A 60,006-nucleotide genomic window follows, 5' to 3' on the forward strand; every position below is an offset into this window, starting at 1 on the left:
CTCAATATTGTCCAGATATCAGTTGCTCCCAAGTTGATACATAGATTCAGTGCAATTGCAATCTGAATCCCTGCAAGTTACTTTGTAGATGTGGATGAAGAGATTCCAAGGTATGTATGGAGAGAAAAAGGCTCAGAGTAAAAGGCTCAGAGTAGCCAACACTGCACTGCAGAAAAACAAACATGGACGACTGATAGCACTGAACTTCAAAACCTACTATAAACCATCAGTAATCATGACAGTACATTATTGGCAAGAGAAGAGTCAAATAGAGCAATGGAACAGAATGGGAGCCAAGGCATGGGGTCACATAGGGAAGTCATCTGACCTTTGAAAAGGAGCAAAGACAACACCATGGAAGAAAGACCATCTCTCTAACAAATGGTGTTGGAACAACCAGACTTCCACAAGAGAAAGAAAGAAAGAAAGAAAGAAAGAAAGAAAGAAAGAAAAATAAAGAGCAGGAGAAAGGGAAAGAGAAAGAGAAAGAGAAAGACAGAAAGACAGACAGACAGAAAGAAAGGAAGACAGACAAGAGAAGGAACTGAGACACAGATATTACACCTTTCAAAAAATTAACTGAGTGGATCAATGGCCTCCACACGAAATGGAGAATTCTGCAACTCCCACAAGATAACATAGGAGAAATCTAGGTTTCCTTGGGTTGGATGATGTTCAGAAAAAACACCAAAGGCAAAATTCATGGAAGAAAGATGAGATGAGCTGGACTTAGTAAAATGAAACACCTGTTCTGCAAAAGACAGTGTCACAAGAAGGAAAAGACAGACCACAGACTGGGGGAAAATGTCTGCAAAAGGCAAGTCTGATAAAGAACTCTTAACCAACATATATAAAGAACTCTGAAGACTCAACAATAAGAAAACAACCCAATTATATACTAGGACAAAGGCACTCACAGACACCTTCCCCAAAACACACAGATGGGAATTAAGCATCTGGAAAGTTCTCCCCACTGTATGTCATCAGGGAAATGCAAAGGAAAGTAATTAAACTCTACTGCATACCTGTTACAATGACTGAAATCTGGACCCCTGAGAGCACTGGAAGCTGATGAGGACGTGCAGCAACAGAAGCTCTCCATCACGGCTGCTGGGAATGTGAGACGCTGCAGCCACTTGGGAAGATAGTTTTGTGGTGTCCTAGAAAATAAACATACTCCTGCCATATGATCCAGCAGTCATGCTCCTTGCTAATTACCCAAAGGGCTGAAAACTTAGTTCATACTACATACATGCTGATGTTTTAGCAACTTGGACCGTAATTGCCAAAATTTGGAAACAACTAAGATGTCCCGCACTAGATGAAGAAATACATCAGTGGGTCCACCGATGGATTATCACTCAGCGTGAGACGGAAGTGAGCTAGCAAACCAGGGAAAGAGCTGCAGGCAATGCAAATGCATATTAGCCCATGAACGAAGCCAATCTGAAAAGTGTATACACTGCATGATTCCAACTACGTGACCGTCTCTGAAGGACAAAATGATGGAGACAGTAAAAACCTCTGTGTCTACAAGGGGTTGGGGGAGGGAGTCATGAAGAGGTGGATCGTGGGATGTTAGGGCAAAGAACCCATTCTGTAGGATTCTATAATGGCAGACGCATGTCTTTGTACCTTTGTCCAAACTCATAAACTCAACAACACCAAGAGTGATCCCTGAGGTAAACTCCGGGCTCCGGGTGAAGATGACCTGGAGGAGGTGTCTTCACTGTGACAAATGCCCCAGTCTGTGGGCCGATGTTCATAATGGGGATTCTGCGCATGAGTGCCGGTGCAGGCCTTGTGGGAAATCTCTGTCCCTTCTGCCTGGTGCTCCTGAGAAGCTAAAAGTGCTCTTTGAAAATAAAGTCTGCTTTGCAAGGGGAGGATCTGAGCACCGTGCAAGACGTGTATAATGTAGAACCGTACGCTGTAGACAGTGAGGAAGGGTCGCCCCGATCAACTCCGCAAAAAGCCCCGAGTCACATGTAGTTGGGTCTAGATCGTTCATTGCACGCATCTCTCTGTCTAATATTTTTGCAAAACTGAGCTCAGGGAGTGCAGAGGTCTGTAGGTTTCCTTTGATCAGTGGATGGTGCGCGAGATCATCTGAGGACACATCTAGGTTTCCTTATCGGTATGAACGATGACATCTGTCCTTCTTCAACCACTGCCCCATCGTGGTCACTTGGACTGTTTCTTCCCTCAAAAACTGCTGGATGGAACTTATTTGTGTATATATGACTGTTTGCTACTGTGAGGTGTCCAGAAGGATAAGTTGCTGGGGCACAGAATATGTCCTTATGTATTTCCACAGGTGCTGTCACATTTTCCCCAAATTCTGTGAACTGAAGCTCACCAGCAGCGTATGAGAGGGCCCATCTCTGAAACCCAATCAACCCTCGGGATCATTAATATTTTTTAAGTAAAAAAAACCATTTTAGCTGTTTCCAGATTTTGGCAATTACGGTCAAGTTGCTAAAAACATCGGCATGTAGGTTCAGTATGAACTAAGTTTCCAGCCCTTTGGGTAAATAGCAAGGAGCATGACTACTGGATCATATGGCAGGAGTATGTCTATTTTCTAGGACCCCACAAAACTATCTTCCCAAGTGGCTGCAGCGTCTCGCATTCCCAGCAGCCGTGATGGAGAGCTAGGTCACTAGTGGTCCGTGTGGTTTCCGTGGTGCTCTGCTGTGCAGGAGAAAGATCGGGAAGGGAAGCCCTGGTTATGGGGAGTGCCTTGCTCTGCAGGGAATGGTGGGGAGGGAATCCGTGCAGGGGAGGCAGGGGTCTGCAGCCCCACAGTGGGAGGGCTGCATGACAGCTTCCAGAAAAGGAGGCCTTGGAGCCTGGCATCTGAGCTCTGACCATACAGTTCTTGGGAGCCTCTGTTGGCTGCCTAGGTCCCAAGTCAGTCCTTCTCCAGACTCTGGCACCTCTCGTGCAGACCACTTCCCTGGCCAGTCCAGTCACCCCAGTCTGCACTCCACAGGACAGGGACAGCCTGGACATGAGGAAACACTCTCAGGAAGAAGCTGGAACTTTATGGAGAATGGGACTTGTCCCAAACCCCAGAACAGAAGAACACCAAGAACCTGATGGGCAGGAGGAGGCCAAGGGCCCCACTGACCCCACAGTCAAAAGAAATCATGGCCAGTCCTTCTGGGTCACGTCCAGAGAGCTCACGATGGAGGATGTGTACCGCAGCATGGTCCTGGCCCAGGTGACAGCCCGTGGAATGATCCTCAGGTGGGACCTGCCTGGACTGTTCCAGGAGCAGGAGGTCAGAGTGGCTGGAGCATCTATGAGCCCAGGCAAGACAGGTAAGAGATGGAGGTCAGAGAGGTAACAGGGAGCCTGACCGAGTCCATCCTGACCTAGAATCCCAGGATGCCAGAGCCAGAGGGGCCTCAGAGTCTGCCCCATAACCCACCCCCTGCTGGACAGGTGAGAAAACCAGGGGACGGGGAGGCATCGGGATAGAACTTGGTTTCTGAACAGCCTTTTTCAGACCTGGCTCTGGTGGGAGCAGAGTTGGCCTGGGCCTGGGGCAGGGCCGTGCTGTCCTCCCTTCAAGTGTTCAGAACAGACCAGCCCCCCATGGCCCAGCAAGGTGGGGCTGGAGACCTGGGTGCAGGCGGCTGTCACTGCAGCTCCTTCCACCAGGGGGCGCTGCTCGCACAGGTTCCCCGACAGGCACCTGGAGCTCAGGGCTGGGGTCAGGTCTTTCCTAAGGCTGCCCCCGGGCTGAACGCTTAGGTAGGGACATTGGCCATAAGACAGGAGAGAGCCTGTCCCCGCCCTGTCACTGCACTCTGGACTCCCAACACCACAGACACAGCTGTGTTCATTTGACAGGCAAACAGGGAGGCCAGAATGTTCGATTTGCATTTGTGGTTGACCTGCAAAGGACGACCATCTCTCGGGCTCCTGCACCTGATCCGTCTCTCTCTGCACGTCCTGTGCTCCCGCCGTTGGCTTGGGTAGCGACCGTGGTGGTGTGACTTCTCTCACTGATGGGCGAGAGGGACCTGAGCTTTTACAAAGGTTCCCTCAGTGTCCCCATCTGTGTGGAGGGCGGTGGGGGGGCAGTGGGAGCACAGGATTGTGAGCGAACTCCCTGTGACCACAGCCAGAAGCTGCCCATCAACATAGGCAGAAGCAGAATGAGTGACCCAGTGAGTCTAACTGCAGAGCTCAGCCCCTCTCTGCGCTGTGAAGAGCTGTGGGGACAAGGGCAGGTCCAGGACCCCAAGTCAGGGCCTGGTTCACATGAGGCGTCCTGCAGGAGACCCCTCCCACCACAAGAGCCTGGAAACAGCTGTAACCACATGGAGAGGCCACAGACAGATAAGAAAGGAAGGTTCCCTTCCCCTGCCCCCAACCCCCGCAGACAGTGCCACGGCCCAGCTGTCCCGAATGCAGGGGCCTTGGGAGGCTGTCCTGGCCCCTCACTTATACTCATGCTCTCCTCAGCTGGGAGCTGGGACACAAGCACGCTGGGGGGCGGGGAGGGGTGCACACAGGGCCTGAGACTGTCGACAGAGCTCCCCCGACAAAGCAGGACTCTGGAAAGTGAGACTCTGAGCTGCTGGTGATCTCAGCCTCAGGCCCCGGAGCAGGACAAAGTCTGCCGTCCCTAAGAGAGGTTTGAGGGTGGTTTCCCCGTCCTGGGGATGTGAGGGCTTCCCGGACAGGCCCTAGTACGCCCTTCCCTCCCACAACCCTTTAGACTCTGGAGAAATCAGGATGTGGAGACCAGCAAGTCCCCTGCTGCCCACCTCCCTCCCTCACACCTGCCTCCTGAGCCCTGCCAACGCCCACCCTGGAGCTGCCCCTCTGATCTGCCCCTCCCAGGAAGTGGCTGACCTGGAGCATCAGGGTTTGGGAAAGGAACTGGCTGCCCCACATGGAGTCCAAGACTATCCAGACCCAGGTCACTCTACTCACTAGACATGAGACAATTTTGAAGTTATATGCTGATGCTTCCCCAAATGAATGGGCCTCCAGAACCTTCACCGTAATGTCCAGACCCTGGATTATCATGGGATTTACAGTAGATTTTCTGATGCTCTTCTGCATACCAGGACGTGTAGTATGTCTGCTACTTCCTTCTCTTTGGTCACATCTTGGTGATGGAATCCCCATGGGAGGTCAGCATGAGGGCAGATGGACTGAGACAGATGCTAGCAGCTATGATCCCAGCACAGCTGAGGTCTGAGGCTGGATGCACATAGGAGACCATGGAGCTTGTCTTGGCAGAACCATGTGGGCAGCTCAGGGTAGGTTGTCTGCTGGGACAATGACATTCAACTCCATGTGACCTGACATGGGGGTTTGGGTGGGCTCCCCTAGCAGCACAGATGAGGGACCAATGATTTCAGAGCAAATGTTTCTCATCTCCCACCAACAAGTGTTGAACAGGTACCAGGAAGCAGCTCTGTCCACGTCACAGGTGATGGGACAGAACAAGGGGAAGCTTCTGTTCTCAGGCTGCCTGCAGGCTCATGAGGGAGAAATTGCACTGAAATGAAGGACGCCATGAGTTCGAGCAGTGTTTGTGAGCAGCACAGGGAGCAGCTGAGAAAGGGAAGCAGGGAGAGGAGAGACCGTTCCTCACACAGACTCTATCTGCTCACTTTTGCCAAAGAAATCAGGAAAGCAAGAACTCTACAGTCTTGAAGAGTCTCCCCTGGAGGAGAGTCGACCAGGACCCAGGATCTGGTCTATTCCACTAATGCCCATGATTGTGGAGGTTTGGAAGGGAGCGAGATGGCAGAGGGAGTAGAATGGCCAGAGACACCTGGGTCCCTCTCCGCTCCACCTGGATGGGGACACAGTAGAAGGAATGAGATCGACTGAGAGATTTATGGACATCTCAGGTCCCATTCACCGGATTTTATCTTCTGCATCATGGGGATATACAGTTTCCCTTCCTGCAACCTTCTAACATGGACGGGCTGGACTGAACCACTCGGAGACCACGTGTCCAGTGCCTCCTCAGGGGCTTGTCACCTCCAGTGTCCTCCAGCCTTCCTCCATTGCCTCTGACTGTGTAGCCAATGAAGAGTCATGGTGTAACCAGACCACAGCCACTGGGCACATGCGTGTCAGTTTCTGTCAACATTTCTCTCCTTCCCGGCTGACCTTTTACTATTGTAAACTTCATTTTTTTTTTAAAGATTTTATTTATTTATTTGACAGAGAGAGAGATCACAAGTAGGCAGAGAGGCAGGCAGAGAGAGAGGAGGAAGCAGGCTCCCTGCGGAGCAGAGAACCCGATGTGGGGTTCGATCCCAGGACCCTGAGATCATGACCTGAGCCGAAAGCAGTGGCTTAATCCACTGAGCCACCCAGGCGCCCCATGTAAACTTCATTTTATTAAAAAACGTCTACAAGGAAAATCTGCTCTGATGAGCAGCACTGATATCATGCGTTACCTTCTTCTTGTCCTGAGAAGCTCAGAGGATCTGGAAGGACGAGACCTGTCCAGGCATCACTGCTCGGTTCCTCCCCCACACCTGTCCTCCCTCTGCATCCAGGTCTGGGTGTGGTGTTCATGCACCTGCTGAGGTCCCCCTGGGGCAGAAGGTAGCCTGGGAGTCTCCTCATGCTGGGTGGACCCCTGTGAGAACATGGAAGCAGGACACTCACTGGGACAGTCACTGACAGTGGGAGAAGAGGAAGGAAGAAGTGAGGGTGAGAGACACGATCTCAGGAAAACCAGCCGATGGGGAAACCAAAGCCCGGTGTGGACAGCAGGTGATGTGGTTTCTGTCGGCCCATTGAGTGTGAGTGCTGGGATGGGGTAGGACCAGGAACAGGCAGAGGAAGGTCAAGGAGCACTCAGATGGGTGCTGCTCAAACAGGAGACTGGACGCAGGACTGAAGGGCCCAGGTCGCTCTGGAACTGCCATTCCCGTCTGGGCTGATGGAGCTGGGTTAGCAGGAAGGAGATAGGAAAAGATGTGCTGCGGACAGTAGTCAGGATTCTGCAGGAACCAGCAGTCTAGGACGCTTGTAGATCCAGAGAGATGTGCTGTAGGAATGGCTCACACTATTGCTGGTGAGTCTAGAGTCTGCAGGGAGTGTGAGCCAGGCCGAGATGCAGATCTGCTGCTGGGGTTCAAGTCCAAGGTCGTCAGGAGGAGACACAAGGACGAGACAATACCCCAGTTCCAGTCTGATGGCTGTCTGCTGTTAGAATACTCCTTTGCTCACAGGAGGTCAGTCTTTGCTCTTGCTGAGGCCTTCAACTGATGGGGCGAGGCCCACCCACACTGTGGAGGGCAGTCTGCTTTACTCAGAGTTCATCATGGACACTCTTTATAGGTTTGTTTGCATAGAATATCCCGGGGAATTTACAGAAATTTTCTGGGACTCATAAGTGAGGTCGCCAAGACTACAGGATATAAGGCCCACAGGGAGAGAAGGCACCCATCAGACACTAGTCAGGATGCAATATTTTGTTTATTTATTTTCTCAGTCATTCCTATTTCATTTCTGCATTTCTAGTGCAGACCTTATTTCTGTAAAAACACACACTTGAGACAGATACAAAACAATGTCGGCCGTATATTAACATCATTTTCATCACCATTCCATTTTCTCTTCAAAGATAAAAATCCATGTTTACTAACCTACTCATTCATTCCTCCAAGGATTGAAACATTTCCTTCAATGAGGTTTTCCGACCATGAACTCTAACGTTCAACACACCCAAACCCACTACGTCCTCAATCAAAAACAACATCACTTTGGAAATCGTTATAAGAAGATAATTATACACAAGCACCTCGGTTCAGACTTCAAAAACTAATTAAATATTATTTCAGAGAGAAAAGGAGACACTGATTTCCACTGATAGGAATTGTGATGTTAAGAGTTTGGAAAAGTTGTCAGACATAAAGTGTATACAAAGATGGTCACAGTGATGTAAACTGTATGTCTGATACCAAGGGTACGATTAAGTGTGTGATGCGTGCACGCGAGAGAGATGCAGGTTTCATGAAGGTACACAGTGCAAACATACTGTGATACAGATTCAGTTCTACAGAAATGCCAGGTAAAAGAAAATGTCATCTCCATTATGGTGTTCATCGTGTTAAAATACGTGGAGGAAAAAACTAGAGGAAAAAGTTCAAACTGTTTACTACTAGATAGTACAATTACAGATAATTTCTCTAAAAACTTCTCTAAGTTTTTCTGATCTAAATTTCTCATTCTGTAAGTTTCTCATTGGTTTGGGGCAAGTCAACTACAGTGGCTTATTTATGCCCATTTCTCCCAATGATTGCAACAAAAACACTGGACAAAACAACAAGCAAGTATGTGAGGACTGAAAAGTGTGCAGTCGACGGATTGGGGAAGGAAGTAAAAACTTAGTGAGACCCATGATGGACGTGAGTTTCAGGGGCTTTTCCTTTCCTGTTTTCCTTTCTGGTTTGACCCCTTGATGGGTCAAGTCCCCAACCTACGTAGCCAGAACACAGAGCATAACCTCAGAGAGAACCACGAAAGAGGGTCCCGGTGAGCCAGAGAGTGTGGGGAACATTTCTGGGGCTCCTTACAGCCTGCCTGACCCCGCAGCTAGCCTCCGAGTTCAGCATCCCATAAAGCCTGAGAGACACTTGCAGAGCATCTATGGCCCCGGAGAGAAGTGGGAAGTAAGAAAGGAGCCCCGTGGCCAACAGAGCTTGAGAAGAATCCTTGCGTCTTCTGGTTTCCTCTCAGTCCTCTCACCTTGGAGGAGTCTGGTCTAGTCTATCCCAGGACACGGGGAGGACGGGGGAGGAGGGGTCGGTGGGAAGAAGTGTAGCTATCACACCAGGAGAGCCCCGGGTTTCTAGCTAGGGCTCCACGTAGCCAAAAGATACGGGGAAATCTCAGAAAAGAAAGAGCAAGAAAAGGATGCCCATCACTAGTCCTAAGCCCGCCTCTGAACGGCACCGTGGAGGACAGGGCTGGGGAACAGCCACAAAGACTTTCACACCTGACCTGGGACATAATCCACCACCCGAGTCCCAGGTTATGCGCTGAATGACACACGTGCACCGAAGACCTGAGCGCCGTAACGCAGGCTATGAAGTCACCGACAGGGGACCAGCACCCACAGAGGGTGAGGCAGGACTGGCCAGACGGGCGGCGTGCAGACACAGACACAAATCAGCTCCATCCCCAGACGGTGTTTATAAGGCCCAGAGTCTCACGATAGCCCCCACATCTAGATAAAATCCGAAGTAACTAGCGGGGGTGCCTGGCTGCCTCAGTCCACGGACCATGTGAGTCTCAATCCCAGGGTCGTGAGTTCAAGCCCCACACTGGGCATGGGGCCCCCAACAACCCGAAACACGGAGTCCGTGCAATCTGACCTCCACAACTCAAGAAAATGACAGTCGGGCCACTGGGTGGCTCAGTCGGTTGAGCGTCTGACTCTTGATGTCAGGTCAGGTCCTGATCTCAGCTCGTGAGTTCGAGCCGCGAATTGGGCTCCAAGGGACACACTGAGCCTCTGAAAACAAGACCCTCGTTGTCGGACATCCAGAGCAGCACCCACAGCTTCTCACGGCTACTGGTCTCTTTGCTCAGATTTAAAAAGGAAAAGGAAAAAGTCCCTTAAATATCCAGAATGGATCAGCTTGGGTTTAAACAATTTTCTGTGCATCGTCTAGAACTGAATGTCCATGATGTCCTCCTGGGCTGGTTGTCTTAAACCACTCTGGTCCAGCTCCAAACAGGCTGTGGGCAAAGCCAGGGCTGGCTGTGCCTCAAGGTGCCAGGAAGCCTCAGGCCAGCAGGGGCAGTCAGAAAACGGGCACAGGAAAAGCTGCTGCTTGTCCTTCCCCTTCCTCCACTGGGACCTGGTGACAGGGAAGCAAGAGTTTCCCCTGCAGGACTGCAGCAGGTGCACATCCGTCCTTGCACACGGTCCTCACGCCTAAAGCTCAGGGACCCAGGGGGTGCTGCCAGGAGCAGGAGGGGGACTAACATATATGTTGAGGTCATGGATTTAGAGCGCACTGAGGCCCCGAGTGCTCTGCAGACATGGACAGTCATCCCGTCCAGGTCCACAGAATGGGTGAGAGAGTGGGACGGGGTGCGGGGGGCAGGGAGCCCCGTGTGGCTCTGTGGGGGGTACCGTGGCCTCGTGCACATCCAGTCCTCACCCCCTCACTGTCCAGACTGCACTGAGAATAGGAATCATGTCCAACGTCTGTCACCCACCGTGTGCTGTGTGGCTAATGACAACATCACCACCTGCTGGAGTTCCTGCTTCCCAGTGCCCGGGACGTGGTTTCTCCCTGCTCCCCGCCCACCAGCAAGGATGAGCTGTAGGGACCCCGGAGGGAACAGAGCTGAGCTCAGAAACGGACCACACGATTCAGGGACACAGCCCTGCTCTGCCAGCGACCCAGATGGGACAATGTTCGCAGACACTTCGAGTCCTCCTTGCTATTGTGATCTGCGTGTTTGTGGGTCAGCCCTGGTTATGACCAGACAGCTGCACGGCTGGAGGCTGGTGTGTGTGTGTGCGTGTGTGTGTGTGCAAGTGTACAAATACGTGTGCACGTGTGTGTATGTGAGCTCTCCTGTGCAGACACTGAGGTTGTTAGGAAGAGAAGTGTCTCTTCTTTCTTCTGATCTCAGGGGATCTACCTGCTTCCAGTGGATCTCTGGGTCAGCTGAGAGATGGAGAGGAAGGGGAATTTGAGACCCGCTTTTCACTGCTTGAATTACTAATTCGGGCCAACAGCGGGTTTCTTTGTCACCTGGGGGAATGGTGGTAGGGCACGGGAGGAGAGAAAATGTGTCCCTTACGAAGGGGGGACCTTATAGTATTTCCCTGGGCTCGGGTGAACTGACCCCACGTCCCACAATACAAACTTGCACTGTTATTGCCTGATTACACACGTGACCACAGCTTCTGCTTCCCTTCCTGTGGGAGAGGAGCTCCTGCTCTTTCTCACCAGGACCCCAGTGTTACCAAAAGGGATGTGGGGAACATGACCCCAGGAGGAGAGGGCAGAGGAGGACACAGGGGCAGAGGTGTGGCTAGTGGGGCTGGGGGGTCAGTGTTTGGGATCAGCAGAGGGTGTGGGTGGGGAGACTTCCCTGGGCATCAGTGGTGTGACTGGTCCCTGAATCCCAGGAACAGGGGCCCCAGAGAGAGAAGGACAGGGGGGATGGGAAGGGTCCTGCCCAAACCCTGGAAGCATCCCTGTGAGCAAAGTGCAGCCCTGGGGGGACGGCAGAGAGTCTGGGAGGACGGAGGTGGGCCTGGGGTCCAGGGGACTGACCGTCAGGGAACACGAGGAGAGGGGTTGGAGCCGGAAAGGGACATCAACGGTGTCACATGGGGGTCCCTCCTGGTGCTCTAGGGGTCCCCGTGAAGTGAGGCCAAGGTGCGGGCTCAGGTGTGGAGCAGGGGCAGCACGGGGACCGGGTGAGGACTGCAGGGGAGGAGCGGGCAGGGTCAGGGGGACGAGCCAGAGAGAGGCATGCAGGAGATGACATGTCCCCAGAGAAGGGACCTGAAGTGCAGGGAAAAGTCCTCACTGAGCCCCGAGGAGCTCCGCCTCCTGCGTGGGGACAGCAGAGAGGGGGACGTGGGTGTCACTCTGTGCAGTCAGTTAAAGCTCACTGTCAGGAACTAGAAACTTCTGCCTGTGCTGAGCAGTAGGAGGCCGGACCGTTGGCCAGCAGGACAGGACAGAAGGAGGTTGGCCAGGACGTGGGACAGCCAGCCGAGGCCTGGAGAGACGGGCCTGGAGATCTGTTCCCTGAGCTGAGTCCTGACTCTGGCGCTCCCATCCGTGCGGCCTGGAGACTCAGCCTTTCTGGCTCCTTCTACTGGTCTGTAAAGTGGGCACAAGGACCCCACCACACAGAGAATCCACCAGGACCCAGTGAGTTAGCAGCGAGCAGAATGTCCAAACAGTGCGGGTCACAGAGCCCGCCCTCAGCAAGCAGGGACGATTACGAGTTCACGTTGTCTGTAAAGAGCTCTCAGTGCAGGACTGACGGCCCGGGGTGCTCAAGACGGGCCTGGGGGGGTGTTGTGATTCTCCATGGATTGTCCCTGAGGCTGAGGGTCTGAAAGCCAGTTTGATGTTGTACAGATGAGGAGGACAGTAGAGGCCGTCTAGGGTTGTCACGTAGCAGTGGCTGAGTGGTCCTGGAACAGGTTTGGACCAATTTATTTACTCAGTTTCCCTGATCTACCACTGTGTGTGTCTCGCAGGGGCTTGTGCACGAGGATTTAGCACAGAAATAACTGCTGGATCCATCCAGTCCTGCTCAGAGCCGTCGGAGGTGGAAGAGGCAGGACCAGAGCTGTGGGCGTCATGCTCAGGAGACAGATGTCCCTGGGGCGGGATCTCTTGCTTCTTCCCATTAAATCGTGGTCATGGCCTGGCCTGGCCTGTGGACCTCACTGTAGACAGTAGTGAGAGAGTTCTCCTCTTCTAGATGTGGTTCTCTGCTACCCTGGAATGCAGACAGAGGGTTCCTGGGACACCTGAGGGACGCTGATGCCCCAGAGGGACCCACGCAGACCCAGGGCTGCTGACATGACCTCCCCCAGTGCCCAGCACTGCATGGACCCCAGGAGAATGTCCTTAGTTAATACTGTGTTGTCTGGAAAGGGTTACAGAGGCCTGGAGACCAAAGTCTGCAGATGACTGGGATTGACAGGCCCACACCCAGGCACAGAGGGACTTGGGAGAACCCAGGCTGCCTCCTCTCCCAGCCTCACCTTGTCCCTGTGGTCTCTGGACCTCTGCTGGCTCAGCTCTGCATAGTGGATGCCACCATCCGGGTCCCTGGTCTCCTCCTGCGATCCTGCCCCTGAGTCACACACAGATGGAGCTTGAGTCTCAGCCTGGAAGCCTGTACCCTCCCCCTCCATGATCCCCATGACCATGGCCACACCTGCCAGCCGCCTGCAGGGACAATCCCTGAGCAGCAAAATGCAGGAGAAAAGGAACCCAAGCTCCAGCATGGGAGGGAGGTGTCTGGACATGGGAAGGAAAGTGCAACCTGCCTCTCCCAGGCTCCAAGTTCTTTTTCCCACGTCTCTTGCAGAGGTACATCCCAGCTCCGAGGATCAGCAGCAGGACCGCAACAGACGCCAGGATACCGAACAAGTGGGCAGCACTGGTCTGTCCTTGCGCATCTGTTTCCATCGCACAGAGAGTGACGAAGGTTAAGGCAACAGAGAACCGAGGACGCCCATTGCCAGGCACATGGAGACTCTGAAGGGACCTGGTCAGAAGCTCGAGAGGGAGGAGCAGGGCAGGGGCTCTCACTCAGCCAGTTCCTGAGCTCCTGCTTGGGGCCGGGGAGCTGAGAGAAGCAGGACATGGTGCCCGCCCTTGAGGAGCCCCTCAGCAGGGAGAGGGCTGAAAACATGCTAAAGGCAGCCAGCCAGAGCCATCCCAGGACACTAATCCTTACAGATTGTACCCAGGTCATCACGGAGGGCCTCCTGGTGGTGATGGCAAACCTGGTCTTGAGGGAGATGTGGGAGATTGTCCAATATTCAGGGTGGGTGAGGCATCCCAAGAAGGAGATCCATGACCAGGAATGGCTGTGACTACTCTCCAGTCCTTGGAGCTGCTGACACCCACTGGCGCAGGCTAGAGAGGGACCAGGCAGGAGGAGCTGGGTGGGAGGAGGATGGGAGGGAGGCAGGAACCTGTTTCCAGAAGGTCCAGTGGGTCCCTGAGCCATGAGGTTCCTCTGGGATCAGGAATACTGAGGGGGCAGGTCTCCCAGCAGCTGGAGGGGGACAGGTGGAGGAGCGGGAGGGCCCAGGGGATCTAAGTCATTCATTCATTCATTCATTCATTCTTGCAGGGACACGCTGTGAGTAAACCGCCCGAAGCTAGGCTGGGACAGGCATTCAAAGGAGCAACAGACATGGCCCCTGCCCTCCAGGGGTTCAGGCTGCAGAGGAGACTAATCCTGGGCCAGAGCATCAGCTCCCAGTGTGGGGCCAAGGACGACTCCTTAGAGGAGACGAGGTGTGAGGGCAGGACAACAGCAGCTCCTGCAGGGCTCTGAGCCATTGAGGCTAAGGAGCCCCTGTGCAAACTCTCTTTGTATTGGGACTGCCCCCAGCACACGGCCCTGTGGGACTGCCCGGGTCACAGACCCCCGGAGCCAGCTGCAGGGAGGGGGTCCCTGGATGGGAATAAGTCGGGAGTGGAGGACTCCTGACTTGGAAGGGCTGAGGGCAGAGGGAGGGGCCTGAGCAGAGGCTGGCAGCGGAGGAGAGCGGGACACATCGGGACTGCAGGCGAGCAGGTGGCTGTGACGTGTGTCTGTGAGACCAGAAATGGCCAGAGGAGCCTCGAGCCCTGAATCCTGCAGGAGTCACTGGCCCAGACCCCTCAGATGGCAGAGACCATGGACACCCCCAATTCGCTTTTCCTGAAAACCACCGTGGACACACTTGGGGTGATAGATGAGGTCAGGGAGAGGTAGCTGCTGGGTGCTGCCTGGACCAGCAGGGGTGAGGGCTGGAGAGCAGCATGGGAGGGACACAGAAGGGCAGAAGCAGGTAGGATGTGTCTGCCAGAGTCCTGGATGGGGTGACCAGGTGGCAGGGGGTGACATAAATATGGGGGACAGAAGCCGAGACCTTCACCCTGAGCTTCCTGAGCTCTGGAAAAGTCCCTCTCCACTGGCAGGTGCACTCACCGTGGCCACAGACGTCCGCAAGGTCCAGGGTGGCAGTTTTCTGGTCTCTCTGGTTGCTGACCACACAGATGAGGCTGGGGCTGGGCTGGCCCAGGGACAGGTTCACAGCCAGTGTCCAGGGGTTGGGGGCTGGTCCTGGGGCCAGTCTCTGCTCCAGCTCCCTGGGGAGACCCTTGCTCTCCCAGGACACAGTCAGGTCCTCCTTGGTTCCTGTGAGGTCACACTCCAAGGTGAGGTTGCACCAGCCTGGTGTGAGGGACAGATCCGTGGCCCGGATCTGGGGAAGGGGCACAGGCTCTGGGGCGGGAGGGACAAGAGGACAGAGTCTCAGTGAATGTAGAAATCACAGGTCCAACTTTCTCCTGCGGATTCTCCCTGAAGCTCCAGCTTCCTCCCCCTAAGGACAGGGATTGCATTTTACAGATCACAGAGAAGTGACCCAAATACACAGCAGGGGCTAGAATGGAAAGGAGCCACTGAGTTTAGCTCTAGGTGGTTTCACTAGACTGAGCTCGTCTTACAAATCTGCCCTGAGATGTAATGTGGACCCCACCTACCCAAACCCCATAATTTGAGGAAGATGGGGTGTCCCTTAGAAGAAGAAATCAGGGACAGAAGGATTTTCCAGTTCCAGAACCCAGCCCTACTGTTCCTGCCTGGATGGTTCCTGGGACGGCACAGCCCGTGGTGCGGACAGCCACTGCCCAGCTCTGGGAGCCCAGAGAGCAGCCCCAGGGTCCCCCAGGAGTGACCGCAGAGGAGGTCACTAGGAATGACCTCCCTGATTTGTGGTTGGATTGTACCCTGAGCTTGGTCCACACCGGAAGACAAGGGACAGACTGAGGGTCAGTTGGAAATCGCTTCTGAGGCTGAAAAGGCCACTCTCTCCCTGGGGCAAGTGTCCCTGCATGGGGAGGTGGAGGAGTGCAGGGAGAGGGAGCTGCTCACTGACGGTTTGAGGAAGGTTTACCTTGTGAAACACCCTCCATCTGTGGAGGTTCAGAGCTGGACCATGGAGTCTGTGAGTGAGCTGACTCGGGCTGGGCTGAGAAGGACGAGGGGACGGGGCGGGGAGAACCTCACGTGGGATTCCGGATCCTGCTAGGTGACGAGTGTCCCCCAACCATGGCCATGTGCTGACCCTCAGAGCCTGCAGGTGTCTTAGGTCCCCGGACAAAGGGGAACTGAGGCTGAGAACCAGCTGATGCTAAACTAGAGATGGTCTGGATTCCCCGGACAAGCCCCATGTGATCACAGGGTCCTCAGAAGTGGGAGGAGGCAGGAGACGAGGTGGGAGGGACACGGTGCCAGAGGGACTCATCCCACCTGTGCCACCTGTGAAGGGGGAGGAAGGGGCCAGAAGCCAGGGGGTGTGGATGCCCCTAGAACGGGGGACAGGAACAGAAGTGGATTCTCCCCGGAGCTTCCAGAAAGGAGCACAGGCCTGCAGACACCTGGACCTCATGGCAGAGGCTCTGGGGTCTGACTCCTGCCCTACAGCCCAGGAGGACCCCGGGGTGGTGTGGTCAGCCACTGAGGTTCAGTCACCTGTTACAGCAGCACTAGACAGCAAGAGTCCCACTAAGGACCCTGAGTCCTATGGGGACAATGAGTGTTATGGCAAAATCCCCATTTCTACCCATTCCGTGTTCCCTCCGAAGCACAGACGTGATTTATCCCTGGTGTGAGTCTCAGCTCTGCCTGCATTTGTGGTGACCTCACAGCATTGAATGTCAGGGGAGAAGATCGAGTCTGAAGTCTGAGGTCTGGAAGGAATCCTGCAAGCAGGGTGCACGGACACTCCCGGGGACAGAGGAAGGGGGTCCACTGTGGGACTGGGGGAGGGGCTGCCACGCACCGTAGACCATCAGGTGGAAATACTGCTCATATTGTCTTCCTGTGGTATAGGACTCTTGAACCCGGTACAGCCCACTGTCCTCAAGGGTCAGGTTGTCAATCCTCAGGGTCGTTGTGTTGAGCACATGGACCCTCTTCTCGAACTTGTCCTGGAAGTTGACCCATTGTGGAACATCTCCCCCGGGACTAACTTGGAGTATGGCTGTGTAGATTGATCCGGTTTTAATGCGCCAAGTAATACTCTCCAGCTCGGCTCCTGAAGATGATTCTGGATTTCTGATCGTGCGAAACAACACAGAATCTCCTTGAATCCTGTTCAGTGGAACAGGAATTCCAGAATTGTCCACTGCAGACTCACGGGCTCCAGGACTCTGGGTCACAGCGCTGCAGACACCTAGGGCATAGGACACAGGAAACATGGGTGGTTTTCATTAGGAATAAAGGAGGAAACCCTAGAACCATCTTCCTGAAATCCATCCCATGTGCCCCCTGGAGTCTGGGAAGGCAGGAGAGTGTCATGAGTTTGGGGTGAGGCTGGAATCCCTCCTGGTCCCAGGGGAGCGTCCCCTTGAACAGTCACGGGAACTTGCTCACCTGCAGTGCCCCGACCCCTGACAGTGAGAGCATGAATGTCAGGGGATCTTAGATCATACGGCATGAGAACATTTCGGAGGCCACCCTGAGAGCATTTCTGCAGGAGGCAGGTTCTCACGGGGCTGCAGAGACCCCTCATGTCCACAGTCCATGCGAGCTCTGCCCTTGGAGGGGGTCCACCCCCAGGACTCCCCTCTAAGGAGCAGAGTGCTGCTAATATGATGGGCAGCCCTCAGGGACAGCAGGTCCGACAGGAATGTGACCACGTCTTGTTTTCACCCTGTGTCCTGCTCGCTCTGACGAAGCCCACCACCATCTTGTGGGCGGCCCCGTGGAGAGACCCCCATGGGGAGGGACGGAGGGCAGCCTCTGGCCAACAGCCAGGGACGGTGAGGTCCTGACACGGCTCCGTCAGGCTCCACTGAGCCGGGCACAGCCACACTGTCCCCCAGTCCCTCTAGCACGTCGGGACACAAGTGCCGTGGGTCCCCACAGCACAGTGCTGCATCCCTCTCTTCAGAAAGCGAATTGGCCCAAACCTTGATTTTGGGCTCGCAGCCTCCAGAACCAGGAGATAAAAAGATTGTGTTGTTTAAGGGTTTACACTGTCCTCTTCCGGCAGCCCCAGGAAACTGAGGCAGGAGCCCAGGAATTGCAGCCCCCACCCCACGTGGACCCAGTGAAGGCTCCTGGGGTCTTGCCTGGGCTCCTGGCCAGCAGGTCACAGGGTGTGAGGTCTGGGGTGAGACACACCTGGGGTCACGTTCCAGATCCTCCCTTCACTGGGTGAGCAGCCCCGGGCTATTTCCTAAAGTGTCTAAGCCTGGAGCTCCCGCATGGGAACCACCAGGACGCGATGTGAGCGTGTCCACGGGGCTCCTGCAAGGATTACATGTGACGACACATGAGAAAGCCCCCACAGTGACTGTTCCTTGTCATCTCATCACTGTGTTAGGGCTGTGGGGAGTTTACAGGTACCTGGTCCACCTGCTGCTCGCTCACCTGAGACCACAGGCTCCCCATGAACATGAGTCCCTTTCCCTACGTTTACTGCTTCGTCAGATTCTGGGCATCTTGGGATCCCAGGACAAACCACTGACGCAGGCGGGTGCGGGGTGTCGTCCCCCTTCCAAGGGTGAGAAGGTTGCATCTCGGCCGCACTCAGCAGCTTTCGTCTTAAATATTAAGCAGATTCCACACTGCAGTAAAGGGGGGCGCTAGACATGGAAATGCAGCTCTCCCCGACCTCTGAGCCCCACTGCCGCGCTGCCCTTCCCACAGGCTGGTGCTGTTCCAGGTTCCCGTGTGCTCCTCCTTCGGGGGTCTCTGCACTGACCCCTGTCTCCCCGTGTGTCTCCACGTGCACGACCCCACACCTCCTGCGCTGCTCTGCTCCCCCCTTCTCCGCACGGCTCGGGACCAGAAGGGATTCTAGCCTCGCTCTAGCCTGCGTCTGCACACGGAGAAGTCTCATGAACGGTATCCACGGCCGCACGGCCGCATGTGGGTGTGTGTACATCACACTTGGTGGTGTAGACAGTTCCCGTGGGTGTGTGGACACTGGAATAACCCACTAGAGGGTCTAAGACCAAAGGCAGCTCCATCTCAGCCTCTGACCGACGCTGCTCACCGCCTCCTGAGAGCGACCCCAGCGGCTCTCCCCCCAATAATGCTGAGGTTCCCACCAGCACACGGTGATCAAACTTTCCGCCCTTCGCCAGTCTGATAAGAGAAAATTATGTCACATTATATTTAAGGACATTCCTCCTGTGAATGAGCCTGGCGGCTCCTCATGAATTAATGCACAGAACGACGGTGTCCCCTCACACCCGCGTCCCCACCCCGTCCACGGCCACGCCCCATCTTGTGTGCAAATACACAGAGTGTGGTGCACACAGGACGCCGACCCCGAGTCAGAGAAGCCGCTCTTGTTCCAACAGGGGGACGGTGCGTGGGGCTCCCCGAGGGACAGCAGATCCGTCCCCAGGGCGGCACCTGCCCGCGGCTGCTCCCCAGGAATTCTGAGCCCACACTGTCTCTCACATGGGTCAGAGGGGTCCGCCCCAGGGGACAGGGACACGGATGCTGGCATTTCTGCTGACCATGGGCAGCAGCCACGTGGTTCTGGCCAGGCTGTTCCTGAGCGGCTGCTCTGCGGCCCAACCCGCCCCGCGGCAGCTCGCTGTCCTGAGCGGGCCCTGCATACCGGGGTCCACACCCTGCTCTGCAGAAGACAGAAGCTCTGCAGACCCCGTTCAGGAGCAGAGACAGAGACAGCAGAGGGCTCGAGGGCTGCAGCAAGCCTCAAGGATGCATCCTTTCCTCCTTGGAGGGCGCAGGAGGTGACCACAGGTGGTCCTGGGCTCTGGGTTCTGAAGGGGCCAAGCAGGCTCCCCAACTGTCTGTCCCCATCAGGGTGCAGGACGAGGGCAGGACAGGAGGAAGACATGGAGCAGAGGCTTTGGAGAAGCCACAGATCAGTCCTGTCCAGGGGGAGAACCCGGGAGAGAGGAGGCTCAGTCCTCAGGCTGTGGGGGAGGAGCGGCCCAGAAGCTGGAAGCCCACTCAGGACGGGAGGAAGACACGACAGTGCTCAGATCTGCAGAAGGTGCTGACCCCAAGGAGGGACAGAAGGTCAGGGACGGGGTGGCTGTGAGCAAGAGTCTGAGTTAATTTAAATAAGATGAAATTTGACTTTCAACCGTCAACATCATATTTTGTCTCCCTCTTTCTTTCTTCCCTCCATCCCTCCCTTAGTTCCTTTCTCTCTTACATAATCTTCCAACCTAGATACTTATGGAGAAAACTATGTAATTTCCCGTATGTGTCCAATTACATAAATTTGAAAAGTGTTGAAAGACCACAGTTGCTGATAGGAAGTTACCCTGTTAAAATGGTCTCCAACCTTGCAAAATTCATTTTTTAATGATTTATCTGCCTGTTTGCAAACGTCCTGGGATCCCAGAAATTCCCCAGAATCCTGCAGGCACAGAGGGGCTGGTGTGTTCACAGCAAACATTATAGACAATAACAGCTTTCCATGGGGTCTGCAGAATTCAGAACTTCAAGAGCTTAGTATTTTCTCTTGTGTTCTTAATTTATTACACAGAAGCAGATGGTCTCTGAGGAAGTAAGAACCGGAAAATTGGACTCTCCTTAAAACAGTCATTCAGTTCCCTTTTTGGGGTCTCCTCTGCTTGCCTTCTGACCCCCAGGTCACCCCTACCCAGAGCCCAGGTGAACAGTCTCCCGTTCCCGGCTCACCCTTACACAGAGCAGGTGGATGCAGACCCTTGAATTCTGGGGGCTCCTTTCCGTCCCTTGCAAACAGAATGTCCCTGGATTCGGGGCCTCATCTTGCCCAAGGAGCGAGACTAGCGCGGCCCCTCCAGCTCAGACAGGGGCTCTGGGTTGGCTCCTCCTGCACACAGCAGCTGCAGAGGCTGCCGGTCCCTGTGCACGGGAAGGGGGGGATGTCCGTCCCCACCCCAGGTTCCCGCAGCCGTTCCTGTGTCTCCTGCATCCCTCTCCCCTCACACCCTGGGAGGAATTCCCTTCATGCTGCCAGGCAGCCGGGTCAGGGTTCCCAGCCTGGCCTCAGCCCAAAGCTCGCTTTGTTCCCCTGTCCCCCCCGGGGCTCTAACCCAGCGCACCGCGTGTGCTCCGTCATCACGGAGCTGCTCTGTCTGGTTCTTCAGCACAGACCTCAGCCAGCCCGGGAGCTCCTGCCTCCCTGCCCACCCGGCGGCCTCCCTCCCAGGGGCCCGGGCCACTCACTGAGGAGGAGGCTGGTGAATCGCAGGAGCCAGGAGGCCCCGCACAGGGGGGGGTCTTCTGAGCAGGCGCCCATGGCCGGCAGCCTCCCTGCTGGCTCAGCGTGGACCTATTCTGCTTCACGGAAACATCCAGAATACAGACGTAAGAGGAGGAGGAAAGCTTCTTCACTCACAAGAGCCCTTAGGCTTCTCGGTACCCCAGGGGCGGGGCTGACTGTCAGTTCTGGGACCTCACTGTCCAGCCTAGAGTCACCCACTCCCATCTCTCATGTTAGCTCAGCACCCGCAGGGGGTGCTCAGGAGATAACTGTAGAGTAAATGTGGGAACAGCTCCCCTCTAGGAGGCCCGGTGCTGGAGAGAACCCGTCCCTGTGCTCACAACCAGCCTGGTGGTCTCCTGTCCCCAGCCTGCACCCCTAGGACCCCTGACCTCTGTCCCTGGGCTCCCACTCAGCTTGGGGCTCCCTGCTGACCAATGCCAGCTGATGGCCAGGCATGGAGACCCCTCCTAGAGCCAAGGACATGGGGACTTTCCTGCTTTGGGCCTGTCCTCTGTCTTTACACCATTTGATGAGTCACATATCCTTTCTGATTTTCTAGGAACCTCACTGTCAGGTGTCACGGTGAGAAGCTAGGAGCCCGAGAACAAAGCCTCCTGGGAAGTGTCATCCCCACACCCCAGTGCACACACGGGCATGTCCCCACTGCTGGTCCCCAGGGCTCTGTCTGCAGCTTAGGGCCGGCACTGCCCCACACACAGGACCAAGCCGACCCCCACAGGAGCGGCCCCACAGCCTCCCTTCCCTGTGAGGCTCTGCCAGCCCCGGGCCCCCGCTCACGCACAGGCAGGGCTGGAGAGGTTACGTGCCTCTGGCCATAGGCTCGGTAGCCTCAGTCTGATGGCCATATATGGAGGGTCAGGCCCGGCCTGGCCTCTTCTTCCAAAATGAGGACCCCATTATCTCTGAGAACCATGGCCTCCTGTGGACCCTAGGGGAGCAGCTCTACCACTAACCTCCAGCCGGTGCCCCATTCCCTGCCCCTTGGGCTCCCCTCAACTGCTCAGACCCTCAGATCCTCAGGCTGGATCCCCAGGACTCTGGGGTCCCGAACTCTAGGTGGTCAGCCTGTTGGCTGTTGAACCCATTTTATGGATGTGAGACCCGAGTCCTAAGGGTTTGGTCCTCCTGCCAGAGGTCACCCAGCAGAGCAAGAGTCAGGGTTTTGACTCCCAACAAGGAACTCTGAGAAATCCCGTGTCACCGCTTCTGTCCCATTCCAGTGTGTGGTCTCTAGTGACCACCGCATCCAGTCTGGGCTCCCCCGGAACTGCTCTGTGCCCCTCAGACCAGAGAGCCCTCGGTACTGCCTTGTTCCCCCGCTCCCACCCAGTGATGGGAGATCCCTTCCATGGGCCGTCCCTGAGCCTTGTGGGCAGAGACTCCTCAGACAGAGTCCAGATCTGGGCAGCTCATCCCCTGGTCCCCCCAGGGTGATGGGGACCAAGTCGGCTGTGCCCCTGTTCCCATCCCTACAGCCCTGGGTGACCCTCAGGATGAGAACTCTTTGCTTGTGCAAACCCCAGCTTGGGGTGGGGCGCAGGGCCCAGGAGGGAGCCCCCAGCAGCCTCCTCCTTTCTCACATCCGCAGGCGGAGGAAATAAGCCTGTGGTTGCATCTTGCAGGCTCTGAGGTCCACAGTGGCCTTTTGCCAACCACATCCACCCCCTGCACTGGCTACGTCACACAGAGGACAGACCTCCAGCCCAGCTCCGGGTGGGGGTTGCTTCTCCCACACTCGGGCTCTTCCGGAAACTTCCAACCTGCCTGGACACAACTCCCTGGTGGGAAGAACGCTCATGACCTTGAGCTCAAGGACACGCGCTAGGCAGCGTGACTTCTGTGCTGACCTTGGGCTTCAGGCTGGACACCCTCCTGGAGATACAGGGACTCCATCCGCGGCCAGAGGAGGTGTGGGCTCTCCGACCAGACATGGTGAGGCTGGCTCTCTCTTCCTCATGGTTTCCCTGCGTGTCCCTGGACACAGGGCTTGATGGCCCTGAGCCCTGAGCTCTCTGCACAGTGGGGCCGGGGAGCTGCTGCAGGAGTCTCTGGGCCTGTGCGGGCTGGTGAGTTCACTCGTGTTCCAGGAGACTCCAGAATGCCCTTGGGGGACAGACCTCATGCATGAGGAACATGGTCGGTTTCCTACTAGACTAAGTTCCCAGGAGCACCCCTCCTGCCTCTCCCTTCCTCTTAATTTCTTTCAGAGAAGCAGGAGTGACCTTGGGGACAGGCAGCCCCTGAGGGAGAAATGCCATCCCTCAGCCAGGGCCTGTGTGCATTTCCACACCGGAGTCTGAAACCCGTGTCCAGGAGGACACAGCAGTGTGAATCAGAACGTCCTTCCCGACATGGGCACTGGATTCTTCTCCCACCAGAGAGCAATGCCATGAACCCCAGGGAATCCATGATCGCAGTGTGGCCATCAGGAGGGAAAGGATGGGTGAGGAACAAGAAATTCACTAATAGAGCCTCTCAGTAGATGCAGAAAAAGCATTTGACCAAGTACAGCATCCATTCCTGATCAGAACTCTTCACAGTGTAGGGAGAGAGGGTACATACCTCAATGCCATCAAAGCCATCTATGAAAAACTCACAGTGAATATCATTCTCAATGCGGAAAAACTGAGAGCTTTCCCCCTAAGGGCAGGAAGACAACAGGCATGTCTACTCTCACCACTGCTGTCCAACATAGTGCTGGAAGTCCTACCCTCAGCGATCAGACAACAAAAAGAAATAAAAGGCATCTGAATCAGCAAAGAAGTCAAACTCTCATTCTTTGCAGATGATATGATACTTTATGTGTAAAACCCAAAAGACTCCACTCCAAACCTGCTAGAACTTGTACAGGTATTTAGAGAAGTGTCAGGATATAAAATCAATGGTCAGAATTCAGTTGCATTTCTATGCACCAACAGCAAGACGGAAGAAAGAGAAATTAAGGAATCGATCCCGTTTCCAATTGCACCCAAAACCGTAAGATACCTAGGAATAAACCTAACCAAAGAGGCAAAGAATCTGTACTCAGAACACCATAAGGCACTCATGAAAGAAATTGAGAAAAACACAAAGAAATAGAAATATGTTCCATACTCATGGTTTGGAAGAGCAAATATTGTGAAAACGTCTATGCTACCTAGAGCAATCTACACACTTAATGGCATCCCTATCAAAATACCATCAACTTGGGGCACCTGGGTGGCCCAGTGGGTTAAACAGCTGCCTTCAACTCAGGTCATGATCCCAGGGTCCTGGGTTCGACATCGGGGTCCTTGCTCAGGAAGGAGCCCGCATTCTCCCTCTGCCTGCTGCTCCCCCTGCTTGTCATTGCGTTCTCTTTCTCTGACAAATAAATAAATAAATCTTTTTAAAAAGATACCATCAAGTTTTTTCAAAGAAATATAACATAGAATTATAATCCTAAAATTTATGTGGACCCAGGAAAAACCCTGAATAGTCAGAGGAATGTTGAACAAGGAATCAGGACATCACAATTCCAGACTTCAAACTCTATTACAAAGCTGTCATCATCAAGACAGTATGGTACCGGCACCAAAACAGATACATAGATCAATGACATGGAATAGAGAGCCCAGAAATGTTCCTGAACTTCATGGTCAACTAATCTTCAACAAAGAAGGAAAGAATGTCTAGTGGAAAAAAGACAGTCTCTTCAATAAATGGTGTTGAGAAAATTGGACAGCCACATGCAGAAAAACGAAACTGGACCACTGCTTACACCACACACAAAAATAGACTCAAAATGGATGAAAGACCTCAATGTGAAACAGGAATCCATCAAAACCCTTGAGGAGAACACAGGCAGCAACCTCTTTGATCTCAGTTGCAGCAACTGCTTCCTAGAAACATCACCAAAGGCAAGGGAGGCAAGGGTATTCATCAGGATCAGAAGTTTTTGTACATCCAAGGAAATAGTCGACAAAACCAAAAGACAACTGACTGAATGGGTGAAGATATTCATAAATGACATGTCAGATAAAGGGCTAGTTTAAAATCTATAAGTAACTTATCAAACTCAACACCCAAGGAACAAAAAATCCATTCAAGAAATGGGCAGAGGACATGAACAGACATTTCTGCAAAGAAGACATCCAGATGGCCAACAGACACATGAAAAAGTGCTCCACATCACTCGGCATCAGGGAAATCAAAATCAAAACCACAGTGAGGTACCACCTCACACCAGTCAGAATGGCTAAAATTAACAAGTCAGGAAATGACAGATGCTGGCGAGGATGCGGAGAAAGGGGAATCCTCCTCCACTGTTGGTGGGAATGCAAGCTGGTGCAACCACTCTGGAAAACAGCATGGAGGTTCCTCAAAAGGTTGAAAAAGAGCTACCCTATGACCCAGCAATCTCACTACTGGGTATTTACCCTAAAGATACAAATTTAGTGATCTGAAGGGGCACGTTCACCCAAATGTTTATAGCGGCAACGTCCACAATAACCAAACTATGAAAAAAGCCCAGATGTCCATTGACAGATGAATGGATAAAGAAGATGTGCTATACAGACACACACACACACACACACACACACACACACACACACACTCTGGAACATTATGCAGCCATCAAAAACTCCAAAATCTTGCCATTTGCAATGATGTGGATGGAACAGATGGTATTATGCTGAGTGAAATAAGTCAATCAGAAAATGACAATTGTCATATCATCTCCCTGATATGAGGAATTTAAGAAACAAGACAGAGGATCACAGGGGAAGGGAGGGAAAAACGAAACAAGACAAAACCACAAAGGGAGACAAACCATAAGAGACTCAGTCCCAGGAAACAAACTGAGAGTTGCTGGGGAGTGGAGGGGGAAGGATGGGGTAGCTGGGTGATGGACATTGGGGAGGTTCTGTTCTATGGTGAGTGCTGTGAATTGTGTAAGACTGATGATTCACAGACCTGTACCCCTGAAGCAAATAATACATTATATGTTAAAAAAAAAAAGAAATGTACCACTTCCCACAGGCACTGGAACAAATACGGAATGACTGAGGGACAAGTGTCCCCAGTTTGCAGGCCTGGTGGGGGGTCTATAGAGCCCGTGGGTTCCCCACTGCCCTGGCGTCAGACACAGCAAGCTGAGAAAATCTGGACCAGGGAGGATGCATCCCACCTGGGGCTGGTGTGGGAGTAGAGCCCTGCCCTTGCCACCATCACCATTCAGGACAGCAGCTCTGTCCTGGCTTGGGCCTGGGGTCCTCCATCCCATGATCCTCAGAGCCACGGGACCCCACACCGGATGCTGTCGTTTGTGCCCAAACCCACAAGACCTTCTGACACAGGGATGGAAGTTCCCCTCCCTCCCTGAGATGCCATCCTGGGGTCAGAATCTGCCCCTGATTCTCCAGACCCCACGGGAGCTGGCCTTGGCGCACCCCAGCACAGTAAGGATCCCACAGCTTGTCCTCCCTTTCTCTTCCTGGGATCCCTGCCTGCAGATTGAGTGAGGAGGTGAGGCAGGTCAAATAAAAAAATAAAAAAATAAAGCCCAATCAGAAGCAGAATACTGAGGTCTGAACAAAAAGTGGATGTTCTATCTAACTCATTAGGAGTGAGGATCAAGGCATCAACACAGATAAGAACAACATTGACTATTATAGAATAACACTATGTACGAAGAAACATTCATACATTTTAAAATCTAGGTGATTTGGTACCTTTCTAGGAAAGTGAAATGACCAAAAATCTGTTAAGGAGAAGCAGGAAACCTGGATGTACCCATTGATTTAGAAGATATTGGGAAGGTGGCTAACGGTCTGTCCTCATCACGGGTGTAAAGGGCACACAGTTTTGGGCGTGAGCACTGTCTGAAGGCCAAGGAAAAGAACATTCCGGTGTTACAGACGGTGTTGCAGCTTAGAAAAGGCAGAAGGTTGTCAGGGCATGAAAGTATAGCTCAGTTTACCACTCAGGTCAGATGAGAAGCCCAAACCCAGCACAGGACAAACACACCTGCTAACCCATGGGTTACAGTCCATCATCACAGAGAACTTCATCTTCCTAAATTTAATGCTTGCCAACGAAATCACATGCTACATCACGATCGCACTGGATTTATGTAGGAATGCAAGGACAGTATAATTAGGAAATTTATTAGTGGAATTTACTCCATTAGCAGATTAAAAGGAGAAGTAATTACATTTACGCAGCGGGTGGCTATTCCCAGGCATAGCTCCAAGGGCTTTTCGTTAGCTTGTAAAATCCACACGATGACCGACAAACTTACACGCATCCTTCGTGTCCACAGTGCCATCTGGCCCGGGATGGACAACGTTAGTGTAAAGGGTCAGACGGTAAACATCTTTGGTGTCATTGGCCATATTGTCTCCGTCACAACTATAGAGCTTGGCCACTTTGGGAGAAGGCAGCCAAACACAACAAGGGACATGAGGTGGCTGTGTTCCAATAAAACTTTATTTGTAGAAAAGATAGGCTCTAGATTTGAGCAATGGCTATAGTCTGCCAACCTCTGATCAGGGCATCAGTAAAAGTACAAACTTCTAGCCCTTCTCTAGACTCGCTGCACATGTGACTAGGGGAAATGATCCTTTCAAGCAGCTTCTTTAAAATAGCTGAATTAACAGGTAATTTAAATATAAAACCAAACGGAATGTCTGCTACAAAGGGTTAGGAAGAGCACACAGGTATTTAGAAAGCTTCTGCCTCTGGGAATGAATTTGTTCATCAGCTGGTGTGTATGAATGTTTGTTATAGCGCCTTTTCAACAGATGAGGGATGTGAATCAAGCTTGGAGAATCAAACTCCCAGGAAAATTAGGTGTGTCTCTGTAGGTTTCCTTTACTTATTGCTGACCGTTCCCCAGGTGAAGGACACCTGCTGAATGCCTGCTGGGAACGGTGTAGAGCCCTGGGCAGGGGCCACAGAGGGCGGGGCCAGCAACGGGGCTGTCAGGGGACAGCAGACCACACCCTGCTGCTCCAGTGCGAGGCAGAGAGAAAGATGGTCCCGGAGAGAACTGGAAGTAGGAGCATTTGCCCACTGTGCAGGCGAAGGGTGAGGGATGTGGTCTGCGGAGAGTCCCCAGCATCCAGGAAGGAGGACAGAGTGGGCAGCCAGATGCAGTGACGTGTAGGACAGGTGGAACAGGGCACAGGGAAGACAGCGTGGGATGCAACTGGACAGACATCCGGGAGCAGATCCTGGGCAGGTTAGACTCCCTCTCCTGAGGGCCATCGATCCTGTGGGGAGTAGGGGCGGGAGCAGGTTGGCTGTAGGCAGGGAAAGGACAGGAGGATCCTGCATTTCTGAAAGCTCAAGAGAGCAGTCAGGTGGAGGGGGATTTGGGGGGAAACCAGGGGCAGGGGAGACTGTGAGGAAGCTGCTGTGGTGCCCTGAGCAGGGTACGGACGGGAGAGAGGTTGGGCGGGTGGACACTCAGAGCTCTGCTTCTCTCCTCCCTTTGTCCTGCTCCCCCTGCCCTGTCTGCCCGGGTCTCTGCTCCTGGGTGTAGGGCGTCTTCACTGGCCTGGGAGCTTCTGGGGCTAGGTCTGTGTCTCCTTCTGCAACCCTGTTTGGTCTAGGATGGGACTGCCCCTGTGGTCCTCCTTGTAAGAGTGCAGGGCAGGTGGTGGAAAGGGTTTTACTCAATGCCGAGTTCTAACCCTCGGTCTCCCTCCTGGGGTTGCTCCTCCCTGTGCTGATGTCCACCTTCCCTGTTTTGTTTCTGCCACCTTTTTGGGTCACTTGAGAGATTTTAAATCAGTGCTTGAACCAGCTGGTTAAGAGCCTTTGTGATACAAGTTTGTACATTTCATAATGAGATTTGCATTATTTTGCAATTGAAGAGTTTTTTATTTTATCTTTTTGGATGGTTTCCTGCCCCTCCCTCCATTTGTTTCATGTACTTGTTGTAGTTTTTAAGACATACTAGCTGCTTTTTCCTAATAGGAAATCTTTAAATTTGGCTTATAAGGTTAGAGCCAGTTCCTTCTCACTGGTCACATCATGGTGATGGAGTCCCCCTGGGAGGTCAGCATGAGGGCAGATGGACTGAGACATGATCCCAGCGCAGCTGAGGTCCGTGACTGGACGCACACTGAGTGGTTCCATCATAGGAGACCCTGGAGCTTGGTCTTGGCAGAACCATGTGGGCAGCTCAGGGTAGGTCGTCTGTAGGGCAATGACATTCACTTCATGAGGTCTGACATGGGGGCTTGGGTGGGCTCCCCTAGCAGCCCAGATGAGGGGCAAATGATTTGTCGATCAAGTGTTTCTCATCTCCCGCCAACAAACATAGAGCAGGTACCAGGAAGCAGCTCTGTCTGTGTGCAGGTGATGGGACAGAGAACAAGGAGAAGCTCTGCCCTCAGGCTTCCTGCAGGCTCATGAGGGAGAAATTACACTGAAATGAAGGACGCCCATGAGCACGAGCAGCATTTGTGAGCAGCACAGGGAGCAGCTGAGAAAGGGAAGCAGGGAGAGGAGAGACCGTTCCTCATACAGACTCTATCTGCTCAGTTTTGCCAAACAAATCAGGAAAGCAGGAACTCTACAGTCTTGGAGAGTCTCCCCTGGAGGAGAGTCGACCAAGACCCAGGATCTGGTCTATCCCACTAATGCCCACAATTGTGGAGGTTTGGAAGGGGGCAGAGGGAGTAGAATGGCCAGAGACACCTGGGTCCCTCTCCACTCCACCTGGATGGGGACGCAGTAGAAGGAATGAGATCCATTGAGAGATTTATGGACATCTCAGGTCCCATCCACCTGGATTTTATTTTCTGCATCATGGAGCCATACGGTTTCCCTTCCTGCAACCCTCTAACATGGACGGGCTGGACTGAACCACTCGGAGACCACGTGTCCAGTGCCTCCTCAGGGACTTGTCACCTCTGTGTCCTCCAGCCTTCCTCTCCTGCTTCTACCTGTGCGGCCAATGAAGAGTCATGCCGTGACTGGACCACGGCCACTGGGCACATGCGTGTCAGTGTCTGTCAACATTTATTTCCTTCCTGCCTGGCCCTTTACTGTTGTAAACAACATTTTACTAAAAAAATTCTACAAGGAAAATCTGTTCTGATGAGCAGCACTGATATCATGTCTTACCTTCTTCTTGTCCTGAGAAGCTCAGAAGAGCTGGAAGGATGAGACCTGTCCAGGCATCACTGCTCGGTTTCTCCCCCACACCTGTCCTCCCTCTGCATCCAGGTCTGGGTGTGGTGTTCATGCACCTGCTGAGGTCTGCCTGGGACAGAAGGTACCCTGGGAGTCTCCTCATGCTGCGTGCTCAGTCTTTGCTCTTGCTTGGGCTTCAGCTGATGGGGTGAGTCCCACCCACACTGTGGAGGGCAGTCTGCTTCAGTCAAAGATCATCATGGACACTCTTTGTATGTTTGTCAGCATAGAATATCCCAAGGAATTTACAGAAAATTCCTGGGACTCATAAGTGAGTTTTCCAAGACTACAGGATATAAGGCCAACAGCGAGGGAAGACAACCATCAGACACTAGTCAGTATCTAGTACAGGTTTGTTTATTTATTTTCTCAGTCATTCCTATTTTATTTCTGTATTTCTAATGCGGACCTTATTTCTGTATAAACACGCACTTGAGACAGATACAAAACTATGCCGGCCATATATTAACATCATTTTTCATCACCATTCCATTTTGTCTTCAAAGATAAAAATCCAAATTTACTAACCTATTCATTCTTTTCTCCAAGGATTGAAAACTGACAACATTTTCTTCAATTAGGTTTCTGACCATGAACTCTAACGTTCAACACAACCAAAGACACTAAATCCTCCATCAAAAAGAGTATTTTGAAAATCATCATAAGAAGATAATTATATATAAGCATCTAGTTCAGACTTCAAAAACTAATTAAATATTATTTCAGACAGAAAAGGAGACACTGAATTCCACCAATAGGAATTGTGATGTCAAGATTTCGGAAAACATTGTCAGACAAAAAATGTATACAAAGATGGTCACAGTGACGTAAACTGTATGTCTGATATCAAGGGTACAATTAAGTGTGTGATGAATGCATGTGAAAGACGATGCAGGTTTTAGGAAGGTACTCAGTGTAAACATACTGTGATACAGATACAGTTCTACAGAAATACCAGGTAAAAGAAAAGATCATTTCCATTATGGTGTCCATCGTGTTAGAATACGCAGAGAAAAAAACTAGAGGAAAAAATTAAAATGGCTTATTATAGATAGTGCAATTACAGATAATTTCTCTAAAACTTCTCTAAGTTTTCTGGTTTTTCCAAATTTCTGAAACAAATGAATTTTGTGATTCCCAGAAAATAAATTTAAGGTTTGGGGCAAGTCAACTACAGTGACTTATTTATGCCCATTTCTCCCAATGATTGCAACAAAAACACTGGGCAAAACAACAAGCAAGTATGTGAGGACTGAAAAGTGTGCAGTCGACGGATTGGGGAAGGAAGTAAAAACTTAGTGAGACCCATGATGGACGTGAGTTTCAGGGGCTTTTCCTTTCCTGTTTTCCTTTCTGGTTTGACGCCTTGATGGGCCACGTCCCCAAACTATGTAGCCAGAACACAGAGCATCACCTCAGAGAGAACCAAGAGAGAAGGTCCCGGTGAGCCAGAGAGTGTGGGGAACATTTCTGGGGCTCCTTACAGCCTGCCTGACCCCGCAGCTAGCCTCCGAGTTCAGCATCCCACGAAGCCTGAGAGACACCTGCAGAGCATCAATGGCCCCGGAGAGAAGTGGGAAGGAAGAAAGGAGCCCCGTGGCCAACAGAGCGTGAGAAGAATCTTCGTGTCTTCCGGTTTCCTCTCAGTCCTCTCACCTTGGGGGAGTCTGGTCTAGTCTATCCCAGCACACAGGGAGGACGGGGGAGGAGGGGTCGGTGGGAAGAAGTGTAGCTATCACACCAGGAGCGCCCCGGGTTTCTAGCTAGGGCTCCACGTAGCCAAAAGATACGGGGAAATCTCAGAAAAGAAAGAGCAAGAAAAGGATCCCCATCACTAGTCCTAAGCTCTTCTCCGAACGGCACCGCAGAGGACAGGGCTGGGGAACAGCTGCAGAGACGTTGACACCTGACCTGGGACATAATCCAGCACCCGAGTCCCAGGTTATGCGCTGAATGACACACGTGCGCCGTGGACCCAAAGGCCATAATGCAGGCTATGAAGTCACCGACAGGGGACCAGCACCCACAGAGGGTGAGGCAGGACTGGCCAGACGGGCGGCGTGCTGACACAGAGACAAATCAGCTCCATCCCCAGACGGTGTTTATAAGGCCCAGAGTCTCACGATAGCCCCCACATCTAGATAAAATCCAAAGTAACTAGCGGGAGTGCCTGGCTGCCTCAGTCCACGGGCCATGTGAGTCTCAATCCCAGGGTCATGAGTTCAAGCCCCACACTGGTCATGAGGCCCCCAACAACCTGAAACACAGAGTCGGTGCAATCTGACCTCCACAAATCAAGAAAATGACAGTTGGGTCCCTGGGTGGCTCAGTCGGTTGAGGGTCTGACTCTTGATGTCAGGTCAGGTCCTGATCTCAGCTCGTGAGTTCGAGCTGCGAATCGGGCTCCAAGCGACACACTGAGCCTCTGAAAACAAGACCCTCGTTGTCGGACGTCCAGAGCAGCTCCCACAGCTTCTCAAGGCTACTGGTTGCTCGTCCCTTTCATCTCCCGGTCCCACCTGCAGCCCCCAGCAATGTACCAGATCCACACCTGACATGGGTTTTTAAGCCTCTTTGCTCAGATTGAAAAAGGAAAAGGAAAAAGTCCTTTAAATATCCAAAATGGATCAGCTTGGATTTAAACAATTTTCTGTGCATCGTCTAGAACCGAATGTCCATGGTGTCCTCCCGGGCTGGTCGTCCCAAACCGCTCCGGTCCAGCTCCAAGCAGGCTGCGGGCAGAGCCAGGCCTGGCTGAGCCTTGAGGTGCCATAAAGCCTCAGGCCAGCAGGGGTAGCTGGTGAAGGGGCGCAGGAATAGTCACTCCTTGTCCCTCCACTTCCTCCGCAGGGAACTGGTGACAGGGAAGCAAGAGGTTCCCCTGCAGGACCGCAGCAGGTGCACATCCGTCCATGCACACCACTCCTTACGCCTAAAGCTCAGAGGTCCAGATGGTGCTGCCAGGAGCAGGAGGGGGACAAACATATATGTTGAGGTCATGGATTTAGAGCGCACTGAGGCTCCCGAGTGCTCCGCAGACACGGACAGTCATCCCGTCCAGGTCCACGGCATGGGTGACAGGGTGGGACGGGGTGCAGAGGGCAGGGAGCCCCGTGTGGCTCTGTGGGGGGTACCGTGGCCTCGTGCACGTCCAGTCCTACCCCTTCACTGTCCGGACTGCACTGAGAATAGGAATCATGTCCAACGTCTGTCACCCACCGTGCGCTGTGTGGCTAATGACAACATCACCACCTGCTGGAGTTCCTGCTTCCCAGTGCCCGGGACGTGGTTTCCTCCTGCGCCCCACCCACCAGCAACGGTGAGCTGTAGGGACCCTGGAGGGAACAGAGCTGAGCTCAGAAACGGACCACATGATTCAGGGACACAGCCCTGCTCTGCCAGTGACCCCGATGGGACAATGTTCGCAGACACTTCGAGTCCTCCTTGCTACTGTGATCTGCGTGTTTGTGGGACAGTCCTGGTTCTGACCAGACAGCTGCACGGCTGGAGGCCGGTGTGTGTGTGCTCCTGTGCAGACACTGAGCTTTTGGGATGAGAAGCTTCTCTTCTTCTGTCTGATCTGAGGGGATCTACCTGCTTCCAGTGGATCTCCATGTCAGCTGCGAGATAGAGAGGAAGGACATTTGAGACCCAATTTTCCTGCTTGAATTACTAATTCGGGCCAACAGCAGACAGCGTTTTCACCTGGGGGAATAGTGGTAGAGCATGGGAGGAGAGAAAATGTGTCCATACCCTGGGGGGAACTTACAGTGTTTCCCTGGATCCGGTGAACAGCTCCCACGGCCCCCACACACTCCTGCGCTGTTATTGCCTGATTACACACGTGACCACAGCTTCTGCTTCCCTTCCTGTGGGAGAGGAGCTCCTGCTCTTTCTCACCAGGTTCCTGGTATTACAGAAAGGGACGTGGGGGACGTGACCCTGCGGGGAGAGGGCCGAGGAGGACACAGGGGCGGGGCTGTAGCTCATGAGTCTGGAGGGCAGCAATGGGGCTCAGCAGAGGGTGTGGGTGGGGAGACTTCCCTGGGCATCAGCGGTGTGACTGGTCCCTGAACCCCAGGAACAGGGGCCTCAGAGAGAGAAGGACACGGGGGATGGGAAGGGTCCTGCCCAAACCCTGGGAAGCACCACCCTGTGAGCAAAGGGCAGCCCTGGGGGGACGGTGGAGAGTCTGGGAGGTCGGCAGGTGGGCCCAAGGTCCAGGGGACTGACCGTCAGGGAACACGAGGAGAGGGGGTTGGAGCCGGAAAGGGACATCAACGGTGTCACATGGGGGTCCTCTCCTGGTGCTCTAGGGGTCCCCGTGAAGTGAGGCCAAGGTGCGGCCTCAGGTGTGGAGCAGGGGCAGCACGGGGACCGGGTGAGGACTGCAGGGAAGGAGCCGGCAGGGTCAGGGGGACGAGCCAGAGAGAGGCATGCAGGAGACGACATGTCCCCAGAGAAGGGACCTGAAGTGCAGGGAAAGTCCTCACTGAGCCCCGAGGAGCTCCGCCTCCTGTGTGGGGACAGCAGAGAGGGGGACGCGGGTGTCACTCTGTGAGTCAGTTAAAGCTCACTGTCGGGAACTAGAAACTTCTGCCTTGTCCTGAGCAGTAGGAAGCCGGACCGTTGGCCAGCAGGACAGGACAGAAGGAGGTTGGGCAGGACGTGGGACAGCCAGCCGAGGCCTGGAGAGACGGGCCTGGAGCTCTGTTCCCTGGGCTGAGTCCTGACTCCGGCGCTCCCAGCCATGGGGCCTGGAGAGTCGGCCTTTCTGGCTCCTTCTACTGGTCTGTAAAGTGGGCTCAAGGTTCCCCACTGCACACAGAGTCCACCAGGACCCAGTGAGTTAGCAGCGAGCAGAATGTCCGAACAGTGTGGGTCACAGAGCCCGCCCTCAGCAAGCAGGGACGATTATGAGTTCACGTTGTCTGTAAAGAGCTCTCAGCGCAGGACTGACGGCCCGGGGTGCTCAAGACGGGTCTGGGGGGGTGTTGTGATTCTCCATGGTTTGTCCGAGAGGCTGAGGGTCTGCAAGGCAGTGTGATGTCATACAGATGAGGGGGACAGGGGGGCCGTCTAGGGTTGCCATGTAGCAGAGGCTGAGTGGTCCTGGAACAGGTTTGGACCAATTTATTTACTCAGTTTCCCTGATCTACCACTGTGTGTCTCACGGGGGCTTGTGCACGAGGATTTAGCACAGAAAGAACTGCTGGATCCATCCAGTCCTGCTCAGAGCCGTCGGAGGTGGAAGAGGCAGGACCAGAGCTGTGGGCGTCATGCTCAGGAGACAGGTGTCCCCGGGGCAGGAGTCTCCTGCTTCTTCCCATTAAATCGCGGTCGCGGCCTGGCCTGGCCTGCGGACCTCACTGTAGACAGTAGTGAGAGAGTTCTCCTCTTCTAGATGTGGTTCTCCCCTACCCTGCAATGCAGACAGAGGGTTCCTGGGACGCCTGAGGGACGCTGATGCCCCAGAGGGACCCACACAGACACAGTTCTGCTGACATGACCTCTCCCAGCACTCTGCCTTCCATGGACCCTAGGGGAATTTTCTCAGTTAATACCTTGTTGTCTGGAAAGGTTACAGAGGCCTGGAGACAAAAACCTGCACGTGACGGGGATTGACAGGCCCACACCCAGGCACAGAGGGACTTGGGAGAACCCAGGCTGCCTCCTCTCCCAGTCTCACCTTGTCCCTGTGGTCTCTGGACCTCTGGTGGCTCAGCTCTGCATAGTGGATGCCACCATCCGGGTCTCTGGGCTCCTCCTGTGATCCTGCCCCTGAGTCACACACAGATGGAGCTTGAGTCTCAACCTGGAAACTTGTACCCTCCCCCTTCGATGATCCCCATGACCATGACCACACCTGCCAGCCGCCTGCAGGGACAATCCCTGAGCAGGAAAATGTCGGAGAAAGGGAACCTAAGGTCCAGCATGGGAGGGAGGTGTCTGGACATGGGAAGGAAAGTGCAACCTGCCTCTCCTGGGCTCCACGTTCTTCATTTTCCCACATCTCTTGCAAAGGTACAGCCCAGCTCCGAGGATCAGCAGCAGGACCGCAACAGACACCAGGATACCGGGCAAGTGGGCAGCACTGGTCTGTCCTTGCGCATCTGTTTCCATCGCACAGAGAGTGACGAAGGTTGAGGCAACAGAGAACCGAGGACGCCCATTGCCAGGCACATGGAGACTCTGAAGGGACCTGGTCAGAAGCTCGAGAGAGAGGAACAGGGCAGGGGCTCTCACTCAGCCAGTTCCTGAGCTCCTGCTTGGGGCCAGGGTGCTGAGTGGAGCAGGACTTGGTCCCTGCCCTTGAGGAGCCCCTCAGCAGGGGGAGGGCTGAGCACATGCAGGGGCAGCCAGCCAGAGCCTTCCCAGGACACTAGAGCTACAGCTTGTACCGAGGTCATCACGGAGGCCCTCCTGGAGGAGGTGATGGGCAAACCTTGTCTTGAGGGAGATGTAGGAGATTGTCCAATATTCAGGGTGGGTGAGGCATCCCAGGACAGAGAGCCATGACCAGGAATGGCTGTGACAACTCTCCAGTCCTTGGAGCTGCTGACACCCACTGGGGCAGGCTAGAGAGGGACCAGGAAGGAGGAGCTGGATGGGAGGATGGGAGGGAGGCAGGAACCTGTTTCCAGAGGGCCCAGTGGGTCCCTGAGCCATGAGGTTACTCTGGGATCAGGGATACGGAGCAGCAGGTCCCCCAGCACCAGGAGGGGGACGGGCTGGAGGGGCGAGGGAGCACAGGGGGATCTAAGTCATTCATTCATTCATTCATTCATTCATTCATTCAGGGACACATTGATTGTGAGCAAACGGCCCAAGGTGGAGGCTGGGACAGGCATTTAAAGGAGCAGCAGACATAGCCCCTGCCCTCCAGGGGTTCACTACAGAGGAGACTAATTCTGGGTCAGAGCATCAGCTCCCAGTGTGGGGCCAATGACCACTCCTTAGAGAAGATGAGGTGTGAGGGCAGGACAGCAGCAGCTCCTGCAGGGCCCTGAGCCATTGAGCCTGAGGAGCCCCTGTGCAAACTCTCTTCATGCTGGGACTGCCCCCAGGACCCGGACTGCCCGGGTCACAGGCCCCCGGAGCCAGCTAGAGGGAGGGGTCCCTGGATGGGAATAAGTGGGGAGTGGAGGACTCCTGACTTGGAAGGGCTGAGGGCAGAGGGAGGGGCCTGAGCAGAGGCTGGCAGCGGAGGAGAGCGGGACACATCGGGAATGCAGGCGAGCAGGTGGGTGTGACGTGTGTCTGTGAGACCAGAATCGGCCAGAGGAGCCTCGAGCCCTGAATCCTGCAGGGAGTGACCGGCCCAGACCCCTCAGATGGCAGAGACCACGGACACCCCCAACTTGCTTTTCCTGAAAACCACCGTGGACATACTCGGGATGATGGATGAGGGTGGGGAGATGTACCTGCTGGGTGCTGCCTGGATCAGCAGGGGTGAGGGCTGGAGAGTAGCACGGGAGGGACACCAAAGGGCAGAGGCAGGTGGGATGTCCCTGCCAGAGTCCTGGATGGGGTGACCACGTGAGAGGGGGTGACATAGACATGGGGGAGAGAAGCCGAGAACCCTCGCCCAGGGCTCTCTGAGCTCTAGGAGAGTCCCTCCCCTCTGATAGGTGCACTTACCGTGGCCACAGATGTCCGCAAGGTCCAGGGTGGCAGTTTTCTGGTCCGCCTGGTTGCTGACCACACAGGAGAGGCTGGGGCTGGGTTGGCTCAGGGGCATGTTCACAGCCAGGGTCCAGGGGTTGGCGGCTGGTCCTGGGGCCGGTCTCTCTTCCAGTTCCCTGGGGAAACCCTTGCTCTCCCAGGACACCATCAGGTCCTCCCTGGTTCTCGTGAGGTCACACTCCAAGGTGAGGTTGCACCAGCCTGGTGTGAGGGACAGATCCGTGGCCCGGATCTGGGGAAGGGGCACAGGCTCTGGGGCCGGAGGGACAAGAGGACAGAGTCTCAGTGAGTGGAGAACATCACAGCTCCTGCTTTCTCCTGCAGATTCTCCCTGATGCTCTGGTTTCCTCCCCCTAAGGACAGTGATTGCATTTTACAGATCACAGAAAAGTGACCCAAATATACAGCAGGTGCTAGAATGGAAAGGAGCCACTGAGTTTAGCTCTATGTGGTTTCACTAGACTGAGCACGTCTTACAAATCTCCCCTGAGATATAATGTGGACCCCACCTACCCAAACCCCATAATTTGAGGAAGATGGGGTGTCCCTTAGAAGAAGAAATCAGGGACAGAAGGATTTTCCAGTTCCAGAACCCAGCCCTACTGTTCCTGCCTGGATGGTTCCTGGGACGGCACAGCCCGTGGTGCGGACGGCCACTGCCCAGCTCTGGGAGCTCAGAGAGCAGCCCCAGGCTCCCCCAGGACTGACCGCAGTGGAGGTCACTAGGAATGGCCTCCCTGATTTGTGGTTGGATTGTACCCTGAGCTTGGGGTCCACACCGGAAGACAAGGGACAGACTGTCAGTCAGTTGGAAATCTCCGGTTGTGAGGCTGAAAGGGCCACTTTCTCTCTGGGGCAGGTTGTCTCCCTGCGTGGGGGCGGGTGGGGGGTGCAGGGAGATAGAGCCTCTCACTGAGGGTCTGAGGAAGAGTTACCCAGTGAACTTCCCCTCCATCCGTGGAGGTTCAGAGCTGGACCATGGTCTGTGAGTGAGCTGACTCGGGGTGGGCTGAGAAGGACGAGGGGACGGAGTGGGGAGAACCACACGTGGGATTCCGGATCCTGCTAGGTGACGAGTGTCCCCCAACCATGGCCACGTGCTGACCCTCAGAGCCCACAGTTGTCTTAGGTTCCAGGGCAAAGGGGAAATGAGGCTGAGAACAAGTGCACCCTAAAGTAGAAATGGTCTGGATTCCCCAGAGAAGCCCCATATGATCACAGGGTCCTCACAAGTGGGAGGAGGCAGGAGAGGAGGTGGGAGGGAGGCGGTGTCAGAGGGACTCATCCCACCTGTGCCATCTGTGAAGGGGGAAGAAGAGGCCACAAGCCAGGGGATGTCGGTGCTCCTAGAAGGGGGGACAGGAACAGAAGTGTATCCTTCCCAGAGCCTCCAGAGGCTTTGGGGGTATAACTCCTGCCTTATAGTCCAGAAGGACCCCACGGGGGGGGTGTGGTCAGGTACTCAGGTGCTGTCTCCTGCTACAGCAGCACTAGACAGTAAGAGTCTCGCTAAGGACCCCGAGTCCTATGGGGACAATGAGTGCTATGGCAAAATCCCCATTTCCCCCATTCCATGTTCCCTCCTGAAGCACAGACTTGATTTATCCCAGGTGTGAGTCTCAGCTCTGCCTGCATTTGTGGTGACCTCACAGCATCGAATTTCAGGGGAGACGATCGAGTCCGAAGGCTGCGGTCTGGAAGGAATCCTATAAGCGGGGTGCTCAGACACACTCGGGGACAGAGGAAGGGGGTCAGCAGTGGGACTGGGAGAGGGACCGTCACGTACCGTAGACCGTCAGGTGGAAATACTGGTCATAATCTATGCCTGTGGTATAGGACTCTTGAGCCTGGTACAGTCCACTGTCCTCAAGGGTCAGGTTGTCAAACCTCAGGGTCGTTGTGTTGAGCACATGGACCCTCTTCTCGAACTTGTCCTGGAAGTTGACCCATTGTGGAACATTTCCCCCGGGACTAACTCGGAGTATGGTTGTGTAGATTGATCCAGTTTTAATGCCCCAAGACATCTTCTCCAGCTCGCCTCCTAGAGATATTTCTTGATTTCTGATCGTGCGAAACAACACAGAATCTCCTTGAATCCCTTTCAGAGGAACAGGGACTCTAGAATTGTCCACTGCAGACCCACGGGCTCTAGGACTCTGGGTCACAGCGCTGCAGACACCTAGGGCATAGGACACAGTAAACATGGGTGGTTTTCATTAGGAATAAAGGAGGAAACCCTAGAACCATCTTCCTGAAATCCATCCCCAAGGCAGGAGAGTGTCATGAGTTTGGGGCGAGGCTGGAATCCCTCCTGGTCCCAGGGCAGGGTCCCCTTGAACAGGTCACGGGAACTTGCTCACCTGCAGTGTCCTGACCCCTGACAGCGAGAGCATGAATGTCAGGAGGTCTCGGATCTGAAGCACGAGTACATTTTGGGGCCACAGTGAGATCATTTCTGCAGGAGGCAGGTTCTCACGGGGCTGCAGAGACCCCTCATGCCCATGGGCCGTATAAGCTCTGCTCATTGAGGGAGTTTGTCCCCCGGGGCTCCCCTCTGAGGAACAGAGTGCCGCTAACGTGGTGGACGGCTCTCAGGGACCACATGTTTGACAGGAGTGTGACCCCATCTCGTTTTCACCCTGTTTCCTGCTCGCTCTGACAAAGCCCACCACCATCTTGTGGGCGGCCCCGTGGAGAGACCCCCATGGGGAGGGACGGAGGGCAGCCTCTGGCCAACAGCCAGGGACGGTGAGGTCCTGACACGGCTCCCACAGGCTCCACTGAGTCGGGCACAGCCACACTGTCCCCCAGTCCCTCTAGCACGTCGGGACACAAGTGCCATGGGTCCCCACAGCACAGTGCTGCATCCCTCTCTTCAGAAAGCGAATTGGCCCAAACCTTGATTTTGGGCTCGCAGCCTCCAGAACCAGGAGATAAAAAGATTGTGTTGTTTAAGGGTTTACACTGTCCTGTTTCGGCAGCCCCAGGACACTGAGGCAAGAGCCCAGGAATTGCAGCCCCCACCCCACGTCGACCTGGTGAGGGCTCCTGGGGTCTTGCCTGGGCTCCTGGCCAGCAGGTCACAGGGTGTGAGCTCTGGGGTGAGACACACCTGGGGTCACGTTCTAGATCCTCCTTCACTGGGTGAGCAGCTCCGGGCTATTTCCTAAAGTGTCTAAGCCTGGAGCTCCCGCATGGGAACCACCAGGACGAGATGTGAGCGTGTCCATCACACGAGTGTACACACCACAGGCAGCGTATCTGTGCCACACGTGGGTGTGCGTACATCACACTTGGTGGTGTAGACAGTTCCCGTGGGTGTGTGGACACTGGGATAACCCACTAGAGGGTCTAAGACCAAAGGCAGCTCCATCTCAGCCTCTGACCGACCCTGCCCATCGCCTCCTGAGAGCGACCCCAGCGGCTCTCCCCCCAGTGATGCTGAGGTTCCCACCGGCACACGGTAATCAAACTTTCTGCCCTTCGCCCAACTGATAAGACAAAATTATGTCACGTTATATGTAAGGAACATTCCTCCTGTGAATGAGCCTGGCGGCTCCTCATGGATTAATGCACAGAACGACGGTGTCCCGTCACACCCGCGTCCCCACCCCATCCATGGCCACTGCCCATCTCGTGTGCAAATATGCAGAGTGTGGTGCACACAGGACACCGACCCTGAGTCAGAGAATCCGTCCTTGTTCCAACAGAGGGATGGTGCCCGGGGCTCCCTGAGGGACAGCAGATCCGTCCCCAGGGCGGCACCTGCCCGCGGCTGCTCCCCAGGAATTCTGAGCCCACACTGTCCTCTCAGTGCCCCCATATGGGTTAGTGGGGTCCGTCCCAGGGGACAGGGACACGGACACTGGTGTTTCTGCCGACCACGGGCAGCACCCCTGCGTCTCTGGCCAGGCTGTTCCTGAGCAGCTGTTCCATGCCTGTACCCCATCCTGCGGCAGCTCACTGTCCTGAGCGGGCCATGCACACCGGGGTCCACATCTGCGGTCCACACACTGGGGCTGGAGCTCGGCAGACCCTGCTCAGGAGCAGGGACACAGACAGCAGAGGCCCGAGGACTGCAGGGAGCCTCAAGATGCATCCGCCCACCGCTCCTTGGAGGCTGGAGGAAGTGACCACAGGTGGTTCCTGGGCTCTGGTTTCTGAAGGGACCCAAGAAGGCACCCGGATCTCCCTTCCTGTCAGGACATAGGACAAGGACAGGACAGGAGAGAGACATGGAGCAGAGGCCGCAGAGAAGCCACAGGTCAGTCCCGTCCAGGGCGAAATCCTGAATCCCAGGATATTACAGCTGGAGGGGCTTCGAGGGGACCTTTCACAGAGGAGGGGCTTCCTTGGGGAGAAACTTGTCTGAGTCCCCCTGGGCAGACCCAGACCTAGAGCCGGCTTCCCTCTCCCCTAGCTCAGTGGCTCCTGTAGAAACCTGCCATGCACCCTCCCCCTGCCCTCCTCCTGCCCTCCACCTGCCCTGCGCAGGGCTCCCTCCTCCCAGCACTGTGGTCTGGTCAGTAGGTCTGAGCAGGTCTGGGGTCTCACCTCCAGCTATTGTCCTGGGAGAGGGGACACAAGTACTCGGTGGGCTTTGGCAGGGCAGGGACGTGGGACTACCTGAGGGTTAACCGGCACCTGCTGGAAAGGGGAGAACCCGGGAGAGAGGAGACTCAGACCTCAGGCTGCGGGGGAGGAGCAGCCCAGAAGCTGGAAGCCCACTCAGGATGGGAGGAAGACACGACAGTGCTCAGATCTGCAGAAGATGCTGATGCCAAAGAGGGACAGAAGGTCAGGGACGGGGTGGGTGTGAGCAAGAGAGTCTGAGTTTATTTAAATAAGATGAAATTTGACTTTCAACCATCAACATCATATTTTGTCTCTCTCTTTCTTCCCTCCAGCCCTCCCTTAGTTCCTTTCTCTCTTACATAATCTTTCAACCTAGACATTTATGGGGGAAACTGTATAATTTCCCGTATGTCTCCATTTAAATAACATTGATAACAGTTGAAAGCGCACAATTGTTGATAGAAAGTTACCCTCTAAAAATGGTCTCCAAGCCTTACAAAACTCATTTTCTCATGATTTATCTCCCTGTTTGCAAACATCCTGGGATCCCAGAAATTCCCTAGGCTCCTGCAGGCACGGAGGGGCTGGTGTGTTCACAGCAAACATTACAGACAATAACAGCTTTCCATGGTGGCTGCAGAATTCAGAACTTCAAGAGCTTAGTAATGTCTCCTTTGTTCTTACTTAAGTTATTACACAGAAGCAGATGGTCTCTGAGGAAGTAAGAACCGGAAAATGGGGCTCTCCTTACAACAGCCATTCAGTTCCCTTTTGGGACCACCTCTGCTTCCGTCCTGACACACAGGTCACCCCCACCCAGGGCACAGGTCAGCTGTCTGCTGTTCCCGGCTCACCCTTACACACAGCAGGTGGTGCAGACCCTTGAATTCTGGGGGCTCCTTTCCTTCCTTTGCAAACAGAATGTCCCTGGATTCAGGGCCTCAGCTTGCCCAAGGAGCCGGACTAGCACAGCCCCTCCAGCTCAGACAGGTGCTCTGGGTCGGCCCCTCCTGCACACAGCAGCTGCAGAGGCTGCCGGTCCCTTTACGGTAGCGGGGTGCCCATCCCCACCCTGGGTCCCCTCCAGCAGCTCCTGTGTCTCCTCCATCCTCTCTCTAGGAGGCTCCAGGCTCCCCTGGCTTCACAGCACCATGGAGGGTGGGGGGAGGGGATTCCCTTCATGCTGCCAGGCAGCCGGGTCGGGGTTCCCAGCCTGGCCTCAGCCCAAAGCTCCCTTTGTTCCCTCTGTCCCCCTCGGGGCTCTAACCCAGCTCACCGCGTGTGCTCCGTCATCACGGAGCTGCTCTGTCTGGTTCTTCAGCACAGACCTCAGCCAGCCCGGGAGCTCCTGCCTCCCTGCCCACCCGGCGGCCTCCCTCCCAGGGGCCCAGGCCACTCACTGAGGAGGAGGCTGGTGAATCGCAGGAGCCACGAGGCCCCGCACAGGTGGGGGTCTTCTGAGCAGGCGCCCATGGCCGGCCGCCTCCCTGCTGGCTCAGCGTGGACCGATTCTGCTTCAAGGAAACATCCAGAATACAGACGTAAGAGGAGGAGGAAAGTTTCTTCACTCACAAGAGCCCTTAGGCTTCTCCGCACCCCAGGGGCGGGGCTGAGTGTCAGTTCTGGGACCTCACTGTCCAGCCTAGAGTCACCCACTCCTATCTCTCATGTTAGCTCAGCACCCGCAGGGGCCTCAGGAGATAACTGTCGAGTAAATGTGGGAACAGCCGCCCTCTAGGAGGCCCAGTGCTCGAGAGACCCCGTCCCTGTGCTCACAACCAGCCTGGTGGTCTCCTGTCCCCAGCCTGCACCCCTAGGACCCCTGACCTCTGTCCCTGGGCTCCCACTCAGCTTGGGCTGCCCTGCTCGCCAGTGTCAGCCGATGACCAGGCACAGAATCCCCTCCTAGAGCCAAGGACATGGGGCTTTTTCTGCTTTAAGTCTGTCCTCTGTCTTTACACCATTTCACGAGTCACATTTCCTTTATGATTTTCTAGGAACCTCACTGTCAGGTGTCACGGTGAGAAGTTAGGAGCCTGAGAACAAAACACTCCTGGGAAGTTTCACCCCCACACCCCCATGCACACATGGCATGTCCCCACTGCTGGTCCCCAGGGCTCTGTCTGCAGCCTAGGGCTGGCCCTACACAACACACAGGACCAAGCCCACCCCCGCAGGAGCGGCCCCAGAACCCCTTTCCCTGTGAAGCTCTGCCAGGCCTGGGCCCGCACTCACGCACAGGCAGCCTGGAGAAGGAATCGCGCCTGTGCCTGCAACCTCAGCGACCCAGGCCAAGGACATGTATGGAGGGTCAGGTCCAGCCTTCTCTTCCATGGTTTCCTATAACCTCTGAGAACCCTGGTCTCCTGTGGACCCTAGGGGAGCAGCTCTGCCACTAACCCCCAGCTGGTGCCCCTTTCCCTGTCCACCGGGCTCTCCTTTAGCTGCTCAGACCCTCAGATCCTCAGGCTGGATCCCAGGACTGGCCCGGGGCTCCGCACTCTAGGTGGTCAGCCTGTTGGCTGTTGAACCCATTTTATGGATGTGAGACCCGAGTCGTAAGGGTTTGGTCCTCCCGCCAGAGGTCACCCAGCAGATCAAAAGTCTGGTTCTTGACGCCCAACAAGGAACTCTGGGAAATCCCGTGTCATTGCCACGGTCCCATCCCAGTGTGTGGTCTCCAGCGATCGCCGCATCCAGTCTGGGCTCCCCCGGAACTGCTCTGCGCCCCTCAGACCAGAGAGTCCTTGGCACTGCCTTGTCCCCCTGCTCCCACCCAGTGATGGGAGATCCCTTCCACGGCCATCCCTGAGCCTTGTGGGCAGAAAGTCCTCGGATGCAGTCCAGATCTGGGCAGCTCATCCCCGGGTCGCTTCAGGGTGACGGGGACCAAGTCTGTGACCCTGTCCCCATCATTACAGCCCTGAGCGAGCCCTGTCAGTGTAAGAACTGTTTGCTTGTGCAAACCCCAGCTTGGGGTGGGGCGCAGGGCCCAGGAGGGAGCCCCCAGCAGCCTCCTCCTTTCTCACACCCGCAGGCGGAGGAAATAAGCCTGTGGTTGCGTCTTGCAGGCTCTGAGGTCCACAGCGGGACTTGCAGACCACAGCCGCCGCCTGCACTGGCTGAGTCACACAGAGGCCAGACCTCCAGCCCAGCTCAGGGTGGGATTGCTTTTCCCACACTTGGGCTCTTCCAGATACGTCCATCCTGCCGGACACAACTCCCTCATGGACAGAGAGCTGATGACCTTGAGCCGGCAGACATGGGCTGGTTAGTGTGGCTTCTGTGCTGACCTTGGGCTTCCAGCTGGACACCCTCCTGGAGATGCAGGGACTCCATTTGTGGCCCGGAGAGGCACGGACTCTCAGACCAGACATGGTGAGGCTGAATCTCTCTTCCCTACACCTTCCCTGCATGTCCCTGGACACAGGGCTGGATGACCTGAGTCCTGAGCTCTCAGCAGAGTGGGCATGGGAAGCTGCTGCAGGAGTCGCTGGGCGAGTCCCTGGGCCTGTGCAGGGCCTGTGAGCTCCCCCGTGCTCCAGGAGACTCCGGTGTGCTCTAGAATGCCCTTGGGGGAGAGATGTCGTGCATCAGAAACAGGCTTGCTTTCCTTTCCATGTTCCCAGGAACACCCCCCTGCCTCTCCCTTCCTCTCATTTCCTTTCAGAGATTCAGGAGTGACCTTGGGGACAGGTAGCCCCTGAGGGAGAAACTCCCTCACTCAGCCAGCCCCTGCCTGCATTTCCACACAGGAGCCTGGAGCCCACGCCCAGTGAAGACACATCAGTGTGAATCAGAACGTCATTCCCGACATGGACACTGGATTCTTCCCCCATCATAGAACAATGCCATGAACCCTAGGGAATCGTTGTTCTTGGGTGGCCATCAGGAGGGAAGGGACAGGTTGTTTTCGGATGGGAAGGGATGGTTGAGGAACAAGAAATTCACTACTAGATCCTCTCAGTAGATGCAAAAAAAGCACTTGAGAAAGTACAGCATCCGTTCCTGATCAAACTCTTCACAGTTTGGGGATAGAGGGTACATTCCTCAATACCACCAAAGGCATGTATGAACAACCCACAACAAATACCATTCTCAATGGAGAAAAACTGAGAAATTTCCTCCTAAGGGCAGGAACACGACAGGGATATTCACTATCAACACTGCCGTTCAACAGAGTAGAAGTCCTAGTGTCAGCGATCAGACAACAAAAAGAAATAAAAGGCATCTGAATCAGCAAAGAAGTCAAACTCTCACTTTTGCAGATGATATGATGCTTTATGTGGAAAACCCAAAGGACTTTACCCCAAAACTGCTAGAACTCATACAGGAATCCAATAAAATATCAGGATATAAACTCAATGCACAGAAATCAGCTGCATTTCTATACACCAATAATAAGAAAGAGAAATTAAGGAGTCAGTCCCATTTACAATTGTACCCAAAACCCATAATATACCTAGGAATAAACCTAACCAAAGAGGCAAAGAATCTGTACTCAGAAAACTATAGAATACTCATGGAAGACATTGAGGAAGACAGAAAGAAATGGAAAGACATTCCATGCTCATGAATTGGAAGAACATATATTGTGAAAACGTCCAGCTACCTAAAGCAATCTACACTTTTAATGCCATCCCTATCAAAATACCATTGAGTTTTTTCAAAGAAATGGAACATATAATCCTAAAATTTATGTGGACCCAGGAAAAACCCTGAATAGCCAGAGGAATGTTGAACAAAAAATCAGGGCATCACAATTCCAGACTTCAAGCTCTATTACAAAGCTGTCATCACCAAGACAGTATGGTAGAGGCTCAAAAACAGCACATAGATCAATGGAACAGAATAGAGAGCCCAGAAATGTTCCTGAACTTCATGGTCAACTCATCTTTGACAAAGAAGGAAAGAATGTCTAGTGGAAAAAAGACAGTCTCTTCAACAAATGGTGTTGAGAAAACTGGACAGCTACATGCAGAAAAGTGAAACTGGACAGCTGCTTACACCACACATGAAAATAGACTCAAAATGGATGAAAGACCTCAGTATGAAACAGGAATCCATCAAAATCCTTGAGGAGAACACAGGCAGCAACCTCTTCGCCCTCAGCTGCAGCAACTTTTTCCCAGATACATCGCCAAAAGCAAGGGAGGCAGGGGCAAAAATGAACTATTGGGACTTCATCAAGATCAAAAGCTTTTGTGCAGCCAAGGAAACATTAAAAAAACCCCAAAGACAACCGACAGAATGGGAGAAGATATTTGCAAATGCCATGTCAGATAAAGGGCTAGTATCCAAAATGTATAAAGAACTTATCAAACTCAACACCCACAAAACAAATAATCCAATCAAGAAATGGGCAGAAGACATGAACCGACATTTCTGCAAAGAAGACATCCAGATGGCCAACAGACACATGAAAAAGTGCTCCACATCTCTCGGCATCAGGGAAATACAAATCAAAACCGCAGTGAGATACCACCTCACTAATGGCTAAAATTAACAAGTCAGGAAACGACAGATGTTGGCAAGTATGTGGAGAAAGGGGAATCCTCTTTCAGTGTTGGTGGGAATGCAAGCTGGTGCAACCGCTCTGGAAAACAGCATGGAGGTTCCTCAAAAAGTTGAAAATAGAGCGACCCTATGACCCAGCAATTGCACTACTGGGTATTTACCCTAATGTTACAAATGTAGTGATTTGAAAGGACATATGCACCCAAATGTTTATAGTAGCCACGTCCACAACAGTCGAACTATGGAAAGAACCTAGATGTCCGTCAACAGATGAATGGATAAAGAAGATGTGGTATATATACACAATGGAATAGTATGCCGCTCCCACCTCCCACTGGCTACCCCAGTGAGCACCTGCTTCACCCCTGCCGCAGCAGGCCCAGAACCAGGATCTGCTGCTGGCTGGTGGGGACCTCAAAGGGTGGGTGCTGGGCTCAGGATTCAGCTTCCTCCTCTAGTGGACATTTCCCAGAGTAGGCGATGACTCATGCTGACGTAGCAGGAGCTCCAAGGGAACTTTGCTCCAAAAAAGGAAGAAGGAAGCTGAACCCCGTGGTCATACGTGTTGTGAATCTCAGACTAAAGGATAAAACTGATGTTCCCTGGAGCAGGGGCGGTGACCATCGCAGGAGCGATGTGGTTGTCGTGTTTTCAGATTCATCTGACCTCGGCCCCCCACCCCGTGTTGAGGAGCGTCTCTCACAGCTGATGCTCCCTGGATCCCACCGAGAATCACTGATGAGGGTCAATCGGGGGCCCGTGTGTGGACACGCTGAGTGACAGCGGCCGAGCTGTGCTGAGTTCTTTCCATGATCCCTCTGCCCATTCTCGCTCTGCCACACAAGGCAGCTCCTGGGCCATGGGCTCCTTTCCCTGAACCCCTGTATGGTCACAATAGCATGACCCCATCCATGCACTGAGTGTGAGCTGTTTAGGGGGGACCTGTCAATCCGGACTCAGAACGTCCCCGATGGTGGATTCGATCTTTCCACAAACAGTGCATGAGCTCCTACTGTGCGCCAGCCCCACTCCAGGTGCTCACACACACACACACACATACAAGTGCCCGTGCGTGCGCACACACACATACACACAAGAGTGCACCCAGAAAACCCTCTGCTTTCCTCTCTGTATTAGAGAAAGAAAGGCTGTGCACAGGAACCACAGTCAATTCAGCGAGCAGGGCTCTAGATGACAGAGGTGGGAGGCTCAGTACCTGGGAGTGTGGTTTCCGGTTACACCAGGAGGTCAGAAAATTTCCCCAAGAAGGGGACTTCTGAGAAAAGATTGGAAGGAGGTGAGACGTGACCACAGACATCTGGGGAAATCACTTTCCTGGCCCAGGTGACAGCCGGTGGAATGACCCTCAGGCGGGACCTGCCTGGACTGTTCCAGGAGCAGGAGGTCAGTGTGGCCAAAGTGTCCAGGCAAGACAGGTAGGAGATGGAGGTCAGAAAGGTAACAGGGGCCTGATCGGGTCCATCCTGACCTAGAATCCCAGGATGCCAGAGCCAGGGGAGCCTCAGAGTCGGCCCCATAACCCATACCCTGCTGGACAGGTGAGAAAACCAGGGGATGGAGGAGGCACGCCAGGGCACCGGGATAGAACTTGGCTTATGAACAGCCTTTCTCAGACCTGACTCTGGCAGGGGCAGTGCTGACCTGGTCTGGGGGAACTGCTGTGCTGTCCTCCCTTCTAGTGTCCAGGACAGACCTGCTCCCCATGTCCCAGCAGGGTGGCTCGGGAACCCTGGGTGCTGGCAGCTGTCGCTGCAGCTCCTTCCACCAGGGGGCGCTGCTCGCACAGGTTCCCTCACAGGCACCTGGAGAGCTCAGGGCTGGGGTCAGGTCATTCCTATGGCTGCACAGGGGCTGACCCTGAGGTGGGGGACCTAAGCTGGACGGGAGGAAGGGTCTTCAGTCCTGCAGAGACAGAGCCTCACGACAACAGAGACTTTGGCCTTCGTCCTTCTCTCGGTGGCCATCTTCCGTGTGGGCTGGTGTCTGCAGACAGAGCCGTCCGGGACCATGAGGATGAAGCAGGAGGACAAGACCCCGTGTCCAGGACGGTGCAGCAGAAAGATGGGGCAGCCCGGGGGTCCCTGGGACCGCACTGAGCAGACGCCCCGACCCAGCCACTGCCGTCGCCTGACTTCCTGTTCCAGAGCAAGAACCACCTGCTTCAGCCTGTGACAGCCCAGCTGGACACTGGCAGCAGCAGACGTCTTCCTGCTTCTGTGCACGACGACAATAACGAAGGAGGTCAATCAGCAACATCAAATGTCGATGTAAAAAAAAGAACCAATCAGAAGCAGAATACTGAGGTCTGAGCAAAAAGTTGATGTTCTACCTAACTCATTAGGAATGAGGGTTAAGGCATCAATACAGAAAAGAACAACATTGAATATTATAGAATAACACTATGTATGAAGGAACATTAATACATTTTAAAATGTAGTTGATTTGGTGCCTTTGTAGAAAAATGAAATGGTCAAAAATCTGTTAAGGAGAAGCAGGAAACCTGGACATACTCACTGACTTAGAAGATATTGGGAAGGTGGCTAACGGTCTGTCCTCATCACGGGTGTGAAGGGCACACAATTTTGGGCGGGAGCACTGCCCGATGGCCAAGGTAGAGAACATTCCTGTGTTACAGATGGTGTTGCAGCTTAGAAAAGGCAGAAGGTTGTCAGGACGTGAGGGTATAGCTCAGCTTTACCACTCAGGTCTGATGAGGAGAAGCCCAAACCCAACACAGGACAAACACACCTGCTAACCCATGGGTTACAGTCAACCATACACTTAATCTTCCTAAATTTAATGCTTGCCAACAAAGTCACATGCTATATCACAATCACACTGGATTTATTGTAGGAATACAAGGACAGTATAATTATGAAATTTACTAGTGGAATTACTCTATTAGCAGATTAAAAGGAGAAGTAATTACGTTTACGAAGCAGGTGGCCATTCCCAGACATAGCTCCAAGGGCTTTTCATTAGCTTGTAAAATCCGCACGATGACCAACAAACTGACAGGCATCCTTCGCGTCCACAGTGTCATCTGGGCAGGGATGGACAACGTTAGTGTAAAGGGTCAGACAGTAAACATCTTTGGTGTCACTGGCCCTATTATCTCAGTCACAGCTCTACAGCTTGGCCACTTTGGGAGAAAGCAGCCGAACACAGCAAGTGACGTGAGGTGGCTGTGTTCCATTAAAACTTTATTTGTAGAAAAGACAGGTGGCTTTAGTCTGCCAACCTCTGATCAGGGCATCAGTAAAAATACAAACTTCTAGCCCTTCCCTAGGCTCGCTGCTCATGTGACTAGGGGAAATGGTCCTTTTAAGCAACTTCTTTAAAATCACTGGATTAACAGGTAATTTAAATATAAAACCAAACAGAATGTCTGCTACAAAGGGTTAGGAAGAGCACACAGGTATTTAGCAAGCTTCTGCCTCTGGGAATGAATTTGTTCATCAGCTGGTGTGTATGAATGTTTGTTATAGCGTCTTTTCAACAGGTGAGGGATGTGAATCAAGCTTGGAGAATCAAACTCCCAGGAAAATTAGGTGTGTCTCTGTAGGTTTCCTTTACTTATTGCTGACCTTACCCCAGGTGAAGGACACCTGCTGAATGCCTGCTGGGAACTGTGTAGAGCCCTGGGCAGGGGCCACAGAGGGCGGGGCCAGCAACGGGGCTGTCAGGGGACAGCAGACCACACCCTGCTGCTCCAGTGCGAGGCAGAGAGAAAGATGGTCCCGGAGAGAACTGGAAGTAGGAGCATTTGCCCACTGTGCAGGCGAAGGGTGAGAGATGTGGTCTGCGGAGAGTCCCCAGCATCCAGGAAGGAGGACAGAGTGGGCAGCCAGATGCAGTGACGTGTAGGACAGGTGGAACAGGGTGCAGGGAAGACAGCGTGGGATGCAGCTGGACAGACATCCGGGAGCAGATCCTGGGTGGGTTAGACTCCCTCTCCTGAGGGCCATTATCCTCTGGGGAGCAGGGGCGGGAGCAGGTCCGCTGTAGGCAGGGAAAGGCCAAGGGGGTCCTGCATTTCTGAAAGTTCAAGAGATCAGTCAGGTGGAGGGGGATTTGGTAGGGAAACCAACAGCAGGGGAGACTGTGAGGAGGCTGCTGTGGTGCCTTGAGCAGGGGATGGACGGGAGAGAAGTTGGGCGGGTGGACACTCAGAGCTCTGCTTCTCTCCTCCCTTTGTCCTGCTCCCCCTGCCCTGTCTTCCTAGGTCTCTGTTCCTGGGTGTAGGGCGTCTTCACTGGCCTGGGAACATCGGCAGCCAGGCTTGTATCTCCTTCTGCATCTCTGTTTGGTCTGGGATGGGGCTGGGCCTGTAGTCCTCCTGGTATGAGTGCAGGGCAGGTGGTGAAAAGGGTTTTACCCAAAGCTCAGTTCTAACCCTCATCTCCCTCCTGTAGTTGCTCCTCACTGTGCTGATGTCCATCTTTCCTGTTTTGTTTCTGGCGAAGTTCTGGGTCACTTAAAGATTTTAAATCAGTTTTTGAACCAATTCATTAACAGCCTTTGTGATACAATTTTGTATATTTCATCACGAATTTTGCATTATTTTGCAATCAAAGAGTTTTTTTTTAATCTTTTGGATGGTTTCCTGCCCCTCCCCCCATTCATTTCATGTGCTTGTCAGAGTTTTTAAGACATACTAGCTGCTTTTTCCTAATAGGAAATCTTTAAATTTAGCTTATAAGGTTAGGGCCAGTTCCTTCTCATTGGTCACATCAAGGTGATGCAGTCCCCAAGAGGTCAGCATGAGGGCTGATGGAGTGAGACAGGATGCTAGTAGCTGTGATCCCAACACAGCTGAGGTCTTTGGCTGGATGCACACTGAGTGGGTCCAATCATGGGAGACCCTGGAGCTTGTCTTGGCAGAACCACGTGGGCAGCTCAGGGTAGGTCATCTGCAGGGATAATGACATTCACCTTCACCTGGGTTGATGTGGGGGCTTGGGTTAGTTTGTTTAGTGTCCAAGATGAGGGAAAAATGATTTTTGAGCAAATGTTTCTTATCTTCCACCAACAAACATTGAACAGGTACCAGGAAGCTGCTCTGTCCATGTCACAGGTGATGGGACAGAGAACAAGGTGAAGCTTCTACCTTCAGGCTGCCTGCAGGCTCGTGAGGGAGAAATTACACTAAAATGAAGGATGCCCATGAGCAGGAGCAGCATTTGTGAGCAGCACTCGGAGCAGCTGAGAAAGGGAAGCAGGGAGAGGAGAAGCCGTTCCTCATACAGACTCTATCTCCTCACTTTTGTCAAAGAAATCAGGAAAGCAGGAACTCTACAGTCTTGGAGAGTCTCCCCTGGAGGAGAGTCAACCAGGACCTAGGATCTGGTCTATCCCACTAATGCCCAGGATTGTGGAGGTTTGGAAGGGAGTTAGATAACAGAGGGAGTAGAATGGCCAGAGACACCTGGGTCCCTCTCTGCTCCACCTGGATGGGGACGCAGTAGAAGGAATGAGATCCACTGAGAGATTTTTGGACATCTCAGGTCCCATCCACCGGATTTTGTCTTCTGCATCATGGAGCCATTCAATTTCCCTTCCCACAACCCTCTAACATGGGCAGTCAGGGCTGGACCACTCGGAGACCACATGTCCAGTGCCTTCTCAGGGATTTGTCACCTCCAGTGTCCTCAAGCCTTTCTCTCCTGCCTCTGCCTGTGCAGCAAATGAAGAGTCATGGTGTAGCTGGACCATGGCCACTGGGCACATGTGTGTCAGTGTGTCTTTCCTTCCCAGCTGGCCCTTTACTGTTGTAAACTTCATTTTATTAAAAAACTTCTACAAGTAAAATCTGTTCTGATGAGCAGCACTGATATCATGTGTTACCTTTTTTTTATCCTGAGAAGCTCAGAAAGGCTGGGAGGACAAGACCTGTCCAAGCATCACTGCTCGGGTTCTCCCCCACACCTGTCTTCCCTCTGAATCTAGGTCTGGGTGTGATGTTCATGCATCCGCTGAGGTTCCCCTGGGACAGGAGGCACCCTGGGAGTCTTCTGAAGCTGGGTGGACCCCTGTGACAATATGGGAAGCAGGACACACACTGAGGTCAATGAAAGTGGAAGAAGGCATAAGAAGAAGTAAGGGTGAGAGAGAGTGTTGGGGCCGATTCCACTTTAAAACCTGTTAAACCCCTAGGGCCTGCCTGGGCCTACTTAGCCATAGTCACTCCATGTTGCCTCGGTAGCCATTTTATTGTTTAATAAATGGCTCAGCAGTTACTGATACCAGTTCTGGGTAACCGTTGCTAAAACACATACCTAAAACAAGGCCATTTTATTGTTTAATAAATGCCTCAGCAGTTACTAGTATCGGTTCCAGGTAACTGTTACTAAAACACACAGGTAGGAGACATCCAATCAGCCAAAACCACATACATAGAGGTCTGCAGTTGTGTCCTATAAAACTAACCTGTAAGACCAAAGAGGGGTCACTTTCTTCAGAGGCGGCCCTCGCCGGTCAGTCTGACTTCTAATGCTTGGCATAGAATAAGGCTTTGCATAACTTTCACTTTGTCTCAGTCTCATTCCTTTGATAACTGGGCCCAACATTTGGGGGCTTGGCTGAGATCAAACGACAAGAACTGAGCCAGCAACAGAATTTCTGGGAAAAGCCTCCGGAGGTAAGATATCCAGATTTTATTCTGAGAGATCCGGTCTGTCTGTCTGGTTGTGGAGCTCCAGGGTATAGCCCACCGGGGAGAAGCTGGACACAGCCATGCTCCCCAGGGCTGGAGTGGATGCAGGGACATCTCATCCCTCTTCTGGTATATCACCAAGGGGTTCGAGTCCCCCTAGGTGGTCAGGGTCCGAGAAAATCCCCACCAGCGGGTGATTGCAGGGGATGGAGAAAATCCCCACCAGCTGCTGCATCTGCAGTTGTCTTTGTCTTGTCTTTTTGTTGTCTGTTGTGTTGCTCATTTGTAGGGGATCGAGAAAATCCCCACCAGCGGCAGGTTCTGGGTAAGGGCCGCTGGGTCTGTGTTTGTCCGTGTCTTGTCTTTTTGTTGTCTGTTGTGTTGTTTGTTGTGTTTGAAGAAATGGGGCAGGCAGAGAGTAAGGGGACTCTGACTTTCATCTCTCCATTCCTCCTAATAGATGTGGGACTTCTCATTTGCTCATTTCTTGTGTTAATGGCTATAACTGGAGCCAACTGTGGTTAGTCTAACTCAAGACAGAGACTTTAAGGAATATTCCCAAGAAGCTGCCAAAACTCCTTTTGTTTCAGGGACGTTCCTTTCCTTCTCTGGCCTGACCTGGATTGCCTAGACCCTCCCCCTTGCTGGCGGAAAAGCATGGCATCTGCTCCTCTCTTGGAGCTGATAAGCTCTAAAACTGGGAATCCTTTCTCTGCCTTCTGGCAGCACTTTGTTCTTCTGTCTCCCCGTTCTGTTTCTGCACCAGCTTGGGTGCAGCCTGCATAACTGGCCTCTAGACCATCCTCGGTGCTTCCTGCACCACGGCTCCTTTTCTCTTCACTGTCAAGGAACAAAAAGAGCACCTCCTGGACCTAACACTCCCCACTCCAGATCTTCCCACACGTGTCTCAGGTAAACCACAAAAGTGGAGTGTGTCCAGGTGAAACGTAAATCAGTATTTAAATTAAGTTAAGTTTGTTGGTTTAATTAAGATAGACATGCCTCTAAAGTTACAACAGTAAATGTGAAACTTCAGTCAAAGTTTACTGAAGGTCAAATAAACTCATGTTATTTGTTAAAATCTGTCAACAAAGCAATAACTGAACTGATGATTAATTGTCTGTCTCAAAGTTTTCATGGGTAATTGTTAAAGTAGCTTTCAAAGTCTTTGGTAACCTGAAACTTTAAAGGTTTGCTTGGATGACAAATGGAATTAATTTTGTTGGATATCTAGGTCTTACCCAAATAGGATAAAATACTAAAGCATTGAATACTAGATGCAGGTTTGTGCTTTTGCCCTCTTATTGCAAAAAATTAAAAATATTTAAATCTGTTGGTAAACATGTTTTGTGCTTAACTGATTCATAAATTTGCCATCTACAGAATTCTGTTGTAACTCTTCACAATTGGTTAATACTTAGCCATCACTAGGGACTAAAATGTTTCTAAGAATAAAAAATTCTGCTAACTGTAACTAAGACTGATAAAAGTAAGGAGAAAAACCTTATATGTAAAAAGTAAGAGGTACATAAAAAACTAAGGAATGGAAATACATTTTGTTAAAGATAAAAGGCAATTTTGACCTAAATGAGATAATTGTTTGAAAGGAAATGGCTTGGGACAAATCCTAGATACAAAAAATTTGTAAAAGGTTTATGAAGGGAAATCTTCAAAAAAGAAACTTTAGGTATGGTCATGACAGATTAAGATCAAAATGAATTTTAAAATGTAGCACATCGAATGATAAATACAAATGAAATGACTCCATGTATTTTAGACTACCAAAAGAAAATCCCCGTTCAGGTTTTTATTAAAAGTTTTAATGTTGTCTAAAAAACCAGAGGAAAGGCAGTTGACTGATAACTGATAGTACGTTTAGAAAAACTGTACACACACAAAAAAAAGAGGGCCTAAGAGAGTAAGTAGTTTTGTCTTAAACTAAAAATGTCTGGTTGCCCCAGAACATGAAAGGAAATAATAAAAACTAAACTTGAGGGTATTTAGTAAGTCATAGAAGGCTTGGGGAAGGTGACCTTTATTTGCCTTGGTTTATAGGTTTCAAAGAGAACAATGAAATATGTTGGAAATTTAGCCATATTAGATCAGTTTTGATGGATGTATTCACAAGAAGGGAAAAAAGACCAATAAATCTTTTCCTGTAAAATGTTTCTGTTCAAATGAGGCATAGTATTTAAGAAAGGAAGAGTAAAGCCCTGTGTCATGGGAAATCTAAATTGGTGATTCACTCAAGTAAATATTGACTATAATGTGAACTAAAAAACACTGATATAAAAAAAATCTGCTTGTTCTCCGTTCAAAAAGAGAAAGTTTTCTTAGATTAATTGATCTGCTGTTAAAAAGGGAATATAAATGGTTTTCTCTATGCCTTCCCAGAGAAACCAGTTTCTATGTTTTGTTTTATCAGATCTTAAACATCCATAATCCTATTTGGGCATGTGCTTTAAATAGTAGCCAAAAAAGCTACTAGAAAAAAAACCTCTTGCAATCGGGTCAAACAACGGCGCTGCATTTGTGAGTTCAGTCTCACAGGCATTGGCCAAGGCCCTGGGCACTAATTGAAAACTACACTGTGCCTACCAGCCCCAGAGCTCTGGACAAGTAGAGAGAATAAACTGGACTCTTAAAGAGACCTTGACAAAGCTAATTCTGGAAACTGGCAGTGGATGGATGGATCTCCTTCCCTTTGCCCTCCTTAGGGCGTGATGTATGTTCGGGAGACCCCCTCCACTCTGCCCATGGCTACAAGAGGTTGCCTTAGTGGAAATGACTGATCAATCTGTACTCCAGTAACTGCAGGCACTAGAATCTGTCTTAAAAAAAGCCCACACAGGCATCTGAGCTGCCTTCACTGAGAGAGAGACGGGGATGGAACCTCATCCTTACCAACCGGAAACTTCATTTGGATATGCTGCCACTGAATAAAAATTTGGTTCCTCGCTGAAAGGGACATTCACTGCCTGACCACCCCCATGGCAGTAAAAGCAGAAAACATCAGGGCCTGGATTCACACGTGTCACATCAAATGAGCCGAAAGCAAGACACCCCCAGAAATAAGAACCACTGCCGGTGGACCCCACCAACTGTGGACTAAAACTAAGACTCTAAAGGGTTTCATAACTTGGTCACTTTTAACCCTGTTCCTACTCAGCAGTAGCCAGGGAACACCTCATCAGCCTAAAACAGCCGAATGGACCATAATAGTCCCTACTGTCTTCACTAACTTCCTTAAGGCCCCCACTGGAGCCTGGTTTGCTTACAGTTCAGGAAAAGTCAAGGAATTGACTAATCTTGAAAGAAAAGGGGGGAATGTTGGGGCCAATTCCACATTAAAACCTGTTAAACCCCTAGGGCCTGCCAGGGCCTACTTAGCCATAGAGACTCCATGTTGCCTCGGTAGCCATTTTGTTGTTTAATAAATGCCTCAGCAGTTGCTGATACCAGTTGTGGGTAACCGTTGCTAAAACACATACTAAAAACAAGGCCATTTTATTGTTTAATAAATGCCTCAGCAGTTACTAGTATCTGTTCAGGGTAACTGTTACTAAAACACACAGGTAGAGACATCCAATCAGCCAAAGCCACATACATCGAGGTCTGCAGTTGCGCCCTATAAAACTAACCTGTAAGACCAAAGAGGGGTCGCTCTCTCTAGAGGTGGCCCTGGCCGGTCAGTCAGACTTCTAATGCTTGGCATAGAATAAGGTTTTGCATAACTTTCACTTTGTCTCTGTCTCATTCCTTTGATAACTGGACCCAACAAGAGGATCTCAGGAAAACCAGCCGATTGGGAAACCAAAGCCCAGTGTGGAGAGTGGGTGAAGTGGTTTCTGTGGGGCCATTCAGTGTCGGTGCTGGGAGGGGTAGGAACAGGAACAGGCAGAGGAAGGTCAAGGAGCACCCACATGGGTGCTGCTCCAACAGGAGACTGGATGCAGGACCGAAGGGCTCAGGTCACTCTGGAACTGCCATTCCCAGTCTGGGCTGATGGAGCTGGGTTAGCAGGAAGGAGATAGGAAAAGATGTGCTGCGGATAGTAGTCAGGATTCTGCAGGAACCAGCAGTCTAGGACGCTTGTAGATCCAGAGAGACATGTTGTAAGGAATGGCTCACAGTATTATAGAGGCTGGTGTGTCTAAAGTCTGCAGGGAGGGTGAGGCAGGCTGAAATGCAGAGAAGATCTGCTGCTGGGATTCAAGTCCTAGGTCATCAGGAGGAAGCACAAGGATGAGGCAATACCCAGTTCCACTCTGATGGCTGTGTGCAGTCAAATTCTTCTTTGTTCAGGGGAGGTCAGTCTTTGCTCTCGCTCGGGCTTCAACTGATGGAGTGAGGCCCACCCACACTGTGGAGGGCAGTCTGCTTTACACAAAGATCATCATGGACACTCTTTATAGGTTTGTCTGCATAGAATATCCCGGGGAAATCACAGAAAATTCTTGACGCCAAGACTACAGGATATAAGGCCCACATGGAGGGATGATACCCATCAGACACTAGTCAGGATGTAATACAGGTTTGTTGATTTATTTTCTCAGTCATTTCTATTTCATTTCTGTTTTTCTAATGCAGACCTTATTTCTGTATAAACACACACTTGAGACAGACACAAAACCATGTCGGCCATATATTAACATCATTTTCATCAACATTCCATTTTCTCTTCAAAGATAGAAATCCAGGTTTACTAACCTACTCATTCATTCCTCCAAGGATTGAAACATTTCCTTCAATTAGGTATTCCGAGTGTGAACTCTAACGTTAAACACATCCAAACCCACTAGGTCCTCCCTCAAAAACAACATCACTTTGGAAATCGTTATAAGAAGATAATTATATACAAGCACCTCGGTTCGGACTTCAAAAACTAATTAAATATTATTTCAGAGAGAAAAGGAGACACTGATTTCCACTGATAGGAATTGTGATGTTAAGAGTTTGGAAAAAGTTGTCAGACATAAAGTGTACACAAAGATGGTCACAGTGACACAAACTGTATGTCTGATACCAAGGGTACGATTAAGTCTGTGACGCATGCACGCGAGAGAGATGCAGGTTTCATGAAGGTACACAGTGCAAACATACTGTGATACAGATTCAGTTCTACAGAAATACCAGGTAAAAGAAAAGGTCATCTCCATTATGGTGTTCATTGTGCTAAAATATGAGGAGAAAAAAATTAGAGGAAAAAGTTAAAATGGTTTATTACTAGATAGTAAATTACAGATAATTTCTCTAAAACTTCTCTAAGCTTTTCTGGTTTTTCCAAATTTCTGAAACAAATGAATTTTGTGATTCTCAGAAAATAAATTTAAGGTTTGGGTCCAGTCAACTACAGTGGCTTATTAATGCCCATTTCTCCCAATGATTG

General features: G+C 52.6%; 1 protein-coding gene and 1 long non-coding RNA gene across 5 annotated transcripts; both read right to left on the minus strand.

The window, feature by feature from the left end:
• Window positions 1-12,184: 12,184 nt before the first annotated feature.
• LOC123927436 (SLAM family member 9-like) lies at window positions 12,185-44,190 on the minus strand. Of its 4 annotated transcripts, XM_045982001.1 has the most exons (8): window positions 33,498-33,509; window positions 20,935-21,048; window positions 16,565-16,957; window positions 14,707-15,003; window positions 13,508-13,640; window positions 13,046-13,177; window positions 12,758-12,849; window positions 12,185-12,489 (listed from the first exon to the last, which is right to left on the minus strand). In XM_045982001.1, exons 2-8 carry the CDS (start codon window positions 21,005-21,007, stop codon window positions 12,485-12,487), a joined length of 1,125 nt encoding a protein of 374 aa, XP_045837957.1. In that variant the 5' UTR covers window positions 21,008-21,048; window positions 33,498-33,509; the 3' UTR covers window positions 12,185-12,484. The 4 variants fall into 4 exon arrangements, with proteins under 4 accessions (XP_045837957.1, XP_045837958.1, XP_045837960.1 ...); XM_045982002.1 differs by lacking the exons at window positions 13,508-13,640; window positions 33,498-33,509 and having other exon boundaries at window positions 20,935-21,099; XM_045982004.1 differs by lacking the exons at window positions 12,758-12,849; window positions 13,046-13,177; window positions 13,508-13,640; ... (2 more) ...; window positions 20,935-21,048; window positions 33,498-33,509 and adding exons at window positions 36,138-36,276; window positions 37,805-38,101; window positions 39,636-40,028; window positions 43,825-44,190.
• Window positions 35,274-35,954, minus strand: LOC123927443. The gene is made up of 2 exons (XR_006815464.1): window positions 35,853-35,954; window positions 35,274-35,585 (listed from the first exon to the last, which is right to left on the minus strand). It is a non-coding gene; the product is annotated as an uncharacterized LOC123927443 (long non-coding RNA).
• Window positions 44,191-60,006: the final 15,816 nt, after the last annotated feature.

The sequence above is a fragment of the Meles meles genome, chromosome 17 (assembly GCF_922984935.1).
Source record: "Meles meles chromosome 17, mMelMel3.1 paternal haplotype, whole genome shotgun sequence".
In the NCBI taxonomy this organism is placed as follows: domain Eukaryota; kingdom Metazoa; phylum Chordata; class Mammalia; order Carnivora; family Mustelidae; genus Meles; species Meles meles.

What these genes read in the sequence shown, in the direction of transcription:
- LOC123927436 (XM_045982001.1), bottom strand. Translation starts at nt 21,007, where the DNA reads ATGGGCGCCTGCTCAGAAGACCCCCCCCTGTGCGGGGCCTCCTGGCTC. An exon ending in TTTCCACCTGATGGTCTACG is followed by an intron (nt 15,004 to 16,564) that starts GTGCGTGGCAGC and finishes CTCCCGCCCCAG; the next exon opens with AGCCTGTGCCCCTTCCCCAG. An exon ending in TGCGGACGTCTGTGGCCACG is followed by an intron (nt 13,641 to 14,706) that starts GTGAGTGCACCT and finishes GTCCCTCTCTAG; the next exon opens with CCTGCGCCAGTGGGTGTCAG.